Below are 65,138 nucleotides of genomic sequence, written 5' to 3' on the forward strand. Positions count from 1 at the left end.
TTGGCAGAGTTGCACTGAAGTACTTCAAACTTGTTAGTCATGTATATAAAGTCTATGCACCCTCAGGGACTGAGACGCTTGTGGGTTTGAGGAAATGAACAAACTGCATTAATCTTGTCTTTATTTTCACTTAAAGTGAGGGGATATAGAGCATGCTCTCACAGCTACTGCACAACACAAAGTAGTTTAATCCTTGGGCCTGTAGTGTCAGCAAACAATTTCCTTGGAGGCTCACAAAAAAATGTTAAGAGTTGTTTGGCATTGCAGCGTTAGGTTCCCCATTTTTCTTCAAAATCTCCACAGAAACCTTGTCACTTAGCAACAAGAAAATGAGAGAGAGAGAGATAGCCAGAACCTTCTAAAATGGTACTAATACACTTCTCACTGACTCCAGATACAAGACTACAAGGGCTTCTTGCCACGGTGACCTTTTGAGATCATAATCACCGTCTGTGTAAATGTGTTCCTTCAGAACTCAGCAGCTGGCCAAAGATCATGAGGGTTAAAAGACGAATCGATGTTAAAAACAGGTGTCCCCTTCCATTTTGCAACAACAAAAGAAGAAAGAAGAAAAGGTAAAATTCACACACAATTTGGTAACAAGAGGATCTCTGCAACCATACATTCAAAGTTTTAACCAAGTGATCGTGCCGCACCTGGAGGTTTAAACAACACAGAGAAATTGCAAACAAACCAGAGTGAAAGAGCTCATCTGCAGTTCCAGCATGAATATCTCTCAATATCTTTCTAGGCCAGGGTTACAATGGATGTGTTGGCTCCTGTCATTGTACCACACACTGCAATGCTTCTGGCCACAAAGATAATACAAAAAAAATTGAGAAAACGTAGCATTATGTCACACTATGTTAAAGCCACTACGAGTAACATGGCACGTTGGCGTCCCCTTTGGACAAAAGCGGTAGTATTTTTACGACGCCCGCTGTCGCAAAGCGCGTGCCAGGCGCATGAGTGTGAACTGAGAAGGGAGCAATATAGTGCATGTCCGTGTATTGAAAGTGTGAGGACTCTTTTCGGCTCCGTGAGAGTGGTTTTGACACTGCATCAACTAATGCCAGTCACTGCCACACACACCTGATTGCAATGAGTTGAGCAGTGTCACCTAACTAGCCTACTCTCTCTCACGGAGCTGAAAGATTACGTGTCCGACCGTGTTCGACTCCTCACAGAAAGCGAATGAACGATAGACGGCAGTTAGTATGGATCACGATGAGGTAATGTGTTTATGTTGTTGTAAATAATTACTATTTCAGATAATGGTTATCTGATGATGGTGAAGCAAAGCAAACTTTGTGTTAGTACCAACCGCTCATTCATTTAGGAGTAAACACTGCAGTCTAGTTTCGCTCTCGTGAAATTGTATACACGTTGCTTGGCAACGCCCTCGTCCCCCGTAGCCTATATATCACTCTCCCTTTTAGCTTTTCTTCATTGCATTCTCTTTTTTTTCTTTGATGGTTCAGCCCCGTTATCAGTCATTATGACGACAAATAACTGTATCAAACAAGGCTCCCGCTCCCCTTCCCTCACCTGGAGGGATAGGCTTCTCAATTCACGTTGCAGCGCCACACTGAAATCTGCGACCAATACGGATATGTGACCATAGAGCTTGCACGAGCGAACCGAAAATCGGACTGGGTGTGCGACCAGACCAAAAGGAGTAATAAAAACTATTTAAAAACGTCTTTCTTTGCACTGATGGTCTCGTTTGCTGTTAAAGGTAATTTCTGATTATCAGAGGAAACATGAGGCTGTTTAAAAGATATTTAAATGTTACTCGTAGCCGCTTTAAGATTGTAGCTTTTAAACATATGCATAACAGTGTCGACAGGTTGGGAGGCTGCAGTTGTGTGTCACAGCTCTCAGCAATGCGCTTTACAGCCCTATAAACCGTGTAAACACAGCTACTGTTGGTTATACTTTAAGGACATAAAATGCTGTCATCTTTCTTAAACCTCAATTTACACTTCAAGATCAGTTGAGACTCTGAAGGGGACATATTTTGTCTCCAAACTAATCCTCTGCTTTACTGGAACACTTTCAGAATTAATTATTCCTAAGCTTTTTAATAAACAGTATTACACTGGAAATCAGCTTGGGTTATTTGGATTTTAACTAGGCGTAAACTCAGCCAAAAAGATCAAACACACTGTGTTCCACCAGGCAGTGATCATGGTGGATCATCTAGCAGCTAAGGACTGAACATTTCCCTCAGGAATTGCTGAAGAGCAAAAACAGAGCTAAAAGAGTGAACAGCCTATTGGTGTTTGAAGCTTGCCTTTGCTGCTTGCAAGTGGCAAAAAAAATAAAAAATCAGTTTAATTCAATTATGCTTTATCACCTACTTACATTTTACTGCATTTTCCAGCCACCAATGAGCATGGGGTTTCTATTTATAGAGATACTGTATCAAATTATTAATTTATGCATACAATATGGAACAAAGATCCATGGCTGGCCTGGAACTGAACCAGTGAGTTGGGAATACGGTTACACATTTGAACCACTATACCCCCCTTTGTCTTCACTGTGCATCTATGATACAGGCAGCAGTGTTGTGGCTTACTTAGTTTACATGGTACTGTCTCTGAGGAGAGTTGATCGAATTTCAGTGAAGAAACATCCTGCAGCCTGTCTGAAGAGAGAAATACAAACAGCCAGTGAACATGGGCACTGGCCTCCGTGGCTCAGACCTGCTGCACATGGGAGAGGAGGCAACGGTGTCCAGAGAAAGAGGAGGGGGAAGAGACCAGCTCATTTGGGCTGCCAGCCAGTGTCCCCCCAGCTACACCACCAAACACTGATGGACTTGATAGATTGGTGAAAGCACCAGGGGGGTTTAGGGCCGAAGAGCTGATTGAGCTCCAGCGCTGGGAGGAAAAATAAATCGGCCTGAAACCAGCCGGGCGAAAATCCTGCTCCACACTGAGCCTCCCTCCATCCAACAATGCCAAGCTTATCGAGGAAAAATCCAAAGTTCGATTGTGTGAGGATAACTATACGCCTTGTGTGGTTGCTGTCATTGTGTGGAATGTCAATCGGGGGGGGGGGGGGGGGGGGGGGGCGGGTAATATGGCTTCTGAGTTAATTTCCTGTGAGAGAAATCTGGAAGGATATTCAATGTTGTGTTTTTTTGGACTGTGATTGACATGGAAAAAAATGTATTAAGGATTTGCCCCAGGAAAAATGTTATGCATCAAATAAGTAATGCACAGTGAAGAGTCAATATCAGACAGAATTCTACGGTGGAGTCAGCGATTTTGGAGAAAGCTTGTTTTCACTTTTTGTCAAAATCAGTAAATATGTCCTCACGATACCTGTGCGTACTGTGTGTGTGCTGAACAGAAGCTGGTGTTCATACATGGCCTAGGCTCTGTAAACTGCCGTGTCAACAAAGGGTAGGTAAACAAAGGGGCCCACCATAGCTAGCAACATGTCCATTTACAGAGCCAAGGCTCTGTATTAATGCCAGATTTTATTTCAGCCAACATGCAGGCATCGTCAGGAGATATTCCCTGATTTTCACAACAAGCTTCCTCCAGAATCACTAACTCCACCTTTAGTCCAGGCAAAATAGCGTTTTTCATAGAATAAATTGTAAAAGAATTTTTTTCAGCTCAGATAATTTCTATGAGGTGTCCAGAACAACATACTAAAAGTCCTAAGAAATCCTAGTTGGGGAAATATGTTTAATTCTCATCAATCCGAGATGTGTGCCAATAAGGCGAGACACCAATAAATCCCAATAGGGCTATTTTTTTCCTTTAGTCCTATCAAAATGAAACTTTACACAATGAAAGTATCCATGAAAATTTAAATGTTTTGTATTACAAGTTTCTTTGAAAATGTATTTTAATATGCAAATGAGCTATACACTAATCGTACATGCCCAAAATAAACCCAAATAGACTTAATTTTTTCCTTTACTACTACCACAATAAAACTTTACATAGTAAAAGTATACTTGAAAAGTAAAACATTTTGTATTACAAGTTTCTGTTTAAATGAATTTGAATATGCACATGAGCTCCACACTTATTGAATATCCAATCATCGTACTGCCAATGGGTGATGGCGATGCTGCTTTTAGACTGGGCTCTAACCTGAAAAACTGCCTGGCTTACTTATAACAGGTGCCTCTCATGAATTAGATCCCCCCCCCCCCCCCCCCCCCCCTCCCTAGCTAGTGTCATTTTTTACTTTTTTCAGTGCCATTCCCTTTCCAATGCCAAATAGACGAGACGTAGAATCACAGCCTGAAATGGCATGGTGAAAGAGGAGATTGTCACACACCTTGGGACCAATTAACTCGCCTTTTGGAATTTTATTTATTTTGACTATCATTAATTAATTTTTATCAATACCAGTATTTTTTATATGAAATAACAGATGTTTGTTTATCAATTCCACATTTTTCTTTACCGGAAATCAATTGTTAAAACTGATAAAAAATTAATTATTTGACAACTTTTGTATGTGCAAAAGTTTGTGAACCCTGAGCTGCATTGCTTAAATAGAGCAGGTAAACACCCAAATTGAGTGATGAAATGGACCAATGTAGTGAGAGATCTTTAGGGAAGTAATTGGGCGGCACCAGATAAAACAGAGATAAAACCAGGTCAGTTTAGGCTCACCAAAGTGAACCCATACAGGTCAGACATGCCAAAAGGGAAAGACAATCTCAGAGGATCTCAGGAAGAGAGATGTGATGTTGCACATTTGTCTGGGGACAGCTATATATTAATTTATTTGGTTCTTGTGCCATAAACAGCTTGTGTGCATTCAGATCAGTATGATGCAACAAGAGTACTAACAAGTCTGTGTCATCATCACCTACTGAGACTGTGTCTTTTGTTCTGACAGAGGCAATGGCTGTTTGGACAATGAGCACATCTGCATCGTGCTTTGCATGGTTTGTGATACACCATTTTTTGTCTTACAAGTTTCTTTGAAAATGAATTTTAATATGCAAATGAGCTATGCACTAATCAAATATAGGCTACCCAAAATATATCTGCATAGGCTTCATTTTTACCTTTACTCCTACCACATTAAAACTTTACACAATGAAAGTCTAAATAAAAGTAAAACATTTGTATTAGAAGTTAACTTATGATGGTCAAGGCTTTCCAGAAGGGGTTGGTCGAACGTCAGAACAGGGGTCACATCATACTGCAGAGCTTGAGTTGCCACAAACCTCAATGTTGAGTATATGCAGGATTCATCACTGGGATCAAGATCAATCATTGGAAGTAATGTTACTGAAGCTCTCCCAGGGTGTTCATCTAGAAGATGCAGGATCTGCATCATACCAGACCACGATGGCCTTTGAGAGTGAAGGAGTAGGGATGTCTTCCACAAAACATCCAGCTGTGATGTTTTGTTATCTGCTGGCAACAAAGCCAGTGGCTGATACACAATAGGTTCACGTATAGGAGGAATCATAAAGTACTGAATGTGTATGCAACCAACCGCAGCAATATCTGCAGCAGTCACTTGGATCTTTAAAGGAAAAAATTAAGCCTATGCGGATATATTTTGGGTAGCCTATATTTGATTAGTGTATAGCTCATTTGCATATTAAAATTCAATTTCAAAGAAACTTGTAAGATAAAAATGGTGTATAACAAACCATGCAAAGCACGATGCAGATGTGCTCATTGTCCAAACTGCCATTGCCTCTGTCAGAACAAAAGACACAGTCTCAGTAGGTGATGACACAGACTTGTTAGTACTCTTGTTGCATCATGCTGATCTGAATGCACAGGAGCCGTTTATGGCACAAGAACCAAAGAAAGCAACAAAAACAAGAGGGATATGGTGCATAAAGTAGACAAAGGAGTTACTTGGTCCCAAGATGTGTGACAATCACCTCTTTCTCCATGCCATTTCAGGCTGTGATTCTACATCTCGTCTATTTGGCATAGGAAAGGGCATGGCACTGGCCTGGAACTCCAGACCTGCCACTAGGCGCTGGCAAATTAAATGTGCTGCGCCTGTTGGTCTGGGCACTCTCCATTGAAGCTCATTAAATATGTCAAGAAATCCTGAGCTGCGTTTTCATTGGTTCTATCTGATATGGGCGGGCCAGAGCCCTATGTATGGTGCTCTGGGGCCTCGACCCTTTACAATTTGGAAGACGGCACTCAAATCTTTCATTAGCAAGTAAGAGGAATGTTCTGTTTTGCCGACCAACCACGGCAAAAGTTCAATTTAACAGTTAACCCCGCTGTTCGCTAAACGAACGGGGCTTAATACGTCACATTGTTCATTGCTCTGATTGGATGTAGTGCTATCAAATTGCGTGCAGTGGTATTTGAAGAGACAAATCTAATTCATGAGAGGCACCTGTTATACCCCTGGCAGGTAAGCCAGGCAGTTTTTCAGGTTAGAGGCCAGTCTAAAAGCAGCATTGCCATCACCCATTGGCAGTACGATGATTGGATATTCAATAAGTGTGGATCTCATGTGCATATTCAAATTCATTTAAAAAGAAACTTGTAATACAAAATGTTTTACTTTTCAAGTATACTTTTACTATGTAAAGTTTTATTGTGGTAGGAGTAAAGGAAAAAATTAAGCCTATTTGGGTTTATTTTGGGCGTGTACGATTAGTGTATAGCTCATTTGCATATTAAAATACATTTTCAAAGAAACTTGTAATACAAAACATTTAAATTTTCATGGATATTTTCATTGTGTAAAGTTTCATTTTGATAGGAGTAAAGGAAAAAAATAGCCCCATTGGGATTTATTGGTGTCTCGCCTTATTGGCACACATCTCGGATTGATGAGAATTAAACATATTTCCCCAACTAGGATTTCTTAGGACTTTTAGTATGTTGTTCTGGACACCTCATAGAAATTATCTGAGCTGAAAAAAATTCTTTTACAATTTATTCTATTTTTGGCCCCAAAATGCCTTACTTTGCCTGGCCTACTTTAATTTATGGTTCACAGAGACTTTCACCACACATATACATGCACAGTGTAAAATGCCCAATGTGGCTATATTAGCATATACAGTATAAAGACAAAACCATTTATCACATGTCACTAAGGTGGGTTCTAGCCTTTGCCCAAGGCGTTATTTGGCAGGGGGTTTAATCAGCCAAAGTAAACGTTGTCTGTGGATCCCCAAGGTGGGCCATGAGGGAGGGAGGATGGGGGAGAATGGCAGTGGCAGGGAGGTGCCTCCTTCTATTAGCCACTCCTGGTGTGATTGAGACGATGCTAAATCCCCTGATGGAATCTCTCAAGTGCCACAGATAGGCTCCACATGCACAGCCAGCCGTCTCCATCATCTGTCTTTTCAAATGAAATATAAAAAGAGAAAATGGCCGATGGGTGATGGAGATTGATTCCAAAGAAACATGAGTGGTAATCAATATGGTTCCCTGTGCCGCCAAGCACCAGAAGACTCCCTGCCACCACCCACTGCTGCACACCCCAGGCCAGAGCTGGGTGCCATCATGCTGCCTGTGTGTAATTTATGATGAAAGTGTCACTCTCTCAGAATGATACGCCACAGCTGAGGGAGCACCGGCTCATAAGCAAAATGAGAGCTTTTTGTCCTCACCAAGGAAACGTTGCTTTGCGCTGTTCAATTTCGTTTTGTTCGCATGATGATGGATTGAGCTGAGGTATGCCCAAATAAAAGTTTGAGGTGAGTGATGCGTTTTAAATGGCTTTGAATGACAAATTGCTCTGATGAAATGTTCACAGGCCTCTCCTCCAAAATGGAGTTTTCATGGAAACTTACAGCGTTTATATAAAGGAATAGTGTGACACTTTGGCAAATACTATTCTTTGCTTTCTTGCCAAGCGTTCAATTATCCATGTGAAGCTTCAGCCAGTAGCTCAGTTCAAAGACTGGAAACAGAGTAAAACAGCTAGGCCGAGATAGCCTGGCACAAAACCAACATAAAACCACAACTTTGGTTTAACTCAAATGAAATAAACTTGTTAGTGAGCTGTAAAGGTGCTGGTTGTTTTGTGTGTTAAACCTTTGGACATAGCCATGCTAGATGCTTCTCCCTATATCCAGCGTCTATGCTTATCTAAACGAAAAGCTTGTAATCTCCAACTTCTAGTTCAGCGTTAATACAGTGTAGTGGTATCAATATAATCATCTATCCCTGGGTATGAAATCAATTGCATGATGTTACAATTTCGTACATGTTCACACTGCAAAAAATAATGTATTCATCCAACCTACTATTAACTTGAATTTACTGCATCTGAAATGGCTCGAATAGCATTATTGCCAGTGATTTTCTTCTCTCCAAAGATAAAAAATAATAAGGATACAGTGAGATGACTTCGATGTGTCTGCAGTACAACCTCGGCAGCCCCGACCGCCTTCTTATCAAAGACGTTCCAGTTTCTTGGAGAATTACACAATGGAAGCAGGCTTGTAGACCAGCACGTATATATCTATAGGTAACCAGGAAACAGAAAGCCATGATCAATAATGAATATGTGGCAGGTCATGGCTCAACAGCAGAGTAGTGAGGGGGGAAACATACTTTTATGTATCCACATGTGGCGCATACAAATATTCCTCTGTTCGCAGAGACGGATGCTGGTATGCTTGAGTTCTCCGAGGTCAGCCATTCTGTGTTTTTTTCTGTGTGCAGACAACAGGCCAACCATGACAGCATCCCATGAGGGGCTACAATATTGGTAGATGTGGGGGTGAAAAGGGGGAATTGAAAAGAAGACATTTTCTTTTTTGACTGTCAGACATCATTTGTATGTGATGTATTGGTGATGTGGGGAGGAGAGAGCCCTACGATAGGAACGTTTCAGTCGTGTCATTGTGCCAACAAGGGCTGAATAAACTAGTATAAACACTGACAGCGTCTACTACCCAGCAGGCTCCACTTCATCTGCACACTGAATGCGTTCTCCCTTATTTATTCATTCATTTCCACGTGGCCAAGTGCTGTCACTTTGATGAATGGGAGCTGGAACCGGCCAATTGTTTTCACTCGATGGGACAAGCCTCACACGCTCTGAACTAAACGTCCTGCTTGTCAGAGGAGCTGTGCCATTGACGTGCTTTTTTTGGAGGCCCACGTACCGCCGCCATCTTTCTCACAGGTACACAGCAGACACAAGCCCGCAACCTGACACACCCCGGGGGCTTTTTTCTTATTAGAAGCTACATGAGGAATTGGTGAAGTCCGTTTCAATTTCATCTCCACAGCGCATAATGCTTCATGCCGGGTGTAGATTAAGGAATCTCTGCTCCAGTTTTTGAGATGAGGGTTGAGGCCGTAACAATGGATGTGTGGAGGCGGTGGGGTGAAGCCTTGGCGATATTGCAACCGCTGATCGCCCTTTTGACCGCTGATCGCCCTTTTGACAGCTGGGAGAGAGCTAGTTAGTCGCCTAAGGCTGGTTTGTATTGGTGAGGCCCATTCGGTCAGAAGTCAGAAACATTTTTAAAGAATGAATGCCGCTCCCTCTTCATGATTATATTGTATGGGACTTTGATGCCTATAATGTTATAGTTCAGCATAATGGGAACGCCCATGTTGACTTATGCACCTGACAAGAATGTATGAATATTTCAACTCCCTGAATACCACAACTTTGTAATTTTTTAATGTTTTGTTATTTCATGTGAATGAGTATTACTATAAATTTACATTAGGGCAGTGCTTCTCAAATGGTGGGGCGCGCCCCCCCAGTGCTAGCAAGGCGATGTGTGCTTGTGTATGGTCATATCCGCGCGAAAGGCCGCGATTTGCAGTAAATAAATGTCCACATGTGTCTCCAAGTGTCTCTGTAGGCTATTTAAAAATAAATCAAGCAATTAGACTAATAATAACATTAATGAATTATTGGTTATCGCATCACAGAAGGCATATTGGCCGATAATAATAAAAAAACACCACCTTAACTATGTTTACATTTAAAAAAAGTTTTGAATGAAATGCAAACCTCAGTGAATCATTTGCTCTTGTTTCTCTGTCCTGAGATTCACACAGACTGAGCAGTCTTGTTTAAATGTTATAAATTGAGCTAATAAACTGAACTTTGAATTTTTTTGCTGCAGAAGTTATCTCAGCAAATTTTTGTTATCTAATTTGATAATAAGGTGATTGTATGCAGATTGCTCATGCCATAAACTCATACAGTGGTTTTCTACAGATAAATAAATAAATATTACCAGCTTCTCAATAGTATTTCAATTTAGGTGTGGGGGGGGGGGGGGCATGACAGAAAATAATTGAGTACCACTGCATTAGGGTGTAAATTCCAACAATAGAACATAACACTGTGTACACACTCACAATAATTTCAAAATATGGACCTAGCCGACCTACTCAATTCAATTGGATGCCATCTTGATTAGGCGGACCAGTCTTCTTAAACATTCCTTAGACACTTTTACTCTATTATGCATTAGCTCTTTAACTGCATCCAAGATCAGTCTTTGGAAAAGAAGAGCAGAGATCAGAGTTTGGAGAGTTAACACTCAATATGGCTGTTGAGTCATCTCGGATACAAACTGTAAATGTAATGACAAAAAACATGTTAGCATGTGAGCGTTATACTTTTCATTTCTGAAGAGATCTGGACAGCAGAACCTCTGAGCATGTGGGTGTGAGTTGGAGTACAAACACGGCACCCAAACACATGATTTCAAAGATGAGGAGGGCCGTGCCGCAGCCAGTCACTGATGACAGATGATAACAGATTGTCATGCTGCATGTAGCGAAGAAATAAGTGTTTACAATCCACCCATAGCGACAGGTCTCCAGACTGCAGAAAATGAACACTTTAAATCTTAGATGATGTTTTGCACACTAACTAAAGGTTACGACATTGGTTGTCTGATTTTGATGTGACATAGTGTATACATTCCACACAACTGTTATGTTGTATTATGCTATACACGCTATTGTAACACACAACACTACAGTTGACATCATTGTCAGCTGACTTTCAGCAAAATAACAACAACAAAAAAGTTTTACTTTTTAAAACACTATAAAAAAAACATGTTGTCTGTTGTAATAGTATGAAATAATTCAGTGCATTCTTATTTATCACCAAACAAACTGATTTCCTCCTCAGAGCCAGGAGTCACTCTCATCTATATGCATGGATAGATGTGCCATTGGGAATGCATAGCCTTCGCACCTGTCTCATGTGATGGAGGAGAAGCAGAAAACAAATTATTGGTCTCTTTTAAGCAGTTTTTCTTCCGTTGTCAGGGTCTCTGTAACCATGGTGAGGCCCACGGAGTCTGGAAAGCTGTCAGTCCGTAACTACAGCTGTAATCATCTTTCTCTGCTGATGTCGTTGGGTTGTCGACTTGCGTGAGATGCCTCTGCACAATGAACAAAGAGTGTGGGAAGCCTGAGGAAACCCTGAGCTCCATCAGAAATGCTTTTTCTCTGAGACGTATCAAGTCCTAGACATTTTTTCTTTCATGCATCTCTCTCCTGCTTCTTCCTATGACAGTGGCGTGATTCTTTTGTCAGACAATAGACTTGATGTCATATAACACCCCTAGTAGTTGGCAAAGGATAGGTGTAAAAAATGGGTAACCAGGAACCAGTGATGGAATGGCATACTACTAGTGATGGAATGAATGGCAGTGGATGGAGTGCAGCACGTCATGCTCTGCTGCTACTATTCATGAATATTACTGATATTTTTCTATCACTTTCTGATACTCTGCGACCCTTTATAAATAGTTTATTAGTTGTAACTAATACCTTTATGATTGGTTAACAATTAATGCTTGATGGGTCAGTTACGAGCCATTTATAAAAACACTGTTCAGGTTGTCTGACTGGTTGTTAAGTATGTAAAAGACATGTCTTATGTCTTAATAGTAATCTTCTTAATTCTTAATAAGTTAATAAATGGATGTTAGACCAGTTTCTGTGCATGTCTTTCCAGAAGCTAAGTGCTGCATTAGAATGTCTTTTGGATAGATTTGAATTGTAAAAAGCAAAAGTCACCTTTTAGAGGATTAACACTTCTTTTAAAAACCTGGCAACCAAACAATTATTAATTTTGGTTGCATTAGTATATAAATCATTAGTCAATGTATCATCAATCAAGCTATTAGCTAAACCCTGCCGACCTTTTAGAACGACTGACTAAAGTGGGACCATACGTCTTGAGGCTCAGTTAGGTCCCTGTCTTACATATGCAAGAGAACATTAATCGACTACGGAATCCATCAAAATCACTTATGTTTAAAAGTGGACATACACAGGTGAGTATATAGTCCCCTTCCAGCACTTAGTGTTTCTCAAAAATTAATCCTTTCTGTTGCTCTGGGTAACAGGAAAATAAATAATTCACTTACAAATAATATTGTATCCTGCTAGAGATAATATCTCCCCAGGAGATTGGAAGGTTAATTAAATGCTGTGTGACCAACATTTAGTAAAGTGTGCATATGGGTTGCATATAAATATATACAGTATATTCACAGACAGACAGACAGACAGACAGACAGACAGACAGACAGACAGACACACACACACACACACACACACACACACACACACACACACACACACACACACACACACACACACACACACACACACACACACACACACACACACACACACACACACACACCACCACCACCACCACCACCACAGGGATTTATATCTCTCACTGCAAAATATTTTTTGTTTTGGCATAGGTTAGCAAAGCTGCAAAAGATACCTTATTTTATATTTCAGCCTTAGTGGAGGTTGACATCCATGGAAGCTGAATTTGTGTATAATCTTAAATTTTTTTGGTCCCATCTGCTTGAGAGTGGTGGCTTGGGCGAGTCGCAAGACGTTGTGGGAGCCCCGGCTGCACTTTGCAGATACACAAGCCTGCGCTTTCATGCCCAGAGCCATCAAAATAGCCCTGTCAGGCTGTTATCTCCTGGGACTCGCTGCTGCAGTACAGGGGGATTAAAGCTTTTTATGAAGCCTTTTCACAGCCAAAGGTGTGCGCAATAGCAGCACATGTGCCATTTCCCTCATCAAGGGTGGACTTAACTACACTGGATGCTTAAAGCTGGAACTGCACAGGATGGAATTTTGCATCCAATTTGGACGACTAATTGGACAACAAAGGGGGCTTTGGAGGTTTTTAACCAACACAAGTGTGCAGCATTAAAAAAAAAGACAATCCGCCTTTTCAAACCCATTGTTCAAATTCCAGTTAATTATGCTCTCAGAGAAGTGTGGTAAACTGGGCCAGATTGGACTGCAGCGCTTGTGGACTGTGAGGTCGTTACATTGCTTTCAGGTTGGTGCAAGAGCTGTAAGTCTGGGGGAAAATACCAAAAGGATTCAGTGTATTCATTAAAGGACCTTGTGTAAAAAGTAAAAAATTAGGTATGAGTTCTAGTAGGTTCTTCTATGGCCCACTTCTTTACTTCAGCTTTCTTATCAGCAGTGTTAGCCTGTTTAATGCTGCTGAAATCATGAAGCAGAGACCAGCTTTGGAAACCAGCTGCAACAGCATTTTCAAATTTAGCTCACAATCTGTGACAATTAACAATCCCTTTGGCCCATGTGTGAAAAATTGCTTGTAGGAGAAGCACATTTGTTCCAGCCTTATCTTCAAGGCTGCTGTTGAGAAGACTGAACTATCTTTTATCATAAAGGACTGGAAAACCAAACACAGATTAGGTCTTCAGATTTGAGCCATCTACCAGACTGGTGTACATTTGGATGTAGGCTAGCTCACCCCAGGGAATGCTTGGGTGTTTGGGGATCAAATCGACAGATCTACAGCCACAAATATTCTGCTCCAAAACATACTGTGTCTATAGTATTATAACATAGTGTTGTATGGGAAATATTAATTATTTTACATTTAATGAATATAATAAACTACTCACACATAGGCCTATAGCCTAATTATTTAGTTGTGAAATAAATAGTTGCCCCCAAAACGGCACACTTCATTTCTGACATTTATAATCAAACCTTCTGTATTCTCAGAAAAAAAAAATATATTTGATACTTTCAACAAACCTCCCAATTCACTTTCCCCCAAAAGTGTTCCTATAGCCTACCGTATGGACATTGAGTCACCAGTAAAACCATGAATAGATGCAAGACCAACTACTTCACTGCTTTTTTCACTCTTCTAACCTCCCTTACAGCCTTGTCTACCTGTTGTAATGCCAAAGATGCTGTCCATGGTTCTGATATGTAGGCATATATTATCAGTGAGCAACCTCCGCCATCCAGTGGCTGACTTTATGCAACAAGCACTGACTGGGTGGGTGGAAACTAAAAGCTCGGAACTAAGGTCTTTGTTGTTCCTACCCGGGTTACAAAACGTGGTGCACTTTCGATGCTAGTGTTTTGGTATTTTTATTAGACTTCTATTGGTTCCGTTTACAGTAAGTACAATTCATTGGTCTTTCAGCTTACGTAATGTATGGGTGCTAGAACAAAGAGTATGTGGTTAGAAATGCTTTCCTTAGTCGTTTAGGTTTGTAAGAACATTTCTGAATGATGAGGTGACGGTTTGCTGCTCGCTAGATGTGTTAGCTTTAGCTTGCCTAGAGATGCTAACGAAATAATGATCATTTTCTTGAGAAAGCGAGCTTGTGCTGCTCTGTAAATTACCTGCTCAGGACCTGCTTATACACGACTGACAGAAAGATTAGCTCTTGGAGCCGAGAACTGTTATTTCACCCCAATCCTTCATTCAGAAACACTAACAATAACGCTCTACTGCACTTGTGTTTAGGTTTATAGCTCAGAAACAATTGTTTTGCGATGTATGGTAAATCGCCCCGAGCCTTTCTTTAATTCGGCACACGTTATAATACAGTTTTAACTATTTAACAGCATTCTCACTGCCACTGCCATCAAGTGGTGTGGGTAAAATGTCATTTATGTGACTTCTGTACAGTGGTTTAAGGCTTACTGCACCAGGCTGAATCACATTTAACGGCTACTTCTGAGTCTGCTGACCTACATGTGGCATAAGTCTTATTACATTCATTGAATTCCATTATCTGTCTATCTCACTCGTCTGTTTTCTACATCTTCATCCAGCCAATGGACTGACCCCCAGCCAGCAGAGATGCTGCTTAAAGATCTCCCCAGAGAGGCCCTGTTTCGGCCGTTGTCCAGGAATGAGGTGCTGGGTCTGATGGTGAGGTTGACCATCTTCGGTGCATTCACCTACTTCAGCATCAAATGGGTTGTGGACGCTATGGACCCTACTGCCAAACAGAAGGGCCAAGCCAAGAAAAGGGTATGTAGAACACAAAGCACCTGTATTCAAGCATGTCATTGACTTACGTTTACATGCACAGCATATTCTGATTAAGCTCCATATTTTGGTGAAGATAATTTTCCAAATAAGGTGTTTACATGCGCAGCAGCTACGGGGATAGTCCTGTTAACATGTCAATCAGCATATTCTGAATAAGACAGCTTTGTGGTAGAAGTGTCATGATGTCTGACGTCATCGCATTTTTCCCGGTAATAATTTCCGTCCCATCCAATAAAATGAACTCTCTTTATGTCATTATCATTGTCTTGCATTGTTTCGTCAGCCAGAAATGACACCGCTTCTTTTAAGGAGCCTTGTTGCATGTTAACAAACTCTACTTTAACGGCCTTAAACCAGGGCATGGGCCGCAAATGCAGAAACATGCAGTGAAAACTCTGGTTGGAATATTTGTATCCGATTAAGGTGAATACGATCTGAATGCTCCAGCTGTCTTTTTCCGATTATGGCTTATTCTGAATATGAGCTTATTCTGATTCAGGCTTGCAAAAACTGCTGTTTACATGGTGATGTCTCATTTGGACTATGACCTTAACCAGGCTAATATCGGAGTACTGCGGTGCATGTAAACATAGTCAGAGTTATATTATGAAATTGACTTTTTGCGTTTTGATATTGCAAGCCATCTGCTATCCAATTGTGTGTCTACATCTGTGTCTTTTGTCTCCAGGCAGAGCAGATGATGAAGAGGATTGGCGTGGAGGGGGTCAAACTGACAGAGTACGAGATGAACATTGCATCTCACCTAGTTGATCCACACACTATGAAGGTGTGTGTAACCCTCAGCCCAGGACAATGAGATTATCAAGTAGCATTACATGTTATCATTGCCTTTTTCTCAGACTGATTTTCTCACAGTCCTTACCTCTACCTTCTTGCAGGTGACCTGGAGAGACATAGCAGGTCTTGATGAGGTCATACACGAACTGCAGGACACAGTCATTCTGCCCTTTCAGAAGAGACACCTTTTAGCTGGATCCAAACTCTTTCAGCCTCCTAAAGGTGAGATGGTCACATTGTATACATCATTTTGTTTAGGTTAAAGAACATGCTAACATTATAGGATTAAATAAAATAAATGTCATACAGTAATTGGAAGGGATGTACTAAAGGCTTGGGAACTACACAATGATATCTGGCATTATTTATGATGTCCTTTATTGCTTGTTAGTATTTGGACTATGACCAACAATACACATTTGAAATGAAACAAGGTTCCTGGAGGTTATGTAACTATTTCAGCTATAACACCAGTCTGTTTACATTCACATTAGATCAGTTGAGTAGGAATTGTAGCTCTTTTTTTACAGTACCCGGAATTTTATGGAAGAGAAAGTTTCTCTTTATTTCATTAAGGGGAGGGAAAATCTTGTATTGAAAAGTAAATAACCTGCCATAGATGGTCGGTTAATACCGTCGGCAGCAGACACTTGGTTTCTTAACTGCTGATGATCTGCCAGGCCTGTACAATGGTTTTGTAGGCAACACATGTTCAGTTGGATTGAGGTCACTGGACTTAATTGGTCAGTCAAAAACACAGTTTGGTCAAGAAGAAAGCTTTGTTTTCCTTCTATTATGTTAAGTTTGATTGTCCTGCCTCTTTGACCTACAATTGAGCAAGTCTGTATGAATGTAATTATCCTCATAGTGCAAAACAGGGTCGGCCCTTTATCCTCATGGTCAAAATCTATTTTTCAAGAGTATAGAACTCCTCAAGAAATAGACGCACTTTCTGCCATGAATGCCAATCATTTGAGTGCATCAAGATGGCCAACGTATAACCTGGTATAACCTGATTTAGGACTTTGACAAACTACACACATCACAAGTCATTATAAACCTCATCCATTTGTCTTTTAGCCATTCTCTCTCTCATTGCTTTTGGAAAGCTATCATGTGAATTGTGCCTTCAACTAGAACTATGTGCCAAGAAGCATCTGATGAGATTTGTGGACTTGGCAGCCTGACAGCAGAGGATCACTTAGAGGAATAGTTTCTACTTTCAGCTTTACAAAGAGCCTCAGGATGAGTCAACCTCTAAAATTAGCTGCTCTGGGAATCCAGTTCCATTCTTGGTTTACAACCTTTGTATCTTGTAATGTAACCCTTAAATAGTATGCTGTAAGTTGTGCTAAGTTTACAGTTTGTACGTGTGTTAGAAAGGAGACAAGCAAGTTAGATGAATACATTTTAACCTAGTAATGGTTGATAGGGGTCACTGTTTTATTAAATAATAACAACTATAAACTAGTAAATCAGTAGGTGATTTCTGCATTTAGTTTTTCTCAAACAGAGTAGGTATTTGTTGACATACAACTATTGTCCACTGTTGAATATTGAATGCAGGAATTTCTAAAATAACAAAAACATAACCAGAGTTTGAAAGGAAACAATAAATCCTCATTTCCATATTTGGTCCTTGTAGGTGTTTTATTGTTTGGTCCTCCGGGATGTGGGAAGACCATGATCGCCAAGGCAACAGCCAAAGCCTCGGGCTGCAAGTTTATCAACCTGCAGCCCTCCACGCTGACAGACATGTGGTACGGCGAATCACAGAAGCTGACTGCTGCTGTCTTCTCATTGGCTGCCAAACTCCAGCCCTGCATCGTCTTCATTGATGAGATTGGTGAGCTTCTCTAACGGCATGCTTGTGAAGAAGGATAACTTGTGAAATGTTAGTTCATTACACCGTGAGATGGGATTTTATCTTTGTCTTCATCTCTTTCAATAAGAAATTATCTTTAAAACTTACACTAATATTTAATTGTATTACATTTAAAAATAATTTTAGAATCAGTTTTTACTCATGAGGCTGAAAAGGCATCTAAAGCAGCACTGAAAATCAGAAAAGTGGCATTTACAGCATTGTATAGGTTAGCAGCATATTGAGTCGGAATATATAGAACCTTTTACAGACTGTCACTGTTTAATGCTGAATTAGCTATAAGCAAAGATTGTTTGCCATGTACCCATGTGTGTACAGGCAATGTCAGTGGGTTACTTTGATACTGACGAAAACTTCAAAATGTAAAGCTACTCAGGCAAGTTCTGATAGGTTCTGAAGTTATAGGGAACTTTCATGATTTCCAAGACCTTTTAGTGATGGACATGGTGGGTACTGCTATCCTCGGAAAGTGTGAGTCAGACTCACACTGGCTCTAAAACTGTGTGTATACTTTATCTGATTTCACTGAGGTATGACTCTGAAATTGCTGTAAACAAGCAATACAATGTTTTAAAGTAAGTTAATTGGCTCTCTGAGCTGTGTGTCACAGCCGCTGCTGCTGCTCTGACTGCTGAACGTGTCGGTGCCCGGGACAAATCAGTACGCCACAACACAATAACTCGCAGGACCGGCTGTAATCCATTCTTTATTAAAGGGGCAATGTCAGGCTAATATACAAGTAAATCACTCTAATCCTCTTCCATCCCTATATAACTGTCTAGTCTCATTTCATCCACTGGGTCTCCGTCTGTGACCCAGATGAGTTTGGTGTAAATGCCACCTTGAACTTAGTTTTTCCTCCCCGCGTCCCTTGTGTGTTAGACTCATTTCTGAGAAACCGCTCCAGCCTGGACCATGAGGCCACAGCCATGATGAAGGCCCAGTTCATGAGCCTGTGGGACGGCCTGGATACTGCCGCTACCACCCAGGTAACACAACCTTTCAACTCTTTTTTTTTTTATACTGTAATATACCTGCCAGATTAAGGCACACTGGTATGAATTGCTGGTGTCTCTTTAGTGATGCAATTGGAAGTCAAACACCTGTCCTTGCATGCAGGACATAGTACCTGTTCACATGTTAATGCAGCAGGTGTTTTTAGGTCTCCATTATGTATTCACAGACATTGTGATTCTAATGATTTGTAGGTGATGGTGATGGGAGCGACAAACAGGCCACATGACGTGGATCCAGCCATTCTGCGCAGGATGCCCACCACTTTCCATGTTGGCCTGCCAGTAAGACACCAGCATAAACGGTTTTCAACTTTGCAATCTAAATAAATACACATACATACGGTGTATTTATTATATGACGAAATACGTTTAATGTCACTAGTTTTATATGTTAAATGTAGTTGCATTTTTTCTAATATATTTGATCCAGAATTTAATAAGCCCAGCTTAAACACAGTTAGCAGTGTGCTTCAGGTTGTCGTATGGCTGTTGGCCAAACAACAAAAACCACAGGCTAATTCTGTAACCCAGTCCAATAAACAATCCCTTATCATAATATATATATATATGAATGTATGTGATCTGTTGATGCTAAACAGTAGAAAACAATAAATTAGTACAAGAACCAAACACTCACTGAGGTGTCTTAACTCAATTGAAACGATAGCTGTTTGTTTGATGTTTATTAACGTGTTTAGGCAGTTGAAATGGCACCTAGACAACATGTGATGATTAGAAAGTCTATAGGCTGGTGATTAGTAATTTCACCTTTTTTTTATTCATATGCTGCACATCTATCCACTCTGTATTTCAAATAAAAAAAAACCCTTGTCCTTCTGTCTTTGCAGAACCCAAGACAGAGACAGGACATCCTGAGGCTGATTTTAGCCGGAGAAAACGTAAGATGTGATTTGTTTTGATCCTAGTGTAATAATTCTATTGGACGCTCTCTCTTGTCATTCTCAGATAGCATTTCACACCTGTAAACCCCCCCTCCCTTGTCATATCACATTAATGTCAATCCGATCACTAACGAGCGGTAGGCACTTGATTGGCAGTCACGAACACAGCGAAAGACCAGTGACGGCCATCAGATTAATGCGATGTAATGGTCTCATGTGGCTGCCCTCCTTCTCTGCACACAGCTGAGCAATGCCATTAATCTGAAGGAGATTGCGGAGAGGACGGAGGGTTACTCTGGCAGTGACCTGCGGGAGCTGTGTCGCGACGCCGCCATGTACCGAGTCAGAGACTACGTCCGCAAGGAGCAGATGAGGCAGATCGCTCAGCTGCTGCAGGAGGACGAGGAAAAGTATGACTCGCATTCAAAAAAAAAAACACACAAGGTTTCACTGCCCTTGTGTTCACCGAGCAACCTTTTGTTTAACGACAGTACCTGCCCTCAACTGTAAGACGTTAGACCAGTGGGGGTTTTCAAAAGCTTATAGCAATACTATTTTAGTTGGTGTATGTACTGGTACTTTCTATTTCTTTTAATTTGACTAAATATTCTCTCAAATTATTGTTTTTCTGACATTCAAGCTTCTGCAAAAATTTTGGGAAAAAAAACCTATTTGATTGGAAATGAAAATGCACTCTAAAAGGGTGAAACAAGTAGTGTATTTATCCCAGAGGGCAGTTCAATTCAGCAGCCACAGACTAAACACAAATGTACATACAGACAGCAGATAGGACACAGGAGGATGTCAGAGAGAACACAATGGGCTGGGCAAGGAGTATACAGTTCAAATTTTAAAAACAATCATCCAAATAATAAATAAATAAGGTTAAGACAATGATACACAAGCAATACAAACTTCCAAAGACTACTGTCGAGGTTTAAAAGCCTGACAGCAGACGGAATGAAAGACTTTGAGTAGCGGTTTGTTTCCCTGAGTGGTGCTACAAAGCGCCGGCCTGAAGGCATTCATCTGAGATCTGGGGAGAGGACACGGTTGTTTTGGTCAACTATTTTTTTTTTAGCTTTTTGTACCACAATATTGTGGGAGTAGTCCCTGAAGACCTTACCAATACGTTTTCACGTACTATTTCAAACTGCTTTTGAGAATATAGTGTGTTTACAGTGGAAAAGTGACAAAACATTTGACTTAGAAGGGAAACCATTTTGTTATCGCTTTGTGAAGTGTAAATTCTCAGATTGTCGTCCGACTAGTTTTAACGCTCAAGTTCACTTTGTTGACTTCTTATATACCGGTACTCGTGAAAAACAGCATAAAGATTAATATATAGTGCATACTGTGTACAATTTAACACTCTGTATGGAGTTTTGGTGTCCATTGTTGTGTCTGACCTCTGGTGTCCTTTGCCTTAGGCCTGTGGATGAGGAGCGGTTGCGGCCAGTCACCCAGCTGGACCTGCTCTTTGGCCTGGACAAGATGAAGGAATCCAAGATGGCCACAGCCTTAATGTTACCCAGTGTGTCCGACGTTCCCCTGGACTAAACCCCGCTGACCCTGCACCAGCAGCGGGAAACGGTCTGTTCCAACTCCCCATGCGGACGCTCATGTTGTGGACGCTTCAACATGACAAAGGTGCATTTAGAAAAGCCGGCAAGCAGCCATACTATTCTTAAAGTTTATTTATCCAGGTAGGGGTTTGTTCTGAGCATGCTCATTTTCAGCACAACCATGCTGCTACATGTGTAGAGGTACACTACTTTGAGAAATCTAATGTGTGTCCCCGGGCCACTGACTAGGAGCTATTTAGAGTCAAGTTCTTGCTCAAGGGCGCCTTGAATGTTTTTGGGGAAAAGGAGAAAAAAAATTTTTAGTAACTGGATGAATATGTCTGAAGTTACTTAAGTAGTGCAATCTACTGTACTATACTGTTATGGGTCTTCATATACCACTGACTTGCACTTGCACATGGCCATAGGGGATTAAGCGCTTCATGAGTCTAAAGTCTGTACTCCAGACCAATGAAATCCTTTAAGGTTTGCTGCTGGATTACTTTATCTGCCATCGCTCCTGTTTTTATTTTTTAAGGGCAAACACATGTTTGAATAGGACTTGACTAGGACTTATTATCTAAGCACTTTGGAAGAGGTGATTCAACTGCTCCTTGAACGCTGAATTCCCTGAAAAATGACTCCGTAATACATTTCAGTAATATCACTAAGTGTCTAGTAAAAAAAAAAAAATGCTAGATAATTATTCATCTATGGCTCCTTTGGAAATGCCTGATTTAATTTAATTCCAACTTAACTCTTACCTGGTGTCTTCTTACCTTCCACCTGCTCCGAGTAAGATTGAAGTGTTGGTAGATTGTTCCTAGTGTACGTACTGACACTGTTTTTTATTTTATTTTTTTAAGTTACAAGAATGTTCGCACTATTTGCTCTCCATGATGGTTCATAGTCGATCAACGACTTTGTTATCTGTGTGTGTCTGTTTGCATCTTTCTGTTTTTTTTTAAAGTAAGAGAGCATTTATTATGCCAGCGAGCCAGAGGTCATAACAGGCAACTGCAGTAATGCGAAACTCACCATGCAATGTTACTGCTCCCAAGGAGTACCAGTTCTGATTATTTCTTTTGAAATTACGATAAGCTAGATGTATGTTTTTGGATGCTGTAGAAGAACTGACACAGGTGAACTATCATTATTTGATTTGACTGTCATTGCTATAGGGCTCACACCTGTCATTCCATTGGAAATGTTAAGACCAGATGGTACACATTCAAACTCGTTTGTGTGAGGAATTGTAAACGGTCTGGAAGTTTCCTACAGCAAGGCAGCCTTTCCTATCAGTTAATACATTGATTTAGACAAACAAAAGTGTCAGGGAGAGATGGCGTCACTTCTTAAACCCTGTCATTTTGAACTACAGCTACAACGATCTGAGCCAGTGGCAGCAATAAAAGATACATTATATCAATAATCACTATCTTAATTCTTAGCAGGTCAATCATAAGAACCGTGCTGTGTGCATGTTTGTAAATGGCCACGTAAAGCGCTGGTTTAGAGTTCAGGCCAAGACTTGAAGGTGATGTGCAGCTGAATTGACCAAATCCAATGGATGGTTTTCTTCAGTGCATTTAGTGCTGCTTTTCAACACTAAAATGACAATAGCTGTTGTTCATAGTGTAACAATCTTCCCACTGTTTTCTTATTTATTGTGTCATTATCATTTTAAGGGAGATTTTCCATTGTGTTACTTTGAATGCTTCATACAATGAACCTTTCTTGTTACATTCTGTGCATCAATTAGTGGCTGACAGCACGCAACATCTGTCGCTGCCTCACACATCAGGGTTTTTCTGTGTCGGTCTACAGTTATTCTCACTTAAAATTTCAAACACTTTCAATCAGCAGTCTGAAGCTATTGTGACCCAAAAAAAGCCGCATTATGTGGACACAGCATGTGCTCCATGGGTTCTGTTTTCTTGAAGGCACTTACACAGGGTTCATACACAGTCTGGAAAGTTCTGGAAATTGCTTGATTTTAAATCTTTAGTTTTTTTAAGGTTGGAAATGTGCTTGAAGTCCGAACACATTTTTATCCATATTTACAAGATTGATTTAGGCACCGTCAATACAAATACTGTGTAGTTTGGATAAAACAAGTTTTCTTTTTTTTTTTCAATACCTTTATGCTGACTTGGCCATAATTTAGAAAATTATGATAAAAATGTTTACTAAATCGGGCTCTTTTAGCACACTCATTTTGATTGACCCATTGACTTTAAATCATGTTTATTCTATATTATATTCAAATTGATAGAAAATACATGTGTTATTTTTCACTCGCTTTACAAGTTGGAAAAGTGCTTGAATGTTCCTTGAGCACTTTACTACTTTAAAAAGCTGTATGGACTCTGCTTACAGACCTTTCCGTCACGCAGTCTGAGCGTATTTGTCATTCAACCGTGACCACGTGGTGGCACTGTAGCTTCAGCTGGAGGCATGGACTGATCCCATGTAGAACAGTGCTAAAGCGTGGCTCTGAGACAATGAAATAGAGAACCCTGCTAACCAGATTGTTTCCTCCTTATTGGTTTATTCATTGTTGCTCTTCATTAGAGCACCTCAGGTGACAGTTAAAAGGTCAGAACGTTGCCACGTAAACCCATTATTGTGTCACCGCAGCTTACCAGTCTAAGCTCCCCCAAACAACACCTGTGCAAATGTTTTCCCTCAATGCAATATCAGTCGTCAGGTAATTCATCTGTTAATGTGGCGTGGACTTATTCTGTGGATACAAAGTGTCCATATGCAGTTACTGTTAATTATACCAATTATGTCAATTATGTGTATGTGATATGTAAACCATGTACTGTACTGTAAAGTGTATTTATTAAATGACACTGAAGAAAATATATATTCTTTTCATTTCAAATGTCACCTCGATTATTTCAGCATGGATGTCTACATGTCTGTCCGTGTTCTGTCCTTGTTTTAGGTGTAGTCAAATGAATAAATGTCCATACCTGCAAATATTTCCAATATCTATTATTCCAAACATACTAACTATTTAAATGTGTTTGTTTACATATGTATCCCAAATAGTAACCCAAATAACTGTATTTTCATGTTTTTTTGTCCCTCGTTGATTGCTTTATCTTGTATTTTTTTTTTAAACTAAAAACTAAAAGTGTAGCTGTGAGAGTCTGCTTCTTTTATAAGGAATCAGGATCAGTATAAGCCGTTTGTACATTATGTGGATGATGCAGGCTGATCCTGTACAATTTAGGCATGTGTTTATAAGCTATTGTTGGCTATAATCGAACTCTTATTCTGCCCACTCCGTTGCTGTGCGCCCCAGCTCTACTGTTTGTATCTCACAAAAGCCTTGTATCTCTAATAAGTCCACTTTGCAGGATTTGCTGAAAGCCAGTTCTTAATGGATGTCTGGCGAAGTGCTCTGAGGTCATGAAATCTGAAGTCCCTGCTCCGTACGAGCTATGCAAAGTCATGTCTAAAGATTTCAAAATCACAGTCATATGCCTAACTAACATATAACTACAATTTCAGCTCTTTGATTGGAATATCTGACTGACTTGATATTTGGTGATATAAGATTATGGATTTATCATTCATAATTGTAGTGGGTCTGTACAAGCCTGATTTGTTCTAAACCTGGTAACACATTGTTATTCTTGTATTATTGGCCATCTATAAAGCATTAATAATTGTAAAAAAGCATACCTGATTGAATACATAAAGCATTGTCATTAGACTGTCTTCACATGCCAACAACGTGCTCACACACTAGTGTTTATGATGACAAAGCAGTATTAAACACAAAGTCACTCCAGGTCCATTCATGTTATCCTATTGTAGAAGCCGTACAGAGGTTTGAGATTCCCCCACAAAGGCTGGGCTTAAGGTATAGGCTTTGATGTGCTTGTTGTTGTAGTGTGGACATACGGTAAGATCTTTAATAAGGCAAAGCCGGCAGTGTTTTCCTCCAACTACGTTCTGCAGGGGTGCGTGTCTGATCTTTGACTCTGAAACAATGATTAGTTATTCATAAAGCTTATTGATGAGTTATTCATGAAGAGGGACTTAAAGTGAACGTCTCCATCCCGGCTCTTTATAATTAGAGGACAGCTCCCAATCAATAAACATGATGGAAGAAGAATCCCCCGCAGCTCGGCTGGCTGGAGATGTCAAATACTTCCCATTGAGAGGAGAGCTTAGATAGATTCACTTATGTCTGGCCAGAGGCTGTCTCTCAGCGCTGGTTTGATGCACTCAAGCTTTTTTCCCCCATCTGATAGGAGTGTTGGTGAGAGTGTATAATGGCCCCACTCTGCTCAGTGACATTCCTCTGAAAGCTTCAGTGCCATCGGACATGATCGAGCGAGCCCAGAGAAAATCAGCGGCAGCTGTTATCAATGACACATTTCTCAGCAGGACATCCATGTAGCCTGTCCATGCTGCAGGGTTCTACAGCTTTCGGAACTCACAGAGCCATATTACATAAGAATATGAAGGGCTGAGCGGCAAACGGTGTTCTAGGTCCTAAAAATAACAACATTTATTTGGTCTGTGTTGTGAACTTTATGCGTTTTTTTGCATCATTGGATGGTCACTTTGACGAGATGTGATATGCGATAATTCTAAAAAGATGTTTTTTTTTTCGTTGAGTTGGCAACATTTATTTGATCTTTGGACAGAACTGGGCAAACCCTTCCCTCTGTTTCCAGTCTTTATGTGGGTTGAACAGACCCAGAGGTGGTATCTTTCTTCTCATCCAACTCTCTGAAAGAAAGCAAATAGGGGAGAATGGGGTAATTTGTCACCCGGGTTGGTTGTCACAATCGTTATATCTCGGAACCAGAAGGCACTGTCTGTGAAATGTTGGTATGTAAATATCCAGAATTGGGATCAGAGGTCACCTACATAGTCTTCCTTGGAGTTAGACTGCTGAATTTGAGGTGAGACGACTGTTTGTGTTTTTCATGTCAAATTGAAAATATTTAGCTCCTCAGTATTTTTCTTCTAGGCTTTTACACAATGGATTTATAACAAAACTCTTGTTACCCATACAAAGTGTGAAGGGTAAACTATAGTTTAGATTGTGGTTAGCAAGCTAATTAGTTGTCAGATGGTTGTTGGCCTTGATGCTAGCAAGAAATTCAAGTTGGGGTTGGTCGTCACATTTTTTGGGGGATTGGTTGTCACATGTTATCTCAAGGCTGCAGCCAGAAAAGGAACCCAATAACGAAATAAATTGTCAAGCTGTATCCTCACTGACACCCCAGAGAAGGAAAGAATAGAGCAGGAAAAGGCAGCTAGCATGCAAAAGAAAAAAGGGCAACAAAATCAAAACAACCCAGTGCATCCTAAACTAGACCAGCTGCCAAGGCTACAGTAAGTTATGTAGGCCTATTTGTCAACTTGACAATGCAATTAAACTTTCAAATTTAGTTCTACTTTCTTGCCTTCTTTTTAAGATTATTCCCATTAAGATAATATTGTGACAAACAACCCCATAGTGTTTGACAACCGTCCCCTTGATGGGGTTGGTTGTCACAATGTGTAAGGGTGTCTTTGATGATGAATTTCTTCTTTATTACAATAAGATAGAAAAAGTGAGGGGTACACATTTCAAGCCAACACCTTAAGCTTCAATGTAATGTAGGAATGACTATTGAAAGATGTTTAGGTGATGAGCAATTCTCACTAGAGTAAAAAGTGTGCCTACTTACCCCGTTCTCCCCTAATTGCATTTTCCCAACACATCCAACAATTCCTTGAAATGAAATATGTCAGAATTAAGAAAAAATTATATTGTTTCACTAATCTTCCTTTCATATATAAACAGCATGGCCTCTTTGAGTGATGTTGCAGCTGTAAAGATCAATCACAAGTCACATGAAATTGTTGTGAGTGGTGCTGCAGTATCACGGTGAAAGCCGCTGATCTAATCTAAAGGAGCTTCACTCACCCCTCTGGGTGCTGGAAAGCAGTGGTAGCAAATGGAGCGATTCATGTGTTGGCATCACGTTAAAATGTCCTTACAAATCAACTGAGCTTTGTGTAATCACTGTAGACTTTATGGACCGCTGGGTTTTATTGAAGTTTCAAGGTAAAACGCCTCAGTGATGGTTATACACACTGTGTTCATTCTCAAAGGAGACGGGAATGTAGTAAAAGTTGTGTGTGGTGATCTTTACAAGGCAAATAAAACATTCATCTTTAAAGGGAAAAAATCCCATGAACGACGTTTTGGCCAATCTAAAGTGCATGTTAGTTGGTTTCTTAAGGATATGTAGCCATCTAATTATGTATAGTTATTCTCTTTAGGATTCCATTATTGTGGTGCCTCTAGGATTCATCTGAATTGGTTTTATTCCCCATCAACACGCTTTATGTTTTTACAGCTGTGGAGTTCATATTGATACAATTACGATGGCCCTAACTTAATGTTTACCCAGACTGCAGGGAGCGTGTTAGGCTTCCAGGCATAATGATGCATGGTGAGGCAGCGTGACACACGACTGGCCGGCTCCCCCTCAGAGTTGATCTTCTATTGTCCGTCGACATGCAGAGACGTTGAGTTTAGTTATCTACGGTCTGAGCCGGGAATAGACATCCACTACAGGTTAGACTGAGTCATATAATCCGTAACATCAATGTGGTTACACCAGCGAGTGTTGTAGCCATTCACTACAGAACCGCTCAAGTACACGTAATTAATTATCTTCTTGTGAGGCTCTCTTTGCTCATAAAAAGACTATTTGGCAATCATAAAAGTGTGTTCAAATATCTCCACCGTCCCTGAGCGTAAATGAGGAGGAAACATAATGGTTGGCAGATATGATCTTGGTTCATGCCCAGAAGTTTAGCGCACAACAAAATAAGAACTCAAATATACTGTAGATTCAAATGACTAACAGACTCACTGACTCTGCCTCGATCATTTTGTGCGCAACAAAATACTGTGTTGCTGCATCTCTCTGTTCACAAAGTGGGAAAATCAGTTCCCATGGCTAGGAGACACTGAGAAGAAAAAGAAGAAAACTGGCTGTGAACTGAAATGTTCGGTGTGATCAATATGGACTGCAGGTTTTGACAGTTTATAAAGACCATTTGGGACATCATTGATTGGGATGCAGCAGCAGATCTCTGCCCCGTGTGACTTCAGTGTGGACTTAGCCTTTAATGAAACGGTTGGCTTCTAGGAACTGAGCAGTGGCTCTGCTTGAGTAACGCCACTAATGGTCCAGGTTTGGTTGAATAGCTGTCGTTTCTCCGTTTTGCTCATCTTTCTTTCTGGCACACGGGACTTAAAAAGCATCAAGTACCGCTCTCCTGACTTGTGGCAATCTATCTTATTTTTGGTTTCTTATTATTCCATTTTTTTCTCTCACCTTTGCTGCCTCACATCTAACTAGATGGAAAGCCTGTTCGGTTGGAGAACAGTGCTGCTCCATTAGCAGATGTAATTGGCGTTTCTGATGGCCGCAGCACCCCAGATAAAAGGTAATCAGTAGGTGTGTTGCTGCCTGAGAGGTGTGAAGAGAAGGGTCAGCTCTTAGGACTTACTGACGCTGTTATTGAGCAATCCCCTTACTTGGATTGAGAGCACTCCAAAATCAGAAGCAAAGCTCATCTCTTCAGTGAGTGAGCAATTGTTAAGGAAGGTGTGTGTGTGTGTGTGTGTGTGTGTGTGTGTGTGTGTGTGTGTGTGTGTGTGTGTGTGTGTGTGTGTGTGTGTGTGTGTGTGTGTGTGTGTGTGTGTGTGTGTGTGTGTGTGTGTGTGTGTGTGTGTGTGTGTGTGTGTGTGTGTGTGTGTGTGTGTGTCTTCACAGGACAAGTTCACAATGGCTGTTGTACCACTTTGATTTGAGCTTGGTTAGTAAATCATACAGTAAGTTTGATATGCGGGAGGAGGAGGTTCTAAAATGATTTCCCAATTGTATAAAGAGAATGCCACTTTTCACAAATATTGAATGTGCTCATTGATGATGAAGTAAATTAGCAACAATCTACCAATGGGAAGAGGAGAAAATTAAGAGCTTTTTATCCTATGGATGTCAAATTGTCATAATACATGGTGGAGGTAATTTTATGGCATGAGCATGTATGGCTGCCAATGGAACTAGCAGCCATAAATGTTCATACATGCTCATACATCAAATGTATTGATACCGTGACTGAATGACAAAAGAAGGATGAATTCTGAGTTGCACGAATCACTCCTATCTGCTTAGGTTCAACCTAGTCCCCAGACTGCAGCAGGACAATGAGTGAAGACATACTGCCAAGACTTTTAAGACCAAAATGTGGATTGTTCTTGAATGACCAAGTCAATCGTCTGACCTGAATCCAATAAAGCATTCACTTCACTTGCTGAAGGCAAAAGGCAGGGAGCCATTGAAGCAAGGGATTTGGAATATTAGTACTTAATTTAATATTATCTATTTGATATTATGTTACTTTTTTTACACCGAAATTCTGTCTCAATATTGCTGTCAATATCCTTTAAAACTAAAGGTGCACACTGAATACATACATACTGACTGTTTTATTACAGTTCCGTTGTGGTGGTTTGTAGAGAGGCAATATCACAAATTGCATCATCATGGGCCGTTACCACTCGGTTACCAATGGGCTCAAGCAGGTAATCATTTTTATGGATCAAAGTTAAATTGAAAGTCCATGAGATGTATTGCCTGGACTGGTATTAAAAGATGAGCAGACCTACTGGTTGGAATCTTGGTAACACATTTCTATGTACAGTATGTCAGAAGTCGACTGCACACTTGTCTGGACATCTGAATGTCACTCCTTAAGTTAATTAGATGCTTTTTTGAGGCTACCAAAAATGATAAGTTGTACATTTTCTTATCATTCATTTAAAAATTGCCATGTGCTTTGCTACTGACTGACACATATTTTAAAAAGAACTGCAGATCAAACCTGAAAAAAATGTTCTTTCAAAGCCACCGTAAACGTTAAAAAAAAAATTCTATTTGTCATACAATTTAAATAATTTTAATTGTGTTAACAGCAGATGGCTCAGACCACTGATTTACGTATGGAAACGGGTTTTCCCAATCAGGCAAATCGAGTTTGAGCCCTCAGGCAAGACCCTTAATGCTATTTGCCTACCACAAATTGAAAGCGGTTTTGGATAAAAGCTTCTAAATGGCATTTAATGTAAACGCACACTACATGCCTCTTTAATCTCTTATTTCATTACAGGCTTTGGCAGTGTAGCATCTACAGTACTTCTCAGAATGTGTATTTTTAGATTATCCTCTTAATAGCTTTAGATTAATTCCGTTTTAGCTAATAACATGGTGCTTTCTTTTCAAACATGGTATTGAGTCAGCCAATCATTCCAATGCCGATTGTGCTTTCTACTTATACATATATTAGATTTCAAAATAAAAGTTCAGGGTAATCAAAGACAATATAAATCCTGTATTCAAATAAGAACATGAGGTGAATTAACCACGTAATACCAAATAATCTTGACAATGGCTGAAATAACATTGGTCTGGACTATAGTTGCAATCAGCAAACAAAGAACCGGGCCCCAGTGGCCTTCACTTCATAACTGATTAAATGTGTATTGTAGCTTCACTGACTCATTGGAAATGTCTCTGCTGAACACATTCTGCATTGGCAAGTCAATGTATTTAATTATTTCCTCTAAATGTCCAAGCCAGTCAAATCTACTGTTCGATTTAAATCGGCATAGTGCATGTTCTTTGAATGAATGAATATTGATTTTAAACTTCATTTGGTTGTGTTTTTCCATGAATGAGCTACTTTCTAATTGGGGCACAACGATCTGGTGCTCACCCCGTCTGAAAGAGGTCTAATGACACCCTGTCACCCATTGAGCATTTTCTTCCTTCCTTCCTTCCTTGCTTGCTTGCTTGCCTCCCTTCTCTATCTTTGTCTTGTGGAGAAAACCGAAAGATTAGAATAACACCAAAACATCCAATCAGAATATTGGACGGCCTCTGCTAGGCCTCTGCGACACACACACACATTCCCATAGAGAGTCACGTCAAAAGGCGGCTGGTAGAGAAGCTAGCGATGCTCATACAGGCGAGGACAAAAGCGCAGCACGCACAGAGGAGAGCGGAGGTCGGATAATGATCACTAATTAATCATGGGCCGGGGTCATGTGGCTCATCCCTGCTCCAGCGACACAGGAGCAGCAGAGAATGACTCACTTCCCACTGAACGCTCCACACAGGAGGCAGCTGAATCAACTGTGTGACATGGCTATACATCAGCACAGGGCCGTGTATATTAACCTAGTCTCAGCAAGTGATGCAAATGTGTGAGTTGCTCTGGGAAAAATAAAGGGTTATTAATGCATGTCCAATTATTTATGTAGTAACACGCATGCATATTTAAAAAAAAAAAGAGTACTACTCCTTAATTAAATGCTTATCACTTTGTAGAGTGCTTAATATACATCAAACATAAAGCCACACTCTCAAAACTCTTCAAAACTGACAGTGACAAATTACTTTTATAACTATGTGAATGATATTAATGTCTACAATACTCACTAAGGGTAATTTGCCAACACACTAAGAAATCCTTGTACCTAAAAGGGTACAAATGCTTTATCCCCCCAGTGGTACCTTAGCAGGGTACAACACTGTACCTTAAACATTGGTACATATTTGTACCTTCTTTCATATGAAGTAAAGCAGTAATCGCCTCACTGTCTTTGCTTGGACGATTGTATCTGTAACCATGGCCAATCAGACAAAAGATTAAAGAAGTTAGTCTATTCTGATCTAAAGATTACTGCTTTATTTAATATGAAAAGCAGAAAACTTGCAGAATTCACATTTTCACTGCACCTTTCCGATGGGTATATTATTGTCACTAGGGGTACGGATATGTTCTTTTAGAGGTACAGACAAGAAGGTACAAATACTACCAACGTCTAAGGTACAGTGTTGTACCCTACTAAGGTACCACTAGGGGGACAAAGCATTTGTACCCTTTTAGGACCATTCCTGTACCTTGATTTCTTAGTGTGTATGCAGACATACCCTGATTTTTATACAAGATCCAATAGAACCCACAGATCCCAGAAGTCACCCAATGTCACTGTTTCGGTGTTGAAACTCAACTGTAGACGTGGATGTTCATTTCAAAACTGTCCATTTGTGAACTGAGAGGAAACAGTTGGATTCAAGCTCGAAAACAAAATCAGGGCTCTGTCTTTAAAGCTCTTTTGATAACTCGTAATCACACAATAGTGTTATTCATGGACAAATGGTCAGAATGCACAACTAGTGATATGTAACGACAAACAAGCATGTGCTGTGCACCCTGCTAGCTCTTGTTGTTGTAATTCGGGTGGATTGAGAGCCACATGTGCAGATATTTCAGAGGGTTGTGCTTCATACTGCACTACATTGATTTGACAGCTATAGTCAGTACATACTGTCTAGAGTGAGACTATACTTCCAACGCATGTCCTCTTCTGATTTAAAACTATAGATTTGGAAAACAACCCAAAGACAGGAAACAATATACAACCCCAATTATGTAAAACGTACATATAACGGAATGTTATAATTTGTTAATCCTTTTTCACATTCAATCAAGTTGAAAACAATACAAAGGCAATATATTTTATGTTTTACCCTATCTATTTCATAAATGTATGCTTTTCTGAATTTGATGCCAGCAACACATTTCAAAAAAGTTAGGACGGGCATTACAAGATTGGGAAAGCTGTAGAAAACGTGTTTAAAAACGAAAACCTTGGAATATTACTCACACAAACATGTTAACTGGTAACAGGTGATCTGTTATTATTAACACTTATATATAGCTTTGTTAACACCAATTAATGGTAATAAGCATCTATTAAGGGCTGTATTAAATAATGCTTATTACATTACATTATTATTATATTAATATAAAGCGTTACCAAATAATATTCTGTTTATGAGGGAAAAAAATGTATCTGATTCATGGAATATAATCGTTAGTTGCAGTCCTATACATAAGTATACATAACATGTTCCCATTTCAGTGCAGTCAAGTAAACTAAATACAATTTCATTTCATTTCTGTAAAAAAAAAAATCCCAGAAGGAAGGACAACAGTTCACATTTTTTTATGTTATTTATTCATTTGTTTACATGGTTTAATGTTTTCTATATGTAAGCCTAATACATTATTTAGGCAGATGAGACCAATGAATACAAACAAAATAAAAAATCCGTCAACTGCATATATTCCAATCCAAACTGTTATTGTGAAGTAAGAATACAAATGAATTGAATTTGTTAGTGATAAGGTTTGTTTTACATATGAATGAAAGTGACATGTATTTTTAAAACAAACAGAAGCTTCATCTTTAGAAGTCCACATTGACACAAGAAAACACTCACACCGACACACACCGATGGCTAGCAGTTTGGGTTCACCTGGCAGACGAATGGGAAGGACATGCTGCAGTCCTGGTTGGACCAGCCCGTCGACCCTGCAAAACATCATCACAATTAGCCATAGCAACAAAAATACATACATTTTAAAGGTTGACTATGCAACATTTTCATTAAAAAACAAAGTGTAGAGTCACACAAAAGTAATCCGACTCAATTATCACTTCTGCCTCACCAGAATGTGTGGTGGTGTATTTACCTGCGCAGTCCTCCCCTATCATTTATTTTTCATTAGAATGTTGCATAGTCTACTTTAAATGGCAAAAAAACGCCTGATTGTCCTATTTTGTATGTTTTGTTTACCATGCCCTGCGCATAACTGTGGGTTTTCTTAACTCACCTTGAGAATTGAGCACCAGGCACGGGTAAAGGTCAGTGGAAGCTTCGTTGTCCCAGTTGTTATAGTCATACAATGATCCATCTTCCCATTTCCAGTCACCCTGTAAGAAATCACTGTTATGGTACCCTTCATTTCGTAGTTTTTTCTAGTTCTAATTTATTAAACAATATTCAAAAACGTTGCTTGTCTAAATCCATGTCTGTGTTAGGATTAGGTAAAACGTGAATAATAACTTAATTAAAACTGTGCTAGGCTAAAAAATATAAAACAGCTCCCAATAACATATAGAATATATTCTTTTTTTAATGTTTTGAACAAACCTGGAAGTAGTATCCTCCAATCCAGGCGAAAGTGTGATCGGCAGTCTTGACCAAACGCTGAAGTTTATTATACTCCCAGATGTTGTGGACTGATGCCAGACTGCCTCCATAGCCAGCACAGAAGCTCTGCAGGAAGAAAAGTGGGACTTTAGTTGCAATTCAAAACAATACTGTATTTAACTGCTGCTAAGCAAGAGCTCCAAACTGTCTTCTCTTTATGAATATTGCATTTTGTTACCTCAGCATTTCTCCAGGTATCAGGATGGTTGACTAAGTAGTAGCAATTACCACGGTAACTATGCCAGTCTTCAAGGCAGGCACTAAAACGAACTGGAACCATGAAGAAAAATAAACAAAATAATTACTTATATTGAATTTTTTAAACAGAAATTATTCAGTAACTCTGGTAATAAATGTATCTCCAGCAGCTGCATCATGTGCTACTGTGAAGGTGTGTTGAGGGATCTTCTTTACCTTGACGTGAAGAGGCCGCTCTGTCAGCCGCTACGGCAGTTTCACCATTTACATCTGTAACACCAAATAACAGAAGTCTTTAATGGTCTGCTAACTGCTAAATATCTAATATTTAAAGGAATTGATTATGTTTGAAAAAAGTGTCCCTCCACCGTATTTATGAAAGGAAATTTCAGCATCCAGTAAAAAAAAAACAAGAAAAATGCTAATAACCTGATTCTGGTACAGGGCTGTCCTCCTGCTGTACTGCAGCAGCCTCAACAGGAACAACTGAGAGACAGAGTAGCAAAGAGAGTGTAATGGTCAATAGTTGTGTAATGGACAAGTTCTACGTTCAGGAACAAAGAACCATTTCTAACAGCTTCTATTTCCTGCTCTAACCACTACTGTCACATTCATACTATTTTTCCCCCAAAACATTCACATACACTTTGGATGGCTGCACTTTTCTCTACCTCCTGCACACCCCTTATCATCTTGCTGGTGACTTAATCCAAAAGTAAGTTTGGGTAAACACAGCCAGCTAGAATAGACAGCATCTTGCTTACAAGTTTCTTTAATTTGGAATGTGTATGCTAACTGTGGTTGATTTGCAATAGCCTTGTCTTATAGCAAACTGTTAAGTACTTAGCTTGTATTGTTTGCAAAATGCTGCATACATGGTAGTGATAAAGTCTTTATTCTATTATCATTCAGATCTGATCTTTTAGCCAAAGATAAATTGGACAAAAAATCTTGTTTGAAAGCAGACTTCTGAAGTTTGATTAAATTGCTCATTGCTTGTCTTGACAAAGATTACGACTAAAAGGTGTTGTTCTACTAAATTAAAAAAATAATAAAAGTAGATTTAAAATTAACATTTGGACAAAATCTTAGGACAGCTGGCACAATCAACAAGGTTTTCATATATCATCTATACATTGCACAATTCTCTTAAATGTGTAATAGAAATGATTCTGAAATATTTCAAATGCATCAGTATCATGTCTGACCTGCTGCAGCCCTGATGGACACAGTAACACAGAGGAGAACGGAGAGGATCAGTAGAGACTTCATGATGATGAAGATGGATGCTCACAGATCTGCAAATAGATTCTGAATCATTGGATAGAATTTTAAAAATAATAAAAAGACAAAATATTAAAACGACACTAAAGCATCTTGACTTACAGATAGCAGCAGCAGTCAGGTGAATGTGAAGTATTGTTCAGGTATCAAGTTGGTCAGCTCTGTGTTCTTTATATACACACACTTAAGCACAACTGAGTCAGTCCTTCGTGCTGATGCCAACAATAAAACGTTTGGACTTTGTCTCCTGCGTCAGTATTGAGTTGTGTTGAAGGAAGAGAACAATAATTTTCCCATATATTCCCACCCTAGTTTGATTGGATAACAAACATACTGTATGTCAATAAAGCTGTGGAATTCCCCAGGAAGCATTTCATGGATAGTGGGCTACGTTCATAGAATGGAAGAGACATGTTGAATTCCTTTGAATGCAATGTATGTGTAGAAGAACTTGGTTATAACCAGAGATGACATACATTAAGATGCCCCAGAGGTGTCCGCTTAGTGGAGTTTTACGCACAAATTTAAAATTGTATTATAGCTTTAGAAGTAGGCTTTTTTTCACACAGATTCGCGCACACATTTTTCAATCCGACACAAAGACAGCACCATTGCTTATCATGGCACATTGGGCCTTATACAGTAGAAGCTTAGAGAATGTCAACTTATAATCACTACTGATATTAGAAGAGATATGATAAGCTTACCATTATAAAAAGCAAAGGAATTAACTGCTGCAATACAGTTTGGGATAAGAGCCAAGTCCAACGCTGTTACCTCTTAAGTGAAAATGCCTATCTTCAAATGCTAACGACAATGTTCAGTGTCGGTGACTTGCATAGTGATTACTACATGTGATTTTTTGTTTTGTTTTGTTCAACCAACACATGGGTTTACTGATTTAATCTATTGAATGAAACCTTTGTGTTGGTTTAACCTTTTCAATTTCTTTATTTTTGTGTTACTGCATTTTCCATTTAAATCTTTATCAGTAAAAGGCACTCCTTTCAAGCATTCGAAGTAACAACTCAAATATACAAGGACACAATATTAATTATCAAATGCTCACTCGCTCTATCCGACCCATTCAAACACATTTAGCACGTTCAAAATTCTAAGTAAGTGAATGACTAACTCAGAGAGGGCAACATACAGTATAAGGAAGAAAAATGTCTCAAATAAGTCTGTGTAAAAAGATTATTGTTTTAAGGAGGCTGACTCAGACAAGGAAACAGATCCATGTACAGTAACTGAGACTTCCTTCTCAATTCCCAAACGCTTACTCAGTCCCAACTTTTTGAAACATGTTGCAGGCACAACATTTAAAATGTGTGTATATTTACAAAAACACAATAACGTTTATCGGTTTAAACAAATACATATGATGTGTTTGTAATGTTTTATATTGAATAGACGTTGAAAAGGATTAGCAAATGATCACTTTCTGTTGTATTCAAATTGTACATAATGTCCCAACTTTTTCGGAAATGGGGTTGTATAAAATTCACATGCTGCTTTACACACTCATGCAAAAGTAATAATCCACATAACAATATAACACTGAATAAGTTATTCTGCATAAGCATTATTAGAATGCAGAACTTTTAGTTCTGTTGTATTTCTACTTTAGTAAAGGATGTGAATACTGCTTCCTCCTCTGTAAAAAGTATTTTAGTTAATCTTTAAAGTCATCAACCTTGTTACTGGAAGTTTGGCAACCTTCCCTTCTGGAGCAATATAATACAACAGGGTTGAAAGAAACACTAACAGCAATGATGGGAATTGATATGTCCATGCAATTGTCAGTTATTTTAGACATGTTTGTGTGTGAAACGTTCATGTTTACAGATGTACAGTATTTATTGCTGAATATGGAAGAGCAGTAGTTCAGCTCACTAGTTAGTTTGCAGGCTTCACTTTAGAGAAATAGTATGAGGTATGAGGTGTTGGATGTTCTGCTAGCTTCTGTTAGTATGAGCTCAGATGTTATTGTGCATATGTTGTCTATATTTAAAACCACAAAAAGCTAAGAATAAAAAAAAAGATTTTCTCTTAACATAATGTATGAAACTTATTTTTATTGTATAGCTCAGCACTGTAATTACCCTCACTTTTCTTTTTTGTTTCCTTCTCCCTCTCTGCTATCCGACTGCTAGCCTGACACTTGATTGCTGTGAATGGCTTTCATAAGTACTGACAGTTTGACAGGCTATGTGGTTGGCTGACTGGTCCACACCTTCACCAGTGAAATAGTAGGAATGAAAAAGACAAAAGAAGGATAGAAATAGACTTGACAGTGCTGGTTGGCCATGCTTATCACAATGTTTTGACTTGATAAATGATGGCAAAAAGCATTGTGTAATGACAACAAGCTGAGTTTGTACACGCCCTGTGTACCAGCATGCATTTCAAAGCTGTTTTTCAATGTCTCCTATGTTTACCACTAATATCCATAGGAGCAGTTGATTACACTTTCATGCAGCTATTGCAGTGGATGAGTATGACTGTGCTCAATAAGACTTGGATTTCTAGACCAGCTTCAAGTGAAAAGTTTCATTAATGAATATTCAGATAGGCACTTGAAAGGGATTTTAGAGGGAGGGGCTGTAAACGCAACCCCAGTTGTTTATGACACTGGATGCTGAATATGTATTCTCCATCATAAGCAAATGTTATTACCCAGTGCACCTAGGGTGTCAATGTTGGAAACATGTTTATGGTTCTAAAGAAGGTATTTAATCGGTCTTTGGATATGTTCTGGCTTATAAACTGTAGATTATCTGCAAAAGGCATATACAGAAGTCTGTGCTTCGTAGGTTGTTAAGTTTAATTTGTTTGGGTTGCTGCAGATAAAACCACATCTGGCACTAGACTTCATTATTTTTCGGTATTAATTATACATGAAAAATACTTTTGTTATGTCAGAGGTAATAAGAATGATTTGTATGAATTAACACTCAGCACCTATTGTGTGCTTTCCCCTTTTTTCCTTACTTTATACCTGAAATGGTTCCCATACAGTAGCCTAAATCCCCCAGGTGACGCCTAGCCTATTGGGCCTATAATCACTTTGAATGAGAGCAAGTCTCTCTTCATACCAACAGGAGAGTTAGGTGTTGCCAACATACTTAACAACAGCTAGAGCTGCTGAGGCTGATGGGAATTTTATTTTGCAGAAATGTGAGTCAGCGATCCTTGAGAACACTTGTTTTCAGAATCACTTTTTGACAAAACCAGTGAAAATCTCCTCACGACCCACTACCTTTCCGTACTGTGTGTGAGCTGAAAAGAAAATCTGGTGTTAACCCTCCTGTTATGTTCCGGGTCAAATTGACCCGTTTTGAAGTTTGAAGATCTAGGAAAGATAGCTAAAAGTATTTTTTCAGTATGAAACTTCCTCTGCTTGCCTTAATTAGGGTAATCAACATATAATATGAAAATAGTTCATCTCACATATTTGCAACCACCCCCTGCATCTTTATATCACATAGGTACTGTTCGGGTCAATTTGACCCAGCAGTAAAACTGGAGGTAAAAGGGTGTCAGAAATGTCAGAGTATTTATTTCTTTACAACTGTGAGACATATTTCACCCAAATCACACACACACACACAGGTGCAAGTGTTATGACTTTTGACGGGAACCATTATGTTCTCGCGGGAAAACTCCACCCACATTCAGTGGACACTCAACAGGGGAGGGGCAAAACATATCAAAGATTAACTGTGTAGGAGTCTTACCAACATTACACTCTGTCAGGCAGACCTTTACAAAGTGAGCAGCAGAAGCAAAAGGATGACAGTCCAGGAGGTTCTGGAAGTTATCATTGATCATGCTAGTGAAATAGAGGAGGATGTATTTTGAGCTAAATTCTGATTCTAATGATTCTGATTTTAAACCAGATGAGGGAATTGCTATTCCTATTCCTCCAAGCAAGACATTCATGTCAAACAATGGTGAAATACAGTGGTCTTCATCCCCAAATATGCGTCAGGCAAAACTGTCTGCAGAAAACATAATAAAGACAGTGCCAGGGCCCACTAGGATGGCACTGACTCGTGTGACTGACACCAAGTCAGCTTTTGAGCTGGTCATGCCAGATTCAATACAGAAAATCATTCTGGAAATGCCTAATGTAGAAGGGAGGCGTGTTTTAATGGGAGAAGTGGAAGAAGCTGGACGAAACACATTTAGATGGGGCTCCTTATCCTGGCTGGGGTCTATAAGTCAATTATGAATTGATAGCCAGTCTGTGGGATGCAGAGACAGGCAGGGCTATATTTCAAGCCACAATGTCTCTTGAAACTTTTCACATTTTAGATTAATTAGATTTGATAATCGAGAGACAAGGGCTGGGATATGGGAGAGAGACAAGCTGGCAGCTGTTGGGACAGTGTGGGACAATGGGGTAGAGCAACTTCCACTACTCTATAACCCAGGCACATCATGCATTATGGGGCTCCTCCTACCGGCTTTTCAGTGTAAACCTGCATGTTCAATGCATAGCTGGTGTTTGCATCACATGCTGCCCGGATTTGTATCCCATATTTAGCTGGTTTGGAAGGCATGTATTGCCTTAATGGGCAGCGACCTCTGAATGCCACCAGCATTTCATGCACTGTGATATTAGGGCCTGGGTTATAGAGTAACGTTGGTCTTTCAAAAGTAATAAAATTATGTATTTTAATTTTTTTTTAATGAAAAACGAGTGAATTATCCTAATTGAACCATTCCTTGTTAGAGGTAAGGACCACCATTGAACTAATTATTGATAGAATAGCTAGTAACGGAGTTAGTAATGAAATGTTCACACTGCTTGTTAGGATTTTTTTGGACTTTCTTTTGGATAACAAACATGCACCGGGTCAAATTGACCCGGGAACACCATTGCTGTTCCTGACAAATGAACATAACAGGAGGCAGCCTGACCTAATGGCTATGCATGATAGGTCAGGAAGTTACAGTTCAGGGGAACATAGATATCTGTACCTAGTTTCATGACATTAGTATCAAATAGTTTTCCAGACACAAATGTGAAATTCCGATGTTGCTAGAGGAGAAGTCCACAGACCACTTGAGTCATTCAGACGAATTCTGTGGGAGTTATGGATTGATATATTTAATGGCAGTTATAAGCCAAAAGTTGTTGAGTGGTGCCCCGACCAACCACAGGCACACTGTAGATAGATGTAGCTATAAACCAGTGAAAGAGGAGGCATGTTATCAATGGACAGAAACTGTTTTGCATCAGGGAATCAGGATTTGAACACATCGCTCCACTTGATTTTCAGCTTTGATGTTTGTAGCTGTGTCTTAATTATGTTGGTTCTGCTAGGGCAGCTGTGTCCACCGATGTAGTGTGGCTGTCCACTGATCACAGGTCTGGCGGTGCAATCCCTACCTATGTGTGTGTGAGTGTGTGTGCGCACTAAGTGTGAGGATTTTGATCAATATGTGCTATATGAAATACATTTTTACTTTAAATTTAATACAACCTAGTTCTTCTATCATTTATTTCTGATACAAATAAACTTTGTTTGTTTAAAGCCAAAATATAGAACAGCAAAATAAAAAGCTTTTATGAACTCAATTAGCTGGAATCCCTGTATGTATATACATATACACTCAACAAAAATATAAACGCAACACTTTTGTTTTTGCTCCCATTTTTCATGAGGTGGACTTAAAGATCTAAAATTCATTCCAGATACACAATTGTACCATTTCTCTCAAACATTGTTCACAAATCTGTCTAAATGTGTGATAGTGAGCACTTCTGCTTTGCTGAGATAATCCATCCCACCTCACAGGTGTGCCACATCAAGATGCTGATCTGACATCATGATTAGTGCACAGGTGTGCCTTAGACTGTCCACAATAAAAGGCCACCCTGAAATGTGCAGTTTTGTCTCACAGCAAAATGCCACAGATGCCACAAGCATTGAGGGAGTGTGCAATTGGCATGCTGACAGCAGGAATGTCAACCAGATCTGTAGCTCGTGCATTGAATGTTAATTTCTCCACCATAAGCCGTCTCCAGCAACTTCGCACAGCCATTGAAGAGGAGTGGACCAACATTCCACAGGCCACAATTGACAATCTGATAAACTCTATGCGAAGAAGATGTGTTGCACTGCATGAGGCAAATGGTGGTCACACCAGATACTGACTGGTTCTGAGTCCCCAGACCCCCAATAAAGCAAAAAAATGCACATTTCAGAGTGGCCTTTTATTGTGGACAGTCTAAGGCACACCTGTGCACTAATCATGATGTGGCACACCTGTGAGGTGGGATGGATTATCTCAGCAAAGCAGAAGTGCTCACTATCACACATTTAGACAGATTTGTGAACAATGTTTGAGAGAAATGGTACAATTGTGTATCTGGAATGAATTTTAGATCTTTAAGTCCATCTCATGAAAAATGGGAGCAAAAACCAAAGTGTTGCGTTTATATTTTTGTTGAGTGTATATATAATTAACAGCATTATAAGCTAAAATCCACGCATTCTACTTTGTATCGTATACTGTCTGTGGACCATTCACTGTCTTTGTATCCCGTCCAGGCAGAATATTCTGTGTAAATGAAATATTAAATCAGTGAGTGCACTGCTCTGGCACAAGCTCCTCATTGCCTTCAGTTCTGCTGACAAAGATCAAAATACTCTTAAATCTAAACTAGGTTATGGAGTCCCATACAATTCTTCATCATGACAAATTGGTGTTGCTTCTCTTTTTTTACCAGCCCCAAAGCATCAGGCAGTTTTACAGAGGTCATGGAAACTTCACAGTTGTGTTCTGTAATGTTTCAAGATTGTGTTGGCACATGTAAGTGACAAAGATACAATAAAAGGTGAAATGTGCACTTGTCTAAATTTTTGCTTCGTCCACAATTTGCCTTACTGATGGCAACCTGTCCTTTGAAGTACAGTAACTTAATTACATAGCAGAAAAACTGTATTCAAGTCTTATTAGGATTAATCCTTCCCTTTGCTGAGGTAGCAATGTGTCAAAGTTTAGCACTTCAGGGCTGGAAAGCAAATGAAAACCAAAAGCTTTCCTCCAGAAGATTTTTGGCCAAGCACACATTTCAGATGCCATGTATCTGACAAGCAGAGTGCATAAGACCTTCAGAATTAATTTCCTGTCTGTGTAATAATCACATCCTTTTAAACTTCTGTTTGAGGATTAAGGAGGTTTAGCAGTAATACATCTTGGGGGAAGGGTTAATGCATAGTTATGGCTGATAGACCATAGGAAGTGTGTTTCTCTCTGTGATTTCCTTTCCTGAATTATGTACTTTTATTCTTATAAATTGTTATTTACTTTTGCTTATAATTCTCTCGTGTGTGTGTGTGTGTGTGTGTGTGTGTGTGTGTGTGTGTGTGTGTGTGTGTGTGTGTGTGTGTGTGTGTGTGTGTGTGTGTGTGTGTGTGCCCATTTTAGGTAACACTTTATAATAACTATCCGTTGTAACTCGTTAATAGATCATTAGTAAACTCTTAATTAATGATTATTAATGATTTGTTAAGTGTTTGTTAGCAGTTTGTTAAGGATTTATAACAATGGTAGATAGTTAATATCTTAATAATTGAATCAGTTCATCTGGGAGGTAATCCGAGATTAACTGTGACTCATCACGTCACGTTCAAGTCCATGGCATGCACAGTGTGTATTGAGTTTTTTTTTAAATATTTGAAAATGGGGCTGCCCTCAGTGGCCCATGCACTGTGTATAATCTATAGCCTATTTCAGGGTCGTCCCAGATGAACTGATTCAATTATTAAGCTATTAACTATTTACCATTGTTATAAATCCTTAACAAACTGTTAACACACACTTAACAAATCATTAATAATCATTAATTAAGAGTTTACTAATGATCTATTAACGAGTTACAACGGATAGTTATTATAAAGTGTTACCCAATTTTATAATTGAAAGGATTTAAGGGATGGCAATGCTGCTCACCACTTCGGCCTTAAATATCCTGAAAACTATTGGATGGATGCTACACAGTTTTGAACAGACATTCATGGTCCCCCAGAAGAGGAATCCTGTCTTTTCCCGTAGCGCCACCATGAGGTTGATATTGTTGTGGTTTTAAAATGTGTCAAAGGAGGGATTGCTATAAAACAGACTGACCTTCAAGATTAATTGTATAAGTGACCCGTCACCCATGCCCCAACTTTTCATCTACCGTAAACAGCAGGAGAAAATAAGTTAATAGCTTTGGTTAACAACTAAATTGTAATAACCTGCTGACACTGGTCATTGTATTAGCATGCTACCCCACTAAACTTAGATGGTTAACATTGGAAACATTAGACCTGCTTAACATCAGCATTGTGAGCCCTATCTCTTTTTATATCTTCATATCTTAGCATGCTTACTTAAGCATTTAACACAAAGCACAGCTGTGCCTACGTACAGCCTTAGCTGCTAACATTGTCGTAGGATGGTTGTGTCTGGTTTAAACTGCTTTTCAGAGTCAATGCCAGCCCAAACATATATCTTCAAATCTTTTATAAAGCATATATGACAATGCTTTATACAACAACTAAACATGTTAAGTCCTGTTATTTCCCAGAGGCCAGAGCATAGAGATATTCTCTTCTCTTGTGGCCCAGAGTCAGGAGAAAAGGTAGTGATTGGCTTGTCATTGATCTGACCCTGCGGGAGCCAGCAGCAGGACCTTGACTCTGCACCTAGATCTCAACAAATTCAGACTCTCACACTTTGTCTACCCTCACTCCACTTACTGTTATTGTGAGTGAGAGCACAAAGGCGGGATCGATGCAAGTTGAGACTGATTGATGAGGCACTCTTGCCATTGACTGCAGAGAGCCTCTCAGGTTGTTATCTGGACTCTAAGGACTGACGTCACTGGCTCCGCACACAGCCACACATCGCTGTATGCTGTGGCTGAATAGAGCCAGCTATAGGCTGCAGCCAGTGGCGGTGCAGTGATAACTGGGGTGTACAGTAAAGACAGATATATGGCTGCTCAGATAAGAGTTCACTTTTACGACGTTGTCACGCTGTCGACCAGAGAAGCGAGGTGAGCAATCACATATCAGTAAACCAGTCTGTGTGTTGGAATGACATTTGGCTGCTGGTTGCTCCTGTGGTCTTGGGTGTTAAGACATCAAGGCCTCTTGTTCGCAGCCTAATGTGCAACAATCACCACAAAGCAATAACTACACGAAGCAAGGACAAAGAAGTCACGTTCCCCGGAGGTATATTTCAACTAGGCACACACTCCTGTTGGAGGGAATTCAACCCTGTGACTATGCAGTGTGGGTAGTATTCATCTTTGTCTGCGTTGCCTTTGAGTAGTGGGTGACTCAGCGCTGGCTGCTGCTGCCCTGTTTGACATTCTGATGTGGAACAAATAGCCAGCAGCCCACCGGCTCCCCCTCATCAGCAAAAGCTTTTTGTATCTATCTTTTTTCCTCCCTCCATCTTCCATCCACCCTGTCTTTCTTGTTATTACTTTGATTGGTTTAGTCTGCCACCATGCAGCTCCTGATAGCTGTCAAGGGAATGTCTGTACAGTGCAGGGCTAGGTACTTTACTATGAAATACATATACATGAAGGTCAAGCCCATGGTATGTAAGCTGTTACCGTGTTTTTTACATTATTACTGGGCTGCCAATGCTAGAGTTATGGTGTATTGGCAATTTACATATGAAAAAGATGTTAGAACTGAACTGCCCCCCTGGTTGGCCATTGAAAAAAGCCTGGCCCCAAAAACCTCTCTTACTGCCCTCCTTTTCTCTTCTCCCAGACCACCTGCCTCCTTTAGAAGAGACCACTTTATTCTATCCAATGGTCAGAGGAAGGCCTGTGAACTATCGAGCACGACCATACATGCCCCAATCTGGCATAACCATGCCTTCCCCCCATCGTTCACAGATTCAGCATTCAGAGATTGGAGCCGGAAGGGAATAGTAACAGTAGAGGACCTTTATATAAATGGTCACTTTGCTTCATTTGATCAGCTAGTATCAAAGTTTTCACTGTTGAAAGCTCAATTCTTCAGGTATCTACAGGTGAGGAATTATGTCAGACAGAATATACCATCCTCTGAGTCCATGCCCGCAGATCATCCATTGTCCAAAACTTTGCTAGGCTCACCAGAAGCTAAACACCTGATTTCATCTTTTTTGGGAATATTTTTAGACCGGCAGGACAAATCCACTTTAAAAATAAACCAAGCCCGGGAAAAAGACTTAAACATTGGAATAGCTGACGATGTCTGGGAGGGAGCGCTAAAAAGCATAAAATCATGCTCTATAAACTCGAGGCTTCAGTTAATTAAATTTAAAGTCACACTTAGATTGCACTATTCTAAGGTTAAACTGCATAACATATTCCCAAATCTTTCACCTTTCTGTAACAGATGTAAGATTGCAGAGGGTACACTTGCTCACCACTTTTGGGAATGTCCAAATCTTTACAACTTTTGGTGTCTTGCATTTCAATGGTATTCTAATGTCTTAAATGTTTCTTTTACTCCTGATCCGGAAACTGTTCTGTTTGGACACTCCACAGCCTTGGACAAACTGGACCATAATGCTCGCACAATCATGGTATATGGCATGGTAATTGCTAAAATATGTATTTTAAAGCTGTGGAAATCGGACTTGGCCCACCAATTTGACTCTTGGCTAAGGGAACTGGTGGGCATCTTGCACATTGAGAGGCTAAGATACGAGCGGTCAGGCAGCGCTTCTGGCTTTCTGGCAGTGTGGGGCCCAGTGCTACAGCACATCGGGGCCTGAAAGGTATGCCCCCTTGGCGCCACCTGCAGTGGACATGAGAGGTTTGCCCCAGTTTTGTTTATTTTTCTCTTTTTGTTTCTGTGTGTGTATTTATAGCTTATTTTCTTAATCATCTTGTCTTATTTGCTTATTTTATTTATTTTTTATTTTATTGTATTTCTTTTTTCTTGTCTGTCTGTGTGAGGGAGGGGGTGGGGGTTATGTGTGTAGTGTATGTGTCTACTTATTTGGTCTTTTTGTCTGTATAAAAAAATGAAAAAACCATTAAAATATAAGCTGTTACAATAACGATAAGTGACTGGGTGGCTCATACTTTCTTTTTTTGATTATAAAACCGATTGATACATTTTTCAGGTCATACGTAAGATGGTATCTTCAAACTATTTTTACAGTGGCAGGAAGGGCAAAACATGATCATAAATGTACTTCAAACAACTCATGTAGAAGATTCCTGTTACTGTCGGTTCAATGGCGTTGTTACAAAAAAAACATCTTGCACACATATGTTGACCTATGAAAACACTGTCATTTTTCAGGGCCATCTTTACACACTGGTCTACGGTACTGTATGTCACACAAACGTGAAAGCTCAGATTTATTTTTTTTAAATCCAAGAGGAAAAGCTATACTAAAATGCAGCACTGTTCAAAGAGGATCTGGGTGTTTGTACAGTATACGTTAATCGTGCAAACACCCTGAAATATTAGCTTGTAAATGAAATGACTCTTTATACCTAGAGACACTAAAACCCTTATTGTTTTCGTAGGACCAATCCAGCTGCACCTCCAATTCCAAATGACACAACATACACCACTGTTGCAAATCAATGCTGAAAAAACTTATCTGTTTTTTAATGTGACATTGCTGTGGATAAGGTTTTGCTTAGGCTTAGGCACAGAAAACCATACAGTGTTGGGTTTAGGGAAAAATCATGCTTTGAGTTCAAATGATTGGAAGTGCGGACTCCCTTGTTTATAGCCCACTGTTTTTCTTGGCCCATCCTTCCACCTTGCCCGTCTCCCTACATGGACTTTTTTGCCCTTCAAGAACATAATATTACTTTATCCTTCGCTCCTGTCATAATGACCAAGGCTGCTGGATTTTTTTTTAGTCTTGAAAGCAAATATTTGTCTGCACTTTTTTAAATGACTGACACTGTTGCTGTCCCCCCCACCCCCCATTAGTCATGTCAAATATGAGCTAGTTGTCTAACATTCAGTGCAATAATAAATACCTATTTTTCCATCGAAAAGTCACCTGTTTTAGTGGTATGCACTTTGCAGAAATATATTGAACTTAAACTTAGAATAAGAATAAAGTTTAAGTCAGCTCACTGATTATTTTTGTCCCATTTAATAACCAAATATTTGGATTTTAGGTATGTAACAACAATAAAACTGCACATTTGATTTAATGCATTCATTATGTTTGTTATTATTTAGCTTTTGTAGATGCTTGAAGTATATAATATATTTTCTGGCTGAATAGAGGTTGCATCTTGAGCTATGTATTGAGCATAGTTAGCATCAATGCTATGCTATCACTGTCTGAATACTAGACCAATTAATGTGGTCAAAGCGTCGCCCCCCCGGGCCCAAGCCCCGCAGCAGACTTGGGTTCGAATCCCACCCAGGTCAGTTCTCTGCATGTCTTTCCCTCTCTTCCCCACTTCAACTCTGTCTCTCCAAAATCTAACAAAAGCTAAAACGCTCCAAAAATAATAAAAAATTACAATGATGTGTTTGAAATATCAGTTAACTGCTCACTATAAGGTGAAGTATTGTATGTCTTGACTTGCTCTGGCAGTCACTATTTATAACTGCTGTGCTCATTGTGTGTTGTGTTACTATGACAACCAAGGACGAAATATAAAAAACTAATTTATTATCAAAAGAGTTGACCTCAAAAAGAAAGGAAATATATCTTGCTGCACCCTTGGTGTGTCTTCATGGAAACACACTTTAGACAACTTGGGACTGACCTCTCATAGACAATGTTGCTTAGTCTTTTGGTGACTAGTGGAATAATCACTCACGATGACAGGCTGGCAGACAGAGAGTTTCTGTGCCCAGTAGAGGCTCTGTGACCAACACCTGAAATTTGAAGATAAAGGAGGTGGTGGCTGCCATTGGAAAACGGGGTACACTGTCAGTGTGCTGCAGGTGAGGTTGCTATTCAAATGGACCTGGGAATCCCTTGCTTGAGCTTCCTAATGCTCAAATTAAAGGTTGTTGATGATCAAACTAGAAATCTTTGAAATCTGTGTAATCGGCGACTATAATTCATTTTTAATTTGAGGGCGCCTTTCATAGCATTCAAGGTCACTATTCTGTCCTCTCAGACGCGTCCCATTGCATCTAATATACAGATAGTTAACAAACAAAAGAAATCCAGGCGTTGCTTATGCTGAAGCTTATTTACAGAATTTAATGTTGTGAAACTGCAACACGCAGAAAAGAATAAACATAAGTTACACAGCTCAAAATAAATGCAATAAGTGCAACAAACAGAATACTCCTTACATGTGTTTTACATGACATAGGCTATATGAAAGAAATAAAAATACTTACAGACAGATCTACATCAAGGATAAACGTGAAGAATAACGTGTGGAGCTGCCTTCAGCTTGTGTGGATTCTGCTTATCTGTAGTAACTGTAGTAACTGAAAATAAAATGGCGGCCGAAAACCATGTGGTAATTCGTTTAACATGTAGTACCTAAAACGGCCACTAGGCGCCACTAATTAACAATGACTGGGGTCAGAACAGTCACCTTACAGGGCAGTGTTTAAAAAACAAAATCAACAATCATAAAAAACACAAGAAAAAGATACATTGAAACAATTTACACAAGTGGGGTGAAATGGGTGGGAGACAATAAACTAGATTGAATATGTCAGTTTAAAAAGATGTGTTTTTAGACGGGATTTAAAAGTGGAGAGAGTGTCAGAGTTACGGATGTCAGATTGGAGGGTGTTCCAGAGGTGGGGGGCAGATCGGCTGAATGCCCTGGACCCCATGGTGACCGGGCGGGTGGTACAGTTAGTTGAATGGAAGAGGAGGACCGGAGAGTGCGGGTGGGTGTGTTGGTGTGCAGAAGTTCACAGATGTATGGAGGGGCGAGGTTGTGGAGGGCCTTGAAGGTGAGGAGCAGAATCTTGAAATCAATGCGGGTTTTGACCGGGAGCCAGTGAAGCTGCTGAAGGACAGGAGTGATGTGATTAATGGAGGGGGTTCTGGTGCGAGCAGCAGAGTTCTGGACCAGTTGGAGTTTGCGGATGGACTTGAGGGGGAGACCAAAGAGGAGGGAGTTACAGTAATCGATGCGGGAAGTGACCAGGGTGTGAACAAGGATGGCTGTGCTATGGGGTCTAAGGGATGGGTGGAGGCGGTTGATGTTGCGTAGATGGTAATAGGCAGACCTGGTGATGTTATTAATGTGAGCTTGGAATGATAGTGAGCTGTCAGGGACATCAGGGACAAGATTGTAGACCTAGGGGGCGCCTTTAGCTCAGTTGGTAAGGCGTCCCCCCATGGGCCTCGGCCAGCAGCGGACCCGGGTTCGATTCCAGCCCGCGGTCGTTCTCTGCATGTCACTCCCCTCTCTGCCCCATTTCAACTCTGTCTCTACACTATCAATAAAGCATGAAAATGCCAAAAAAAAAAAAGATTGTAGACCTGCACATGGCCGGAACAGACTACAAGAACATTGGCGAGAAGCTGGGTGAGAAGGAGACAACTGTTGGTGCGATTATTCGAAAATGAAAGAAACACAAAATGACCCTCGGTCTGGGGCTCCGTGCAAGATCTCACCTTGTGGGGTATCAATGATCATGAGAAAGGTGAGGGATCAGCCCAGATCTACACAGATAGATTGTTTATGATCCCAAGGCAGCTGGGACCACAGTCACCAAGAAAACCATTTGTAACACACTATGCCGTAATGGATTTAAACCCTGCAGCGCCCGTAAGGTCCCCCTGCTCAAAAAGGGACATGTACAGAACCGTCTGAAGTTTGCCAATGAACACCTGAACAACTCAGAGAATGCTTGGGAGAAGGCGATGTGGTCAGATTAGAACAAAATCAAGTTCTTAGTCACTCGCCATGCTTGGAGGAAGAGGAATTCTGACTATGACCCCAAGAACACCATCGCCACAGTCAAGCATGGAGGTTGAAGCATTATGCTTTGGGGGTGTTTCTCTTCTAAGGGGACAGGTGGACTTCACTGCATCGAGGGAACTATGGTTGGGGCAATGTACCATGAAATACTGGGTGACAACCTCTTTCTCTCTGCCAGGTCCGTAAACACGGGTCTTGGATGGGTCTTCCAGCACGCCTATGACCCTAAAAATACAGCAAAGGCAACAAAGGAAAGGCTCAAGAAGAAGCACATTAAGGTAATGGAGTGGCCTAGCCAGTCTCCGGACCTTAATCCAATAGATCTGTGGATGGAACTGAAGCTCAGGCCTCAAAACCTTTAAGATTAGGAGAGGATCTGCAGAGAGGAGTGGTCCAAATAACCTCCTGAGATGTGTGCAAACCTGGTCATCAACTACAAGACACGTCTGACCTCTGTACTTGCCAACAAAGGTTTCTCCACCAAGTACTAAGCAATGTTTTGATAGGGGATCAAATACGTATTTCACTCAATGAAATGCAAAATAATTTATATCTTTTTTTATGTGATTTTCTGGATTTTCTTTTTGATATTCTGTCTATAATTATATTACTATAACCCTAACCCTAACCCTAAACCTAGCATTAAAATTATAGAGCGTTCATTTCATTGTAAGTGGGCAAACTTACAAAATCAGTGAGGGATCAAATACTTATTTCCTCCACTGTACTTTCATGTCAGCAAACCATTTTGAGTTTAAAATTGTTATCAAGTTTCCATGTTTAAGGAACTTTTTTCCAACTCCACCAAGTAGCTGTTACAGTTTAAGTCCACCCTCGCCAATCCCTCTTTCAGCATGTACAGTCAAAATAAATACAAATAGATGTCATAGTAATATGGCTTTCGCAAAATATCATAGTTGCCTAATATAATTCAAAATGAAACAGATAAATGTCATTACAGGTTGCTCTGCAATGACCATCCAATCCCTGAGACCGTTCCCTGTCGGTCTGTTGTTCTTCTCCAAATAGTCCAGATAAAATAAATCTACGTAGTCCTGGAGCCAGCTGGAAAAGACTCAAGAAAACAACTGGGCTGCAGCCTGTGTTCTCTGCACAGCCTGCCTTGACAGTAATTACAGAGTGAGAGGGAGTGTGTATGTGCGTGTGGCTGTTTGTACTGTAAGTGTGTGAGGAGCAGGACTGTGCACCCAGATAAAGCCTGAGGCGAGGCCCTTAGGTGGAGGGTCGTGGCTCTGTAGAGACGACCTTTCAGGAAAAAGCCACTTTCCCGTGAGAAGTCCAGTTGATTAAACAGTTTCATAAAAATAAATTATGCCTATCCAATTGGTTCCCTCAGTATTGGAACTGCCTCGACTAGTTGTATTAATGTATTCATGCAAATGAGGTTCATTTGAAATTCAGCCAACCTCGTGGTTCAACAGTGAATGCACAGAAGACCCACAGCTCTTACTTACCTAACATACTAAATATCAAAGGATGTGTCTACATGTACAGAATGTACCTGTACAGAGTGTATAATGTTGTGTTCAGTTAAGTGATGGCCTGTTCTTGGCTCCTCTTGTTGAACTCTGTTTATGTCCAGAAATATTTCCATGTTTTAAGCAGAGTGGTATGGTGTCTCAAAAACGACTTCACTCTTTTTATAACATATAAATAAATTTGTCAGAAAACATAAAAATGTATCATCAACTACACTCAACAAAAATATAAACGCAACACTTTTGTTTTTGCTCCCATTTTTCATGAGATGGACTTAAAGATCTAAAATTCATTCCAGATACACAATTGTACCATTTCTCTCAAACATTGTTCACAAATCTGTCTAAATGTATGATAGTGAGCACTTCTGCTTTGCTGAGATAATCCATCCCACCTCACAGGTGTGCCACATCAAGATGCTGATCTGACATCATGATTAGTGCACAGGTGTGCCTTAGACTGTCCACAATAAAAGGCCACTCTGAAATGTGCATTTTTTTGCTTTATTGGGGGTCTGGGGACTCAGAACCAGTCAGTATCTGGTGTGACCACCATTTGCCTCATGCAGTGCAACACATCTTCTTCGCATAGAGTTTATCAGATTGTCAATTGTGGCCTGTGGAATGTTGGTCCACTCCTCTTCAATGGCTGTGCGAAGTTGCTGGAGACGGCTTATGGTGGAGAAATTAACATTCAATGCACGAGCTACAGATCTGGTTGACATTCCTGCTGTCAGCATGCCAATTGCACGCTCCCTCAATGCTTGTGGCATCTGTGGCATTTTGTTGTGAGACAAAACTGCACATTTCAGGGTGGCCTTTTATTGTGGACAGTCTAAGGCACACCTGTGCACTAATCATGATGTCAGATCAGCATCTTGATGTGGCACACCTGTGAGGTGGGATGGATTATCTCAGCAAAGCAGAAGTGCTCACTATCACACATTTAGACAGATTTGTGAACAATGTTTGAGAGAAATGGTACAATTGTGTATCTGGAATGAATTTTAGATCTTTAAGTCCACCTCATGAAAAATGGGAGCAAAAACAAAAGTGTTGCGTTTATATTTTTGTTGAGTGTATGTTGATATTTGATTGTTTAAGTCATCATTTCTAAAGCAAGAATGCCCAAAAAGCATCTTATTCCACTTCTTATTTTTGAGGATTTGATGCTTCTCTTTGTTTTATGTCATACAAACATGATGATTAAAAAAAAATTATATTTATATATATATATTGGACAAATAAAGTAGCATGAACTCTGAGGTTTAGGACATTTTAATTGGAAAAACTTGTGACATTTTACAGGCCAAAGATTAAGTGAGAAAATAATTGCCAGGTGAATCAATTATGAAAATTAGCACTCTCTATGTATGAGGTGTGAAAATGTGTCATACTGTACAGTATGTTGCTGATACGCTAAATATGAAGTAACAGCCACCGGACTGTTAGATCAGCCTTGTAGTAAGACCTAACAGTCATGACAACAAGACAATTTGTCATTTTTACTTCTTTATTTTTGTACCGATTAAACTATCGAAGTTATTGTGTTACTTTGAGAGTTTGCATTACTTTGGCTAGCTGTTTCACTTCACTTTTAGTAGTTATGCTAATATAAGCTAAACGACAGATACAAGATTGCTTTGCTCCTCTCATTGAGCTCATGGCAAGAAAGTGGGTAAGAATACTCAAGTGAACTCAGTAATTTAAAATCCTGACAGCTAAACTTCAATATCCTCCCATCATCCATTTCTATAAAAAGATGATTGCTCATCAATTTGTCACATGGAGGGTTTTAAGCGATTTTATGAGATCTGTTCATTTTTACTGGAGCTGGCAGAGTCAAACTTGGAATTCTCAGAAGCTGAGAAAATCTGCCAGGGAAAAGAACATGAGTAACACTCTACCCTTCTTCAACAAATCCTAACACAAAGCATTCTACTGCCAGCCTCTCCAGTGCAGCTGCTCAGTGGCCACTAGTAGACAATACAACAGATGGGAAACTCTGAACCTAGACAGAAAACTTGCTGCAGCTTTGGCGCAACACAATTAATATAATGCTTACCCATAAAGCTGTAGTACAAATCTATTAGCATGAAGATGTCATTCAGGGAAAAGCACCCCCAGTACCTGAACAGGACCAACTGTAACATAAGAGCTTGGATCTATGTTTATGTTGCTAGCATTCTTTCTGCATGTGATTTATTTTCTCTAATGGATAGAGCAAGTGATCTGCATGCAGCTGTGAGTCCTGCATCATGACTCCATCCTATCTGTTGCGACACTCCTCCACTCGTTTCCTCATTGAGGATAGAGCGAGTGTTGGGGGGCACAGTACACAAATCAAACTCTCAAGCGCCTCTGAGACATTTTTTCGCGCAAAGTCTCCTGGGACTGTACTACAGCAAGGAGGATTTCCAATCTCTTCTCACAGCTCTGCCTACTACAATTTAAGCTATTTTCAGAGCACCCTAAATGTACTGTCTACGCCTTTACTCCTGCACATTTGATCATTTGTATGCTTGCAGTGTGATTTCAGTCGCTTATGGAATAGCTTTCAGCTTCATCTTTGGGCAATACCCAGATGTTAACTCTACTTTCCAGAGCTGTAAAATCCTATGGCAACTGCAGCTACATACACCCACTAAGGTTGGGAAAAAGCAACAGTGACAGAAGGCAGAACAGCTTTACTTTTTCAGTATTTAATCTATACCACAATCGTATGCTATCCCAACCTTAGCCAGATTGTTTTGTCGCCTTCAGGTGCCAATGTACTCTGACAATGCTTGTCGGATGCATTAGTGCAGGAAAGGGAGTGCTGAAAGATCCAGAGTGAATGAAATACAGTGGAAATATTATTTCACCTGTGTGTGTGTGTGTGTGTGTGTGTGTGTGTGTGTGTGTGTGTGTGTGTGTGTGTGTGTGTGTGTGTGTGTGTGTGTGTGTGTGTGTGTGTGTGTGTGTGTGTGTGTGTGTGTGTGTGTGTGTGTGTGTGTGTGTGTGTGTGTGTGTGTGTGTGTGTGTGTGTGTGTGTGTGTGTGTGTGTGTGTGTGTGTGTGTGTGTGTGTGTGTGTGTGTGTGTGTGTGTGTGTGTGTTTGTTTGTGTGTGTGTGTGTGTGTGTGTGTGTGTGTGTGTGTGTCTGTGTGTGTGTCTGTGTTTGTGTGTGTCTGTGTGTTTTACATATATGGTCTTGTAAGTTTAGGGACACTGAACATCAAGGGTCATAGAAAATAGCATATTTCTTCATTCTAAAAAGTCCAACTAATAAGTAGGCCATGTGGGGGGGGGGGGGGGAAGGGACACAAAGTCCAGTTGTGAAAGCGAAACTGCAGGTTTTCTGTGCATATGCAGGTGCATAGGTGCAGAATTTACACTTGTTTTATATCCTGCAAATTCAGCGTCTTTTTATTCTGTTGAAATAGAATATCTCTGTCCTCTCGTGTACACAGAGCAGCATTTAAGTCAACCTGTGGAGATAAGACAATAAAAACAAATACCAGCACAGAGAAAGTAGCTGCAGGTGCTGATTCTAACAATAGACAGATGGACAACTATAGTCTCTTTAAGATGACCCATCATTTATAATGAATAAATCCCCACCGAGCAACTAGCCCAGCCCATACATACATGTATATTCCTATTTCACATTGAACTGCAGGAAATGTGATACTACACCTGTCCGTCGTTTATTCTAAACATATTTTAAACAGACTGTGAAATGAGCACCTTTATACCCTTATAAACAATAATGGCATGTCCCTGGGCTCGTTCAGAACATATATAAACTTGGACCTCACTACATGTACAGTAGGTTGCAGAAAGTGAATCTCTGTCTCTGATATCTAAATTCTGCATTCTGTACACCTAGCATCCACCCCAACCAAACTCATGTAAATTGTAGCATAAACATATAGGCTATAGCACTCTATCAACCGGGGGTAAGACATTGCAAGGGACAAAATCCAATGCATTTCCTCCAAAACGGATCAGGCGAAACAATTTAGTGGCATGTAAAAATGTCACTTATGACTTAAGCTTGTTGCTATTGCCACTTTTTTATACATGATTTTAAGGAATTCTAATTTTGATGTGAAAATCTTTCAGCAGTTATCTTGATCAGTCGGTTGACTGAACACAAATCAACTGAGTTTCTTCAACATACAGAGATCTTGTGCATTAATATTTGTATTTCATGAAATTAAACCTAATCCATGACTAGATTTGCCACACCCTGCAAGCTGATTCCTGAAGTATTGAAATACAGCATCCAGCTGTGATTAAAGGGTGGAATTGGCAACTAGAAAATATTTTCCCCCGGTCACATATGCCACCTTGCCTGGGCACCTTAATCATGTTTTCTTATTATGCTATATAATCGTGCCTGGAAAATGAATTGGACAATCGAGAGGAGGATTTCCATATCTTGCCGCCCAGTTGTTCACCCCTTATCAAGTCTGGAAATAACACAATTAATTTCAACAAAGACATGTGGCCCCAAAAGGGATTCAACACCACAGTATCTGTGAAGTATGTAGTCCTGCTTTCCATTCAGGCATGTGTGCTCTATCAGCTGTCCCTGCTAACCATGCTGTTATTTTATTATTTTCCTGGCCCCATCTTTTGATGAAGGCTCACAGTGATTGTGATTACAGCTGCTCTCCTAGTTGAGTGGCACAGATTATTATTTAGTCGCTTAGCATAAGAGCCTTGCAAAATGACTAACATGTAAATGTGAATTAGCATCAGCGCTAGGGATGCAGTCAAGAGGGCCAAGGCCACTTAGAGGAAATTTTGTTTGACATTTTACTGCATATCTATTTTGACACTTGAGGTTCAATTTCAGTATTTCTGAAGAGAAACTTGTGAAATTCCCCATGAAAAGCACAGTTATTAGTTGTGATCTTGAGATTGTATGGGTCACTTTTTCTTATACAGTAGAGGATTCCTAAATTTAGAAGAAAACTCTGCACCTGCTCAGTGCTGGTACTGTATACAATGTGTCTTATGTAAAGCGTATGAAGTGGATCGAGTTGACTCTCTCGCACTCACAGCATCAACCCACAACACACGTCTGAATCGTATTGTAAGTTTTATATACCTGAAGAGGCTCAGCTGAAAAACTCGTTTCTGTTTCAGTTTAAGAACAAACACTACCTAACTATAGGTTATGTATTGTGTTCCATTTATCACCAGTCTGAGGATAGTAAAGTTGTTTGTTCATTTGTCCATTAAAATATCTGTGCGTATTAATCGTGGTCAGATGATGTAGTAAGGTTCTTGCAGCACCGCATGGAAAGTTCCACTTGTACACAAGGAATTCAAAACGCAAATGTGCATATTGCCATGAAATGAATGCCTGCATTCCTGCTCCCCAGAGGATAAACTCTTTCTATTTTGGAAACTGCAAAAGCTCTTCAGTGGCGGTTGTCCACTTCAACCTTGTCGAGATAAAATGTTACCTAATGGCTTTATCGTCATGAAATAAAATAAAATAAAATTCATGTAATTTCAGAGGAGGAAACCTGTCAACCTTTCTTCTTTAGGCCAAAGTTACCACTTGTATGTAGCGTATCACCAAATCCAATTGCAAGATTTACATTGAATTTACTGACTCCTACTCAGAGGTCTATTAATGTTTGCCGAATGACTTTCTTTCAGGGTGCTTTCAGACCTGACCGGTTTGGTTCAGTTCAATCAAACCTTAGTGCTGTTTGAAAAGAGGGCTCTTGGTCTGCTTCCATGCATGTTCTGGTGCAGTTTGTTTGTGGTTTGAAAGCAAAGTGAAACACTTCGGCTTTTCAATAAGTCTCAAGACCGCTTTCAGCTCTTAGTTTTGTGTAATTCTTCTCCCACAAACGCAAATGACATTTCAGATCCTGCCACTCCCTCCTGCCTTGATAATCAACTGAGAGATTGGCCATCTGGTGCAGGTAGAACAACCTGGAGCTCATTGTACCCCAGTGGACACACTGTGGAGTCCTTCCGCTTCCTGGGCACAGTGTTATCACCCTCAAGAAAGCTCAACAGAGGATGTATTTTGTGCGGAGAGCTGAAGAAGTTCAACCTGCCAAAAACAATGATGGTGCCATCCTCCATCACCATCTGGTATGCTGCTGCCACTGCCAGGGACAAGGGCAGACTACAGCACATCACCCGCTCTGTTAAAATGCTGTAATCTTCCATCCCTCCAGGACCTGTACACCTCCAGGACCAGGCAGGCGGCTGGGGTCAATTAGGACCAAAACCTCCCACCACAAGAACAGTTTCTTCTCTTCAGCAGCTGGTCAAATTAACAAGGCCCTGGTGCCCCATTGACATGGACTTTTAACAGACACTATACATTATATTAATGTATGGCTCCATAATCAATGTGTTACATTAACACACATTGTTGTCGGTTTACAAACTGCGACGTTTCCTTTTACACCTGCACAATTGCACAGCTCTTCTTTTTAAATGTATTGTATTGTATTTCTTTATTTTGAATGATTTATTTTTTTGTTTTTTTATAGCCTTTACACAGAGCGCAGTCAAAGATTCATGTTAACTTGTTTCGGTCTGCAGGATGAGGGGTGTGTACCGGTGCTGCGAAATGTAGCATTGGCTTGCCAGCGTTTAGTTGCAGATATCAAATTCATTAAGGGGCCATCTTAAATCCAGAGGCCGAAGGATATCTTCATTCATGCCTGTTTTGGCCAGCCTTTAAGGAGAAGGGACGATGAGTCTCTGGAGTGCTTTTTCCATCTCCTCAATGTCACCGGAAGACATCCGGAGCTTAGATTTTCAGGAGCTGGTTCAGATAGTAAAGAAGTAGTAAAATGAGGACCTGCTGGAACTCTGAAGTAGACACTGGGTTTCTGACCGAGATGGAGCAGTCTTCTTCTGAGTCTGGGCCTCCCAAAGGTTTCAGAGTTCACCGTAGCAGTTGTAACTTAACTCTGGCTATACTTGGCCGAAAAATAACCCCAATTGTGTGCAATAGACCCATCCCCTTTGGAGTGCTGTTTGACTCCTTCAAGCTCTTGTAGTTAATGGGACATCTGGAGTCCTTGTGGCAAACATCATCCTTCTGCTCTGCTTTAGGATTGGAAATTGAAAAAAAGCAGGAATCAGCAGACAGGACTTCCTCAATGAGGATGATGAGTATGTGGGGGGAATCCCTCACCCTGTGAGGGTCAGTTTACCGCATGAGCCTCTGATATCTCCCCTTATTAGGGATGAGCCCGAATCCGAATATGTATTCGGATAAGCACGGATAATGAGTTAGATACGGATACGGATAATTTCCGAATAGTCCCGTTATTATTCGGGGATTTTTTTTTTATATACAGTATCTCACAAAAGTGAGTACACCCCTCACATTTCTTGAAATTTTTCTTTATATCTTTCCATGGGACAACACTGAAGAAATGACACTTTGATACAATGTAAAGTAGTCAGTGTACATCTTGTATAACAGTGTAAATTTACTGTCCCCTCAAAATAACTCGACACACAGCCATTAATGTCTAAACTGCTGGCAACAAAAGTGAGTACACCCCTTAGAAAAAATTTACAAATTGGGCCCAAAGTGTAAATATTTTGTGTGGCCACCATTATTTTCCAGCACTGCCTTAACCCTCTTGGGCATGTAGTTCACTAGAGCTTCACAGGTTGCAACTGGAACCCTTTTCCACCCATTTATGACAGCATCACAGAGCTGGTGGATATTAAAGACCTTGCGCTCCTCCACCTTCTGTTTGAGGATGCCCCAAAGATGCTCAATAGGGGTTAGGTCTGGAGACATGCTTGGCCAGGCCATAACCTTTACCCTCAGCTTTTTTAGCAAGCCACTGGTCGTCTTGGAGGTGTGTTTGGGGTCGTTATCATGTTGCAATACCACCCTGCGGCCCAGTTTACGAAGGTTGAGTGCACGTGGTCAGCGTCGTACACAGAGGTTGGCTTTGGAAAATAGACGTATGAGTGCTGCCAGCATTGCTGAAGGGCTTGAAGGGGTGGGGGGTCAACCTGTCAGTGCTCAGACCATACGCCGCACTCTGCATCATACTGGTCTGCATGGCTGTCATCCCAGAAGGAAGCCTATTCTAAAGATGATGCACAAGAAACCCCACAAAAAGTTTGCTGAAGACAAACAGACTACGGACATGGATTACTGCAACCATGTCCTGTGGTCTGATGAGACCAAAATACATTTATTTGGTTCAGATGGTGTTAAGAGTGTGGAGCGGCAACCAGGTGAGGAGTACAAAGACAAGTGTGTCTTGCCTAGAGTCAAGCATGGTGGTTGGAGTGTCATGGTCTGGGGCTGCATGAGTGCTGCCAGCACTGGGGATCTACAGTTCATTGAATTCTAACATGTACTGTGACATACTGAAGCAGAGCATGATCCCCTCCCTTCATAAACTGGGCCGCAGGGTAGTACTGCAACATGATAACGACCCCAAACACACCTCCGAACGACCACTGGCTTGCTAAAGAAGCTGAGGGTAAAGGTTATGGACTGGCCAAGCATGTCAACAGTCTTAAACCCTATTGAGCATCTTTGGGGCATCCTCAAACGGGAGATGGAGGAGCGCAAGGACTCTAATATCCACCAGCTCCTTGATGTCGTCATGAATGGGTAGAAGAGGGTTCCAGTTGCAACCTGTGAAGCTCTAGTGAACTACATGCCCAAGAGGGTTAAGGCAGCGCTAGAAAATAATGATGGCAAAACAAAAAATTGACACTTTGGGCCCAATTTGGAATTTTTTTCTTAGGGGTGTACTCACTTTTGTTGCCAACAGTTTAGACATTAATGGCTGCGTGTCGAGTTATTTTGAGGGGACAGTAAATTTACACTGTTATACAAGCTGTACACTGACTACTTGACATTGTATCAAAGTGTCATTTATTCAGTGTTGTCGCATGGAAAGATATAATGAAATATTTGAAGAAATGTTAGGGGTGTACTCACTTTTGTGAGATACTGTATATTATGCGCCTAATTGACGCAGCGCGTTCCGCCTCAATGACACAACAGGTAGAATGACACTAACAGATGTTCTGCGGTGGACATGAGAGGACCGGGCGCGTCCCGTGACCCGCGGTCTCTCTCTTTTTATCCACTGATAAACGCAGCGCGTTCGCCCTTTCCCTTGAATAGAGGGTTCTACCGATCGCATTTGCTGCCGTTTTTATGTGAGTTTCCTCGTAACCCGGCCGCTGCCGTGGCGGAGAAGAGACGAACCAATGGAATATGCTGCACCTCGAGTCACCGTCAGCCCTTCCCCGATGTATTTACATTCACTAGGCCTACTGCTTAAACTCTTTCAAACACCACAACGTTTCCATCAAACTGATGCTTAGGACCTGTTCTTTTTCAGCTGTCAATCAATGCGTATAGGCTACAGCTAGGCCTACTTCAGGACCTATACAATAAAATCGGAAACTGCAAACTTGACACATTAAAATCACATGTGGCTTTGTGGAAAGGCTAACATATTATTTACGGTTTATGAGATTGGTATGTTGATAAATATTGTTCCTAAAACTTAGTTTAGTAAAACAAAAGTAAAAAAAGAGGGAGGGATAGAGATAAAAAATAATCATGAAATACAGCTGTATTTCCCCCAGTTAAAGGGATACCTTAATTAAGTTAAAAGTAAAACACTGGCCCTCATTTACCAACAGTGAGTAGCCTATGCACAGATTTGGGCTGTTATTTATCAATATTTTCGTTCCCTGAATTTCTTCGTATTCTGAGAACAAAGAAGAGAGAGAGAGATGAAAAGGTAGAAATATATCTGACTTTTTGACTTATGTGTCAACATTACATCAATGTGATGCTTTGAAGGGACAACAATTGCATTGGCAATGTATATTAGTTTAGAAAATCAATTTAGGTGTGACTTCCTTTAATGTAGGCTAATGTAAAAGAAACTTCCGGTATACGCCACGCCCACTTCTTGTTGTGTATCCGGATACAGATACAGATACAGATAATTTTGTTGGTTGAACAGATACAGATACAGATACAGATAATGACGTCTCCGCACACCCCTACCCCTTATAATACAATTATAAAACTATTAAAATAACTATGAACTAAAACTGAACACAAGTATGATGTATGTGTAATTAATGTATGTGTAACAATACTAAATTTAAACAGCATAATGCAATGTCAGCTATACAGAACAAGGTAAACTCAGTTTACATGGATTATCAGATTTGATGAACAGAATTATTTTATTTTTGCAACAGTGACATTTTTGGAAGGCAAAGACAAATCAACTCCCTGTATAGCATTATCTTACGACAGAGTCTGCCGGTATTGCAATTACACCCAGTCACTTTCTTTTATTCTAACTCTGTTAGTATTACGTCATAGTGCCAACGGCCTTGTTTCCCATTAATTTTCTCTCTATTTCTTGGCCATTTCATACATTCCTTGTTGTCCTACTGTGAAATGTGATCACCATTTACAAGAAGTGAATGTTATCATTTGAATTTGATACAGTTGTTGGTGTCTTATAATCCCGAAGGGGATGGGTCCTTGTTTGGACATGACACAATAATAAAAATGTATTCATTCATTCGTTCATTAATTCATTCATTCATTCAGGAATAGCTGATGCTGCCATTTAGCTTTGTCCTCTGCCTCCAGTCTCTATTGAAGGGGCAAATTACTTCCCCCGTTGTTGACGCTCTCATCTGCCTTGAGATTCTTTGTCTTATTTCACAGTCCAGAACTGAAGGACCTTAAAGGGAGAAACATTTTCATGCACATATACCAGGAGGCAAAGTGTGATGATGTGTGGTACTTAAAAATCTAGAAACGACAAAGTGTGAAAACTGAGGGTGTCAAACAGAGAGGTGTCATATTTTTTCACGCAATTGTGTGACTCATCCTCTTTAGCATGTCAGCACTCAATCAGTGTATTCAGAATCAGTGAGAGATAAAGGTTTGTAGCGCCTTTCTGTAAAGTGATAAGACAAGCTTTTTCATATTGATAAATGTCTACTCTGATACCAGGGTCATTTTATCTGACGACCTTTTTGTGCAGTTTTATCAGTAGAAAGGATGCCCCTAAACCGAACACATTTCCAAACCATAAAATCAGTAGACTTTTGCACAATACTGCAAATACAAAAAATTTGATTAAATGCCAATTTTTTTTTACTGTGTCTGCCCACAGCAGTTGCAGTATGGTTAGGGAAAAATCTAAGTAATACAAAAAACCTTGTATAATGATTAGCATATATTTGCTGTGTTCAAACAGACACGGTTTACATTCCCCATTGTAAAATGAAGCAGATGTCAAATATGTTGTGTGTATTGTCACTAATAGCTATTTAAAAAGGTAGAAAACGTCTATTTTAAGCACCACTCCATGGAACACACTTGTACAAGTACTTTAGATTCACCTCACTTGAAAGTCACTTAAAGTCAATTGGCAGCATGGGTGGCTCATCTAGCTGATAAACATAGGGCATGAGAGTCAATTGGACTGAATCAACTGTAGCCTTATACAGTATTTAAATATATAAAATATGAAGTTATGCAATGCAATGCCAGGGTTCGTTTACAGTTCAAGTCTATACTTGGAGGATAAAAAATGCAAAATGTGTGTGTCTTGATAAACACAGTCGGTGCTAGACTCCATCCGTCTGTTCATGATGTTACACAAACATGTCCAAACATTTCCATCAAGAGACAAGGATCTCTTAACCGAACTGCTGATGGTGTTTTTACTGTTGCCCTGTAGTCAAGCCTCTGGAGAGTGGAGAAAGACTGGTGCACAAATGTACAAATAGGATTAAAAAATGTTTTCACATTCATGTTAAGAGAGTAGGAATATGTAGCCCACTTCGTATATACTGTGTGTGTGTGTGTGTGTGTGTGTGTGTGTGTGTGTGTGTGTGTGTGTGTGTGTGTGTGTGTGTGTGTGTGTGTGTGTGTGTGTGTGTGTGTGTGTGTGTGTGTGTGTGTGTGTGTGTGTGTGTGTGTATACAGTCAAGTGCGAAAGTTTGTGAACCCCTTGAACATTTTGGAATTTTATTTATTGTAACCATCATTAATTCATTTTTATCAATACCAGTATTTTTTATATGAAATAACAGATGTTTGTTTATCAATTCAACATTTTTCTTTTCCAGAAATCAATTGTTAAAACAGATAAAACAAATTATTTGACGAATGTTGTATGTGCAAAAGTTTGTGAACCCTGAGCTGCATTGCTTAAATGGAGCAGGTAAACACAATCAGATGGGCCAAATTGATTGATGAAATAGACCAATGTAGTGAGAGATCTTTAGGGAAGAAATTGGGCGGCACTAGATACAACAGAGATAAAACCAGGTCAGTTTAGGCTCACCAAAGTGAACCCATACAGGTCAGACATGCTAAAAGGGGAAACAATCTCAGAGGATCTCAGGAATAGAGTTGTGATGCTGCACATTTGTCTGGGGACAGCTATAAATTATTTTAAAAAAAGTTTGAGCTCCATCGGTCCACCGTGAGGCAAATCATCTACAAATGAAGAGCTTTAAGAGTGACTGAACATCTGCCTAGAAGTGGACTTCCTTCAAAAATATCCACAAGCGCCACAAGATAAGTGATTTTTCAGTTAAA

At 40.1% G+C, this 65,138-nt stretch overlaps 1 protein-coding gene across 1 annotated transcript; it reads left to right on the forward strand.

Moving 5' to 3' along the window:
* The first annotated feature begins 14,368 nt into the window (after positions 1-14,368).
* atad1a (ATPase family AAA domain containing 1a) lies at positions 14,369-24,249 on the forward strand. Its single transcript, XM_080043964.1, has 10 exons — positions 14,369-14,416; positions 15,081-15,282; positions 15,992-16,090; positions 16,203-16,323; positions 17,747-17,947; positions 18,869-18,975; positions 19,195-19,284; positions 19,851-19,901; positions 20,148-20,314; positions 21,335-24,249. Exons 2-10 carry the CDS (start codon positions 15,109-15,111, stop codon positions 21,462-21,464), a joined length of 1,140 nt encoding a protein of 379 aa, XP_079900090.1. The 5' UTR covers positions 14,369-14,416; positions 15,081-15,108; the 3' UTR covers positions 21,465-24,249.
* Positions 24,250-65,138: the final 40,889 nt, after the last annotated feature.

This window comes from Ammodytes marinus (genome assembly GCF_949987685.1).
Source record: "Ammodytes marinus genome assembly, chromosome: 2".
In the NCBI taxonomy this organism is placed as follows: domain Eukaryota; kingdom Metazoa; phylum Chordata; class Actinopteri; order Uranoscopiformes; family Ammodytidae; genus Ammodytes; species Ammodytes marinus.

Excerpts from the sequence above, each read along its gene's own strand:
- atad1a (XM_080043964.1), top strand. The coding sequence starts at position 15,109 with ATGCTGCTTAAAGATCTCCCCAGAGAGGCCCTGTTTCGGCCGTTGTCC. Across the intron at positions 15,283-15,991 it reads AGGGCCAAGCCAAGAAAAGG|GCAGAGCAGATGATGAAGAG; the intron begins GTATGTAGAACA and ends TTTTGTCTCCAG. Across the intron at positions 17,948-18,868 it reads CGTCTTCATTGATGAGATTG|ACTCATTTCTGAGAAACCGC; the intron begins GTGAGCTTCTCT and ends CTTGTGTGTTAG.